Here is a 71,563-nt window from a genome sequence, read left to right on the forward strand (position 1 = left end):
TGGTTTGCATCCCCATTACACAAGCTTGCATTTACTTTTATACATATTAAGCTTGTGTAGTTGCTCTTGTAATTAGATAGCTTGTGTAGCTTGCTAATTACCTTCTTGCTTGTGTAGCATAGAAGTAGCTCTCTTGCGTGGCTAATTTGGTTTTAGTAACCTCGTTAGTCACATTGCTTAGTTTGTGTAGCTAAGTATTTGCGCTCTCTAATTAGGCATTGGTTGCCTTGTTATTGAGCATTGCTAGTGAGCATCGTTAGCTTTGTGCTTTTGCTTACTAGCATGTGTAGGAGCTCCCTTGTTGCTTAAAGTACTAGTGGCATAGGTTTGTGTAACCTTGCTCCTAGAATTGTTTAGGAGAGCTCTAACTAGCCCGGCACCTTTGTTGCATAATTGTTATCTTTGCAAGGTGCTAGTGAACATATATAGTGGGGTATAGTCTTGGCTAGACCGATAGTTTTAATTCCGCATTTGTATCGGTTAGCCGACGCGATTAAGTTTTAGAAAAGACTATTCACCCCCCCTCTAGTCGCCATCCTCGACACTTCAGTGTGCTGGTCGTGTGGGGGACCCGCATGGACTAGCCGCCGTTCCCTGTTCTGCCACAAGTGGATGTACGCGTTATGTGTCACGTACCAATCCTTGGTCTTGTACCTCTTCCTATGGTCATACCTGCAACAAAACGATGTTAGTTGTACCACACACACATCTGAATTATAGCTTTGTTATTAATCGATGATGTACCCGTGCAATTCTTGGTTGGTGGAGTAAAGTGGTGGTGGGTAGCCAGTCATTCTTCCAAACTACATGCAAACCCTGATGGGCAAGTGAATCTCGACCATGTGGAAGAAAATAAGAGGGGCGTTGCAGCGATACTCGTCTGACTCATCCCTAGTGACAGGACTGGGATAGTACTCGAGCTCCGAAGCATCCCAAAGGACACCAATGCACCTGAACATTTTGTAATTGAGTTAGGTTGTGATATAGTGTACATCGAACAAGACACATATATGATAATAAAGAGAGCGTAACCTGGTGCTGTGTCAGGACGTCGAGACCATCCGTGTACTCTCTATACTTGCGCCTCGCATTCCCTCTAACTAACTCTAGCTTCCGTCCAGATATACAGAGTTGTAGGGAGTGTATCTTGCCCATTCCAATGCTGCATTAAACATGATAATGAATTAGCCATTAATAATTTAATCATATGTAACTGCCTCAAACCGAAGTACTTACCGGTAAACCAGTATTAAGGGATCTCCCAACGGGCCATCATTCCCAACACCAAACCTGGAGTAGGTAGGAGCAACCTCAATGGTTCGCATACCCTGAGGTACGATGGCAGGCAACGCATAGCTTTCGATACGTCCATGTCAGGACTGTGTTGCCCCAACTGTACGCCGCTATGTTCTTCCACGGCTGGCATAGTATGTCAAGAAAGATCTAGCTGATGGTATTGCCCGAGACGTCTGGGAAGAGGAAAGCACTAAGGAAGTGCCAGAGCCACACTCTAGCGAACCTGTCGATTTGAGCCTCATCAGTCTGTGGGTCTAAGTAATCAAAGCGCTCTGTGATCCAAGACGACGAAACACCGGAACTTTCCCTGAAATTCACCAAAGAAAATGAGACTCGATGGCTGCAAGAAAACATTGCAAGTATTAAATAGGCTTGAATTGCTCACTTATTTTTCTTAGAAACCTCGTCGCCCGGTGGAAGAAAGCTAGTGAACTGAGCCACCAGCTCCCTCCAGTGATCGTTGTCAACTATACCTGTCACTGAAAGTCCCCCAACCGAAGGCTAAAGATAGCATTCACGTGCTGCATGGTCAAGGTCATCTTGTCGCAAGATAGGTGGAACGTGTGGGTTTCAGGGCTCCACCTGTTATAAGAATAGAACGACTGTTAGTTGCTTCAAATTTGTTATAAGAATGTTTACGTACAAAGAAGGCACTCGCACCTGTCTACAGCTGCAGTAAGTAGTGCTGGGTCAAGAGGCGGAAGACCGTAGTTGACAACACGGACAAGCTCGAGGAAGTCGGCACGCCGTATGTACGGCGCGTAATGCTTATCCCACTGATGTGCGTGCAGGGCTTCAAAGGAGGCAAGGCCACCTCTGCGTCGGTGTCACTCAAGATGTGTGCTCGGTACTGGTCATCGTATTCCACCTCAAGAAGGGCATACAACGGGTACTGCGTGGGAGGAGTCATCCTGTTACAAATTGATAAACAAACGGTTAGAGTATTCAAATTAACAATATTCAAATTAACATTATGTAGCATTGCAAAATTTGAACTACTTGTTATGCAATACGAACACAATATGAAAGCACATGTTTATATTCAAAGTAACATTAACAGACATATTAAACAACTTCATAAGAAAAATAAGTATTTGACGAAACTTCATCAAGTCATCCAAATCACCGTATCACGCACTACTAAGTACCGACACTTGAAAACTAATATCTATATTGACAACCTTTACTACTATAAACTAACTAAAAAATAAATATCTAATCAATCCCTAAACCCAAAATCCTAACTAACAGTAACCTAGACCCTAACTACCTAACCAAACCTTAACTATACTGCAACACACAACCTAAACCCTAAAAACTACCTACCTAAATAAATAAATTCACTAACCTAACTATCCTAAATCACTAACCCTAACTAAAACAACAATCATAATAACATGAAATAGAGAGAGAGAGCTACCTTGATATGAGCGGGCGGCCGACGGCCGTGACGCACCGGCGTTCGTGGCGTGGCCAGCGCGGGCGCTACGCGGCGGGAGTGGGCGGGCGTGTGCGGGCGGCCGACGGGGCGGCGGGCGCTGCCATGCATGACGCGGCACAGGTGTTTCGCCGCGTCATGGCAATAGACGTGGTCAAAAGTGTTAGTTTTGAAAAAAAAATGTTAGATTTAAAGTTAGTTTAAAAAAAGTGTTAAAATTAAAAAAAAATCACCTACGCAAACGCTTCTCGAGCTCCTTGCAATTCGCATGCATATCGTTCCACCTACGCACCCCCATAGCCATATATTGCTTGCTCGCAGAACGTAAAAAATGAGACTCTTTTCGTCCTCCTCCGGCACCAGCAGTGCAGCACCACTCTAGCTGCCTTTCTTGCTTCGCTTGCTTGCTTGCAAGTAACAGCCTCTCTCGTGTGTCCAAAAAAAAGTTTCCCTCTGGAAAGGAGGAGAAGGATCATCATCATCAGGAACTCCATCGTCGGTTCCTGTCCCCTTCCGTCGTCTTCTGATCTCATCTCTCTCTCCTTCTTTCTGTGTGGGCGGGCCGGGGGAGGAGGAGATGGACATGAACAACGGGTGGTTCGGCTTCTCCTTGTTGCCTTCCGCAGGGAGCGGCTACGGCGACGGCGGCGGCGGAGCGAGCGCGAGAGGGGATGGAGGAGACGGCTCTTGCTCCTCGCCTGCCGCGGCAGCTTCGCCTCTCCCTCTCGTCGCCATGCCGCTGCATCCCGATGGCTCTCTGCACTACACCTCTGCGCCAGGTAACTGCATGCTTATTAGTATGTCTGTAGGGTAGAGAGGAAGTAGCTTGTTCTTTATGGACTTGTGTTTTAGGTCTTGGAAGGTCATGACTGACGCTGCATGTACTAGTTAGTACTCCTTTCCTTTGCATGTTTTGTCAATTTCCGTTCATGGTATAAACACATGAAGAAATTATTAATAGTAAGCTAGTAGTACTTCATGTTGCTCTTCTTCCTAGTAGCACTGTTTGTTGCCAACATATCCTTTTCTGGGATCCCTCCTTTTCTAGATGACATATACGGGCTTTGTTTTGAGAACTTCAGCTAGCTAACAATAAGAACAGAATCTAGAAATCATGCTTCTGTCATGTGTCCCCCACATATCTTCTTGACTCGAGAGATTCGTATAAAATCTAAATCTAAATTACGAAGATTCAGTGGAAACCGATTTTGTCACAACATGCTAATAAGTGAAGTGAAAAGACTCTCTACATGGTCTCTCGAATGATCTTGGATCGTGTTCAGTTCTTCACCTTACCACTCATAAAAAAAAAGATCTTCATCTTACTATAGTCGTACCAGTTGTTTTCATTTTTTAGGCAACTTGCTACTGCTTGTCTGCTTGAGAAATCACTGAACGTGAAACTGCACTGCACTTGTTGGCCCGTGGGCCCATGGCGCTCTCTCAAAAAAAGAAGCATCATTTCAGCTTGTCCGTTCTTTGTACCGTTCCTGTGCAGATTGGAGGCACGGCGCAGCGGAAGCCAAAGGCCCCAAGCTTGAGGACTTCATGAGCGTCACTTGCAGCACCAACAAGAGCAGCAGCAGCAGCCTCTACGACAGCTGCGGCCACGCCGAGCAGGCCAACAAGTACCACGAGGTCCACGACCTCCAGCCCCTCTCGTGCGGCTCGTACTACCACGGCAGCGGCGGCGGCGGCGGCATTGGCCTGGGGATCAACATGAACGCGCCGCCCTGCAGCGGCGGCGGCTTCCCGGACCAGCATCAGCATCAGTTCGTGCCCCACCACGGCCAGTACTTCCTGGGCGCCCCAGTAGCGAGCGCGAGCCCGCCAGGCGCAGGAGTGCCGATGTACAATGCCGGCGGCGGCGTTGTCGGCGGGTCCATGTCCATCTCCGGCATCAAGTCCTGGCTCCGGGAGGCCATGTACGTGCCTCCAGAACGGCCAGCAGCGGCGGCGCTGTCGCTCGCCGTGACGGACGACGTGCCGGCCGAGCCGCCGCAGCTGCTGCCGGCGGCGCCAATGCCGGTGCACCGCAAGCCTGCGCAGACGTTCGGGCAGCGGACCTCGCAGTTCCGCGGCGTCACCAGGTTGGGTTGGGCGTTAGTTGCTGTGCTGCGCATCAGCGCATCAGCGCATGCATGCATACATGCTCAAGATCTCGCTTTGCTGATTCAGCGTCGTCGTTCCGAGCTTGATCGATCATCCTGATGTGTGTGTGTCTATGTAAAATCGATCGATCGATCTGCAGGCACAGATGGACTGGGAGGTATGAGGCTCACCTGTGGGACAACACTTGCAGGAAGGAAGGCCAGACTAGGAAAGGAAGGCAAGGTGAGAGCTTAGCACAATTCCAGCCATGGCCTTTGCTCCTCCTCCTGAAACCTTCAGTTTCTAGCCTCAATGTTTAACAGCATGCATTCGAATGTTAACTGACCTAAACTGAACTTCTTGTTCTTGCAATGCATTGCAATGCTGACAACGAGCAGTCTACCTAGGTGAGCTACTGCTATAGCCTCCTTGGCCTTCTGTATTTCCATTGGCACACAACTGTGGCCAATGCTGTAACTCCACATGCTCACCATATCTTTGATATGACTGTTGTGGCCAGGCGGGTATGACAGGGAGGAGAAGGCTGCGAGGGCTTATGACCTTGCTGCTCTCAAGTACTGGGGTCCTTCAACTCACATAAATTTCCCGGTACGTTCATCTTAATTTACTAAGGGGGTGTTTGGTTCCTACAGGAAAATTTTAGTCCCTGTCCCATCGGATGTTTGGACACATGCATGAAGTATTAAATATAGACGAAAAAAATAACTAATTGCACAGATTGTGGCTAATTTGCGAGACGAATTTTTTAAGCCTAACTAGTCCATGATTTGACAATGTGATGCTACAGTAAATATATGATAATGGCGGATTAATTAGGCTTAATAAATTCGTCTCGTAAATTAGTCTCCATCTATGTAATTAGTTTTATAATTAACTCATATTTAGTTCTCCTAAATAGCATCCGAACGTCCGATGTGACATGGACTAAAATTTAGTCCCATAGAACCAAACACCCCCTAACTACATCCAAAAAGGCCCTGTCGACATCTGCTCAAGTAGGGGCCGGCAGGCCTCGTTCTCGGTCAGCATCATTCCTGCGCTCTAATTTTTGCATTTGATGAATGGTTCGTACACGTGCTTTCTATGTTTCCTGATGATCCACTGGCCGGCCTCTGGCACTACTTGTAGCTGAGCCACTACGAGAAGGAGCTGGAGGAGATGAAACACATGTCAAGGCAGGAGTTCATTGCACACTTGAGAAGGTATTGCATGATAGCAGTTCTTATTTACACCGTACCACTGCTCATATGTAGTAAACGCTGTGGCTGTGTTTGGTTCCCAAAAAAGTGCTACAGTAGCCATCGCATCAAACGTGCATGGAGCATTAAATGTAGACGAAAAAAAAAACTAATTACACAATTTGGTTGAAAATCGTGAGACGAACGTTTTGAGCTTAATTAGTCCACGATTAAACACTAATTACCAAATAAAAAAAAATGCTACAGTAGCTAAGTTTTCAAATTTCCCGAACTAAACACGCACTACGTAATAATGGCCCATATGAGAAGGTATTGCCTGCTCACTGCTGTTTCTGAATCCTCTTTTCTTCATTCACATGCATCCAAAACTGTATCAAAACATCTGGCGCGCTCACCAACGCCAACGCCGGCCGCTTACAAAAGTTGTTGCTGCCAAATTTATTCCTGCAGGAACAGCAGCGGCTTCTCGAGGGGAGCATCCATGTACAGAGGAGTGACAAGGTGCCGTGCTGCCCTCTGCTCGCCCATTTTTGCACTCCACCTGCTGCTTTTTTCCAACACCCCAAAACTTCTGCGTCTGCGTTAGCCATCTCATCCGAGTCTGGGCACAGCTCTTCCAGCTCTGTGGGGAGTCCTGAATTTTCTGATCTCACCTACACGCACACACACGCACACGCATCCTCCTGCTTGTGTTGTAACCTTTTCTTGTCCTGCTTGTTCCCCATGCAAACGCACGCAGGCATCACCAGCACGGGAGATGGCAGGCCAGGATTGGGAGGGTCGCTGGCAACAAGGACTTGTATCTCGGCACGTTCAGTAAGTTCAGTTTTATGACGCCAAGTTCACTGCTCACTTGTGTTGTGAAAGCCCTCAGTTTGTGATTTTTTCTGAAGTAGTAGTAGTATATCCTGATCATAAATCTGTGCAGGCACGCAGGAGGAGGCGGCGGAGGCGTACGACATCGCGGCGATCAAGTTCCGTGGCCTCAACGCGGTGACCAACTTCGACATCAGCAAGTACGACGTGAAGCGCATCTGCGCCAGCACCCACCTCATCGGCGGCGGCGATACGTGCAGGCGCTCCCCGACGCGGCCGCCGGACGCGCCGACGCTCGCCATCGACGCCGCTGGCGCCGACCGGTTGTCGGAAGCGCCGGGCGGCGGCGGCGGCGGCGACCAGGCCGCGTCCGACAACTCGGACACCTCCGACGGCCGCCGCGGCGCGCACCTGCTGCATGGCCTCCAGTACGGGCACCCCATGAAGTTGGAGGCCGGGGAGGGCAGCAGCTGGATGGCGGCGCCGGCGCGGCCGGTGCCCGGCGTGCATCAGCTACCGGTGTTCGCGCTGTGGAATGACTGTTGATTGAAGCAACCGCGTAGAGTACGTAGTAGTTAGTGAAATGCATGGCACTGCACCTGCATGCACGAGGTGTAACGGCTTCGGCAGTAGTCGTGGACTAGTGACGGTGAAGAAGTGAACGAACCGCTGATCTTTGTGATGGCCTGGGAGGGATATGCATGGCGTTCTGCAAGCTAGAGATGCATGTTGCACGCTCGCCGTCTTCTTTGCAGGATGGCGACAATTTTGCCGCAATATGTAATGCAATGGTTCGACATGCATGCATGTTGGTTCATTCTTCTTCACTGAACATTCCAATAGTAGTTATCTAGATGTTACGTCTTTTTAATGAAAAACGTGCCACGGGATACGGTCGCGAAAAAACGATGTTAGCAGACTAATCATGTCATGCCAGCTTCTAGTGGAGTAGTGATATACTTTCCGATTACCACCGGTAAATTGCGTTAATACAAAAAACTTTGTCGGTGAGTGTAGATTGGTCTAATAGTAAACCGTTCATATATTGGTGCAACAATTTGGTAAATTGAGGCAAATACGGCCTAAATGTTGCTAGAGTGGAAAAATAGATGCTCACTTGTTAGGTACTAGGGTTAATGGATGATCAAGCCAACGTGAACATCCCAAAATCAAATATGAAGCAATACATGCATATTACAAAAAAGGATACATTCACACTAAAAACAAAATCAAATCTTCTATTTTGGACAAAAAACACGATCTTTCATCTGCCCTACTTCATCAAAATTGAGTTATCACTCCAAGATCCGAAAACAAACTCTTGATCGTCCTTCCGTGGAACTCAAACTTGGTGTGATCAAATAGAAGCTAAAAACATAATAGTTGCAGCAAAAAGATAGGAACATGTTGGCCTCAGTCATACAAGGGGGCCCCTTTCGCTTCGCTGGAAAAAAAACAAGCTAAAACACTGTTCCGGCTGATTTGTTGTGAGAGAAAAACACGGTTCCGGCTGAAAAAAAAATAAGCTGAAAAAGACAGATTATAAGAGAAGCGAACAGGGCTAATAAACTAATACTTAATGGTCATATTCATGTTGTGAACCAGCAATCCTCCTCCGGTCAAACACCTACCTTTATGTAATTAGAATATAGGACAAGAACAAAAGATTAGGGCCAAGAACAACGAGCACAAACTGTATTCAGGAGGAGCGCCACCAGGTTTTTAGCGACAAGGATCCATTGTAAGTGGCACCTCAGGTGATCTTTAGCATGGAGCAGCCGCCTCGTGATATCTTCCTTGCAGTTGTCACAAAGCTCTCCTCCAATGCATTGTCTTGGAGAGTAGATGGACGTTCTTTTTGGTCATGTAGAGAAGAACCGGGGTTATGTGCAAACTTCCATGGTTATACTGCCCACCATTAGCCTCATGCATAACGCACGTGATGCAAATCCTGATAGTAACCCAAACACCTAACATGCGAGCATATATATATATATTATCGTGCTACCAATGTTTATACTATATATGCACCAATTTGCCAATTTGTTGTACGTATTTGAGCAATTTGCAAGTCATTGGACCAATCTATGCCCATTTGCTAAGTTGTTGTTTGGTGGATGTAGTTTACTCTTTGGTGGTTGCTCACAGCTTCCTCAATAGAGACATAAGGTTCAAGTCGTGAACCTAAACTTTGGGAAATAATCCTTTTGACTCCATTCGGTTTTCCTCACATTTACATTTCTATCCCATACTTGTGCTTCTGCCTCGATCTACTTGGGTGTGCTTGTTTGTGAGTGTAGGTGATGTGTGAACAAATTGATTGGCACCTCAAGAACACCTCTACAAAGTTTGGTTTGAGATACAAACCAATAGAGGTTTGTTTGCATTTCAAGTTGGTTTTGTACCAGGCAAATCCAGGCCTAGCCGGTTTCGAAACCCGGATTAGATGGTTTTGCTCTGACATGCACATAAAAGGGTTTAAATTTATTCATCCTCCCTATAGACAACATCAAGATTCTCACAATGGAAGCAAACAGTGATCATGGGGCAGGCGGTGGAGTCGCCATTTGGCACGAAGGCCCAAGTGGTGGGTTGTATTCCTTATATTGTTTGGCATTGGTTAGAACGATGAATATCATGAAATAGATAGAGTAGTGCCCCATCTGCGCCCTGTTCGTTTGGGCTGGTTTGGCGTATAAGCCATGGCTGAAAGTACTGTTGGTTGATTTGGTGTGAGAGAAAAATATTATTCGTTGGCTGATAAGTCATGGCTTATAAGTCAAATACGACCAAGCGAACAGGCTACTGTTCTGAAATATAATTGATTTGATTTGTCCTAAATCAAAGAATCCTAAGTTAGACCAAGTTTACAAAAGAACAAAAAAAACACTTACGAACATCAATTGGCATCATTAGATACATTAGGAAACTAGTTCCATAATTTACTTCTTGGATACGATGGATGTGAATACCCTTCTATGTGGAATTGATCATACTTAGAATAGTTGGACTTGGATCACATCCTAATGGAGGGAGTAGTTAGCACCGCACATAGCTAGATCAGGGGGGGGGGTACCCATGGAACGAGTTCTATAGCCTATCTAGGTGCCTGCACAAGGCCCGTGAATATAATATTTGCTAATTCGGTTGTCTATAAACGACGAAGATCACAACGTGTCCCATTTGATACACAAAAGAACCTTCTCAACTTGGCTCCTCGTAAACGAGATTCATTTACATTCTCCAAGGACTAGCTTGCTGAATGCAAGGCAGCTTCTAGCTAATGATATCTAAGAAAATACAAGTATATAAAAGTAAGCATTATAATGACTCTTGTTTTCAATATTTTATCTCATATACGCCTCCATCCCATAACGAAACGTTGTTTTTTTGTTTTGAGTCAAGTCAAACATATACCAACAACCAAACAAGAAGACCTTGTACTATGCATCTAGGAATAGATTAGACCTAACACGTGCTTAGATGGCCCTGGGCCCTGGCGAAACGAAGCCGATCACGAGGAGCCGCCCGGGCCCGGCCGGCGCGGCGACGGCGAGGGACCTCACGAGATAGTCACTACGAAGCCAAGCATTGGCGAACCCTTATTCCAACGTCACGTCAATTTTTGACTTTGCTACGTGCTGGGTGCTTTCAATGGCTCGAGCTGTCGGCCAGCGTTTTCATGAAGCCAACGCAATTACACGACGTTGCCGCCTGCCGCCTGCCGCCTGCCGCCCTGCTCTGCCACGGCGCGGGCGCCTGGCGCAGCAAGACCGAAGACCCTGCTGCGACTGCGAAGCCGGCCCAACGCATGCATGGGCGAACGGAGGGAAAGCGAGAGGTCCCTGCACAGTGCACACTCCGACGCAGCGGGTACGCGGGAATCCGGCGGCTGCGCTGGCGGCCTGGCGCTGTCCGTGCCCGCCCCAGCGGCCAGCGAGCAGCGCGCCCTCTCTCTTCAACTTTTCAATGTGCGATGCGTGCCCAAAAGTGGCAGCACGCAGCACCTCGTCCGATCTACAAAAACAAGTTGGCAGGCCACAGCCGCACAGGCAAGGCAGCCGAGGCGCCCTTGTCCTCCTGTGCAGTGCAGCGGAACGCAGCGCTGTGCAGGGCCGTGCAGTGTCGTCACTGCAGCTGACGCTGCGTGCCGTCCATGACTCCGAAGACGTGCATGACGTGCGTCGCGTCTTTGCGTCTGAGAGATGCCAAAAAGAAAAGGCGACGGGTCTCTTTTTCTCCGCCGGAGATGGAGCGGATGAGACGAAAAAATAGTACTCGTACTACTAGCCTGCGCAGCGCGCCGCTCCTTGCTGCAGCGTCGCAATTCAATCGTGTCCGTTGCAGACAAAGGATCTCCAGGACAGGATTCTCTCCTGACCCTCCGCCAGGACCCAGGAGGACTGTTCAGTAGAGTTTCTGGCCGTTCCATATGCACGCAGCACGCGTACGCACGTTTGTGCTCCCAGTCCCAGCAACGAGCCAACCAGACGACTGGATTCCAAAACCACACCTTTGCATTGCAGGATTCTGATCCTACGGCCTACAGCGCTCAGCGCGTGTTCAGTTCCCTGAATTTGGAAATTCGAGTTACTGTAGCACTTTCGTTTTTATTTGGTAAATAGTGTTTAATTATGGACTAATTAGGTTCAAAACGTTCGTCTCGCAATTTTCAACCAAACTGTGTAATTAGTTTTTTTTCGTCTACATTTAATGCTCCATGCATGTATCGCAAGATTCGATGTGATGGCTACTGTAGCACTTTTTGGGAATTTGGGGTGAGAACTAAACACGCGCTCAACTTCTGCAGTTCAGCACAGTATCGTAGCCTCATTGGCTCGATCAGACGCAGTGAACCGCGCTGCAATGAAATGACCACCCATCGCTAGAAACCAAAGCACTCCAGAGGGATTCTGAAAAACCCAAGACGGATTTTGAGAATCTCATAATAATCCAAAAAAAAATCTGGATAACAAGGGATGCGAATTTTCGTAACCCCAAACCAATCCAAGCGGGACCGAAAATAAGCACCATTTCTCGTAAACCCAAACCAGTCCAGATCGAGTGTCCAACGGCCTTCAGGCCAATCATCTCCTCCCATTTCTTATAAAGAGCACCATTGCGCTTTTCATCGTCTCGATTGCTAAAGCGACTCAAAAAAAAAAAAACATGTCAACTGGACTACAGGATAGGGCAAATCGGTAACTCGATACCCAAGTCAAAGATCCTAAGAGAACGGAACCAGTGTTACTGTTCACTCGGTTAAGCACCAAATCGCTTGTAAACAGTTGTCAGGTCGGCCGTATCGTACTCCATTTGCTAGCGCCAGCCGACGGCTCAAGCATCGAACAGTTCCGGCATATGTATGTTCGTTATCCCCTTGCTTTTCCCCGTGAGGCGACGCTGCTTCTTCTTGCTGCCCTTGGGCTTGGTCTTGGGTGCAGCGTCAAGGATCTGGGCTAATGCGCGCCGCTTGGTCGTGTTGGTCATTGGCTTCTCGCCACTCTTCTTTCGGTTGGCCGGTTCGTATCGTTGCTGATTCGTGAAGAAGTACTGCTGACTGGTTTGTGTGAGAGAAAAATACTGTTCTGGCTAGAAATTTACGATCGTTTACGACAAGCCACAGCCAAACGAACAGGCATTTTAGCTCCTTCTCAATGTCCAGCATGTCCCGTGGCAGCTGTGTCTTCTGGAATAGCTCCTTCAGGTCATTGTCGACCGTGATCTTATATCGAGGGTCATTAAAGTACGCCATGTCTCCCTGGGAGTTGGCGCTTGATAGCCACCAGACATCACCTGATGCTTTCAGAGCCTGGGAAAAAATTGTCATACACCAGATTACTGAACCGAACTCTTGACACCTATGATACGACGGAGAACAAAAGGCTACTCTCAAGCTGCAAATACAGACTGCAATACATTGGTCACCAGACAACACCTCCGCATTCGCAGTGGAATAGATGACAGCCCAAATCAGAGAAAACCTCACGGTTCAAAATAAAAAGATGAGGCAACCACTACTTGTTCCAGAAAGTAATAAGCCAAAAAAAAATAAATCAAACGGTGGAAGTCCTAGGAAACCTACTTCTACAACATACAAGCAAAAGGTTCAGTCAATACTCACTATAATTTAAAAAGAGCATTTTCATAGGCATTGTTTGTGTGGGTGGGTGGGTGGGGGGTTATCAAGAGGTATCATGTGAATCTTAGTACCTTTCTCAGCCATTAGTACAAACTTGGTACCTCGTAAAAAGCAAGGTCATAAAAACTCATAATTTGGTATATCCAAAGGACTGCAAAAAGGCTCATTTAGAAGACCAAGCCTTCACACACAAGGCTAATTGGCTTCTTAATATTTGAATGGGATGAGTTCATATCAGTTCAGTCAAAAAATTGATTCGCATAATTCAGCAAGCTTTCAAAATATTGAACCAGGGCCAATGTAGTTACCTGCAAATCTTCCAATACAGATGGATAAGCATCTCTGATGTCCTCAACAGGAAGACCAAACTCATGCTTCTTGATCAAACCAATCAATTCATCTCTTCCTATCAAAACATGCTTTGGCTGCACAAGAGCAAAAGGCAGGTCAGTCCACAATGCAAGCAAACCATATAAAAAGATGGAAACCCTACCAAATTTTAGCTCTCACTTAAATACCCTCCCTCCATCTCTTAACACAACTTAAGTGGATAGTCAATTTCAAAAATGAATTAATATGAAAGCATGGCAGGTTTAGCTTGCCACAAGCGCGATCAAACAAGACAATTGAAAGTTTCAGCTGGCACATTCCTTGTGTGTTTAGATCTAGAGATTGAGCAGTGAAATCGAAAGTTTTTTTTTTTTAAAACGCAGGAGAGCTGCGTTTCATTGAAATCGAAAGATTTTATGCATCAAAGTAATATCATGAAACAATTTCATTCATGAATGTGCTAATTCAATGAAACTGCTAACAAAATGACATCGAATGCATTTACCTTGTAAGAGAAAGAGTCCCATCAAATAAAACTTTGGGATTATTCCTTAAACTGTCAAATACAGCCTTGTTGCCATGAATATCAACATAGGTAGCTTCGTTTACTTGCTTTGCTGTAAATGATTGCATTGTCTTCCGCATCCGTTCGCTTGGAGGAATTATGGAGGAATCTGGATGAATCTGGAGGAATTTGTGAGAGGAAAACACTGTTCCGGATGAAAAAAGAAGCGGATCACGCCGGGTTTAAGGGCACGCGAACGGGGCCAAAAGAAACTACATTAGTTCATCCACTATCGCTATAACATATATATTCCAGAAAGAAGGTTTGAAGAAAACATTCTGTATTTCCTTCCTGGACTGGGAAGTTTCTAATCGTGCCAATTATCCAAAATAATGCTAGAACTGATGTTGGAGCAAGACTACTCATGTATGATGACTCCACTAGTATATTAATTCCATTTAATTTAAAGGAATATTAATATCATGTTACAATACTGCTCAACATTCCCAGTTAATACCATAACTCTAACATCATAAGTAGCAGCTGAACCTATGTAAGAATCATCCTTTGTCCAATGCTAGATCAGTTGTGAGTATATAAAAAAAATTGGTACCATTGCAGAAACTGCATCAAGTTGGATTTCTTGGAGATTACCTTATAAAGCAGTTCAATCACTAACTTGATCTGTACTCCCACAGCAGACTTCCTTACTGAATTGATGTGCTGTAGCCTTTCTGTATCATTTGAGAATTTAATAGGATGCAGTGGTTTTACAGGAGCCAATGGGGCATTGACTGGTTGAATCCCTGGAACAAGTTTTGGCGTTGAAATCGAAGCTTGGCTTGCAAAAATGCTAGATAGAGTATTTTGGCACCTCTCTTGCTGCTGTTTAAATTTGTTCAGACGTTCATTCAGAGCCATCTGGATGGAAATAAGCAAACATTTATATGAACTATATATGGCATAAGAAAATGATTACATGGAATGTCTTCACATTTCTAAATTCATAGGACCAATGGCAATCAGAGATCTGAGCATTGTAGGATGCAACGCCCACTATTTTGTTAGAATAAACTACTGCTTTCCTTGTATGAACACAGTAAGAGAAGACGACGCCGAAAGGCCCCCTGCTGTGATACTGTAGCCGTTGCAGGTGCAGGCGCCGCACGGCTCACCTGCAGCACTGTAGCCACATGCAGAGGCCGGCGCAGAGTCAGCCCTGTATGTTATCTAGTTACTGTTACAGCATGTGCGCTGTACTAGAACTAGATGGATAAAGTTGTATAAATAGACTACCACGGCAACTCAGTAAAGAGAGTTCAGATTTGCCATCTCTCAGACAGGGCTTCGTCCAACGCTAGTGTCTTGTACTGTGTGTGCATGCTATGTTCTTCCTTCTTCTTCTAGCTCCAGCCATAGTGTGTGGGGACGGACAACGCTTGTTCGTGGTCGGCACGACTAGTAGGGTGTTCAGGCAACACTAGCGGGTGCTCGGCAAGACTCGTGAGTGGTTCAGTCACCTGAGCCGGTGATCCTGTGGGCCAACAAGTGATATCAGAGCAACCTCCATCACTTGGACGTTAAATCGGCCTTCCTCAACGGTGAACTGACGAAGACGGTCTTCGTCAGGCAACCTCAGGTTTCGCCGTCAAGGGAGAGGAGCATAGGGTGCTCCGACTGCACAAGACGCTCTACGGGCTACGGCAGGCCCCACTGAGCATGGAACGCCAAGCTTGACGCCACGCTAGGCGAGCTTGGGTTTCAGCGGTGCGCAACAGAGCACACGCTCTACACGCGGCGACAGGGGAAGGATGAACTCGTCGTCGACGTGTATGTGGACGACCTGATCGTCACCGGCGCACGCACGGAGAACATCAACGGCTTCAAGCGCGAGATGGCAGCTCGTTTTCAAATGAGCGATCTTGGCGCACTCTCCTACTACCTCGGTATCGAGGTGAGACAGGGGAAGGAGGAACTCACGCTCGGTTAGAGCGCGTATGCCTCCAAGCTGTTGGAGAGGAGCGGCATGGCTGAGTGCAAGCCATGCGTGACTCCGATGGAGGAGCGGCTGAAGCTGACGAAGGCCAGCACCGCGGCGAAGGTGGATGCAACACTCTATCAGAGCATTGTCGGCGGTCTGCGCTACCTAGTCCACACGAAGGCGGACATTGCATTCGCCGTGGGCAACGTCAGTCGCTTCATGGAGGATCCCAGAGAGGATCACTGAGCTATGGTGAAGCGGCTACTGCGCTACGTCAAGGGGACGGTGGATCATGGGATCATCTTCCCAAAGACCGACGGGACTAGGCTGCAGCTCACTGTGTTCAGCGATGCAGACATGGCGGGGGACATCGACAGACGACGGAGCACCTCTGGCGTGCTCGTCTTCCTCCGGTCGGCCCCAATCTCATGGCTGTTGCTGAAACAAAAGGTGATGGCGCTATCTACGTGCGAGGCAGAGTACGTAGCGACGGCCACAACGGCGTGCCAAGTTGTGTGGCTGCGCCGACTGCTGGGCGAGCTGACCGGTGTGGAAGCTCACCCACTAGCACTGATAGTGGACAACCAGCCCGCCATCGCCCTCGCAAAGAATCCGGTTCTGCACGACCGGAGCAAACACATCGACGTGAAGTTCCACTTCCTCAGGGACTGTGTCGATGAGGACAGATCGTCATCGAGTTCACGGAGCCGCTCGGACGTCTTCGACTCACGGAGCTGAAGGAGATGATCGATATGGAGGGGGTACAAGGGATAGCAGTAGGTTTAGGGGAAGAATTATTAGAATAAACTACTACTTTTCTTGTGTGAACACAGCAAGGGAAGACGGCGCCGAAAGGCCCCCTGCTGTGATATTGTAGCCCCTACAGGTGCAGGCGCCACACGGCTCACCTGCAGCACTGTAGCCACTATGCAGAGGCCGGATGCAGTCACCCTTGTATGTTATCTAGGTTACTGTTACAGCATGTGCGTTGTACTAGAACTAGATGGATATAGTTGTATAAATAGACTACCACGGCAACTCAGTAAAGAGAGTTCAGATTTGCCATCTCTCAGACAAAGCTTCGACCAACGCTGGTGTCTTGTACTGTGTGTGCATGCTCTGTTCTTTCTTCTTCTTCTAGCTCCAGCCATAGTGTGTGGGGACGGACGACGCTTGTTCGTGGTCAACACGGCTAGTGGGTGCTCGGCAACAACTAGCGGGTGCTCGGCAAAACTGATGAGTGGTTCACTCACCTAAGCCGATGATCATGTGGGCCAACATATTTGAGGTGCCTGGCACTTTATGAAGATGTACTGCTTCTCTTTTAGAAGTGATATAACATCAAATTAAGAATAACACTTTTTCAATTTATAAGACCAAAAAGACAAAAATAGGAAGTCGTGTGATAACCAACTTCCAATACAGCATAGCATTAATCACTTGTATCACTCAAACTATCCTCATAAACTTAGTTGTCTATGGTATTTTCAGAACTTATGGCAACGCCTGATACAAAATATTTTATACTCATCGACGTACCATCGAGGTACCATCGATGTGATGCCATAAATAAAACATACAAAGATACGATGGTTAGGTTAGTAACAAATTCAGAGTACGGTAGTTCTCGTCTGATGCTATTTCAGGTGCGGTAGTGTCTACTCAAAACCATGTGCTCTCAAATTCTGTTGATACCTACAAAGGCTAAATTGTCCGTATATTGAAACGCCAGTATGATAACAATACCAATACATATTCTATCTTGTGGGCTGCTTAGCTAGCACTTCAAACAATTCATCGACGCATCATCATCCCAATAATAGTCCAAAATAAGCATCCCAATTTCAAAAGCAGAACCCTGAAAATCGAATTAGCCCTTGTTTAGTTGGGCCCCAAAATCCAAAAAGTTGCTACAGTACCTGTCACATCGAATGTTTGCGGCCCGTGCATGGAGCATTAAATGTAGACAAAAAGAAAAACTAATTGCACAGTTTGGTGGAAAATTGCGAGACGAACGTTTTAAGCCTAATTAGTCAATGTTTGGACATTATTTGCCAAATAAAAACGAAGGTGCTACAGTAGCCCCGAAATCCAAATTTCGCGAACTAAAGAAGGGCTTAGGAGCAATCATTCAACCATTCGTCGGAATAGAACACGATCTCTATGCAATCCTACCAAAGTCCGCTCCAAATTCCACCGTCATAGGTCAAGGACACTAAGCAATCATTCAACCAATCGTCGGAATAGAATACGATCTCTATGCAATCCTACCAAAGTCCGCTCCAAATTCAACCGTCACAGGTCAAGGACACGATCTCTATGCAATCCCTACCAAAGTCCGCTCCAAATTCCACCGTCACACGGCCGGCTAACCGGATTAGTCTATGCGGCACCCAATTCCGCCCTAAACGATAGGCGGGGCGCTGTAGGCGTCGGACACCTACCCTGTATCCTCAGTGAAAGGCTGAGATTCCGGTGGACGGAGTGGTCGAAGCCTCGGAGGCCGCCGGGTCTGCGGCGATCTCCTCGAGGGGAGTAGGGTTTGGTCGGCGAGTGGGAACTCGAACCCGGTGCGCGCGTTGCCGAAACCGGCTTTGGTGGACGAAGAGCTCGTCTGCGCGTGCAGTCGGAGGAGCACTAGTATTTATCGTCGGATTCCAGGCGGTGGGCTGACGGACCGAGTTTGTTGTACGGCGCACAATATTGGTTGTTGAATGGGCCGACAGGGACGATAGCCTCGGTTATCGGTTGGGCCTACACAGTTCTACTCAGGCCCATTTCAACAAGGTAAAGAGAATGTGACGAGCGAGGACAAATGAATGAAGCTAGGAAGGGGAGGAAATCATGGGGTCGAGCGCTCGGCAGCCAGCACAGCGCCGAGCACACCGTTCACCCGACTCCTGTTTTTTATGATTTCCTATGTTAATTATTTATTCAGGAATGTTATACGACACACATGTGTTTTGTTGTTTGTTGGTACATGAATTTTATGTCCGTTGGATTGGCTACAAGATGCGTGCGTCTGGTTTGGCTGTTGTTTGGTCCGATGTTTCTTATTGGGTCCGGGGCCACACCCGCTAACACCCTACACCACTCGACGCGGGGACTGGAGGGAGACGGAGATGGAGACGGGGAGACCGCGACCGCGCGACTGGAGTCCACGCGAGTCGCGACGGCTGACGCCCGATGGCGACCTTTCTACCTCCGCGCCCTCCTACGGTCCTGCCCTTGGCTGGTCGGCCCTCCACGGTCCTCTTCCTGTGCGGCTGGTCGGCGCTCCCACGTCCGGCGTACCGGCCTACCAGCCCCTGCGGCCCCGCCGGCCGCAGCCCCGCTCGCCGCCCAATGAACCGACAAGGCGGCCACCGGCCCAGGTGCCCCCACTCTGCAGATGCCCCCACCCCTTCAGGATTTCAGGTGTGGTGCTTTAATTTGTCCCCATTCCCAGAGATCGAGAACCATTAGTGACTTCAGTGTGATTTTGTTCTAGGTTTTCGGTTTCGGTTGCTTGTATGAATCGGAGCCCATGGAGCTGGACACGCCCCCCCCTCCCGATGCCTTGGCGGTGGTCCACACCGCCGACAGCGATAAGGTCAGTTGGTGTCCTAGATCTAGGGATGGACACCAATCTGCTGTGGCAGTCGCGGCTGGGCGCCACCCGATCTACTCCCTCTGCTAACGTCGTCGCTAATGGTGCTCTATTTTTTTCTCTTTCTGTGTTTGTTGCAGAGTAAGGAGTGGGAAGGGGTAGACGCTGTTACGGGCCATATCATCTCCGCCACCATCAGTGAGAAAACGGCGAACCAAAGCGAATAAGCTACGATTCTCTCACTGTCTGTCTGTGTGTCGCGTCGATGTGGGCATCAATGTTGCTACAGTTAGTGCACTTGGAGTGGTTCCGCTTGTTTAGTACCCAATTTGCGGTCAGAATCTATCTTCATCTGATTGTTTGCGCATGGGTTCGTATTTTGTATATCTTGTTTAGCTGCTACTAGACAGCTAGAGCAATCATGTTCATGAAGTTTGGCGGATTAGTTCTATTGTTGCTGAAAATGCCTTTTGTGTTATTGTATTGAACCACAACCACAATTCTTTTTTTTCAGCTATAGTTAGTGCTTGTAGGTTTGCTCTCAACATGTTACTATATTGAATGGCTAATGTGTTTTAGTTAGAGCTAGTGATTGAAGTTAGAGCACCTGGCCACAATTCATTCTATCTTGCAAGGTTTGATCATGTACCAACGTGTTACTGTAATTGTTGTTCTGGAATCCTCCTTGTTAATGAATTTTTGTCCAACATTCTTGGTTCTGTAAATCTGGTGATCATTTTTGGCATCATGTAACTCACTGATTATCTAAAATTAAATATTCTAAAATAGAATAATTTGAAATAGAATAATGTGAGTTTCCTAATCAAAAAATGATCTAAGTTGCATGATTAAATATTCTGAACAAATTATTCTGAAATTTCTAGGCCTAATCAAACAATTTTTTTCCTTTTCTGAAAAATAATAAAAACTCTTACAGTGGGGGTCTCCCTTGTTGTATGTTTGGGTCAAAGAAAACAAGACAAACTATGGGGTGCGTTACTAAGGCTAGCTATTAAGTCTTGGTGAGGGGAGAGACTAGAAGTGTTGGGGAGTGTAGTCTTGTAGGCTGAGTAGTTTTTTAGAGTACCGAAGAGCTTGTAGTTCTGCCCAGAACATGCTTATTAGTTGAAGCAAGAGTGTTGTTGTTTGCTTTTTTATTTGTTTGTGTTTATGTGTGCGAAGGAGGCACAGGTGTGTCAGTGCCACCATGGTTTGGTTGCCTCTAAATTCCAATTTGCTTAAGCTGCAGTAGCCATCATGTCTAATTGAGCAAGAGATCTCTTGGTCGACCATTAATAGAGCAAGGCTTTTGCTACAGTTTGCTTGCTTGTTTGTAGTTGCTTCTTCATCTCTGAGTCTCTGAGTATATGCAATTTGACTGTCAACAACAGTTTTTTTGGCTCAACGTTTGCTCTCAGTTTGAAAAGGTAGATCTCTTACTCGTTTTTGCCATTAACTTTTGCCACAATTGTTTGCTTACCTGGAGTTACTTTCTTCATCTACTGCAGTTGCTTAGCTATTGATTCCATTATTCAGAGTTTGTTAGATGTTAGTTGCAATATTCAGAGTGAGATAATTGTTGAATGCAATATTCAGAGTGAGTACTGACTACTGAGCAGTTGTTGAAATCACACATACTGCTTCTCTGAACCTGCATACTACTTCCATTGCTGATTGCAAACAACCATTGTTATTTCTGCCATCCCTGTGTTGCAATATCAAACAAACTATCATGGAATTGTGATTGCTTCTTTATATTTTAGACTCTTGTCTTGATGCTCAGATCAATGATATTGTCATGGCAAGATCATTGCAAGATTTGTTCTAAACAATTATCAGGTGCTTCTTAATTTGTGTGCCCAAATTTTTAAATTTGAGTGCAGAATATTTTCATGGAATCTAAAAATGTGATTGTCATCTTTTGAAGATTCTTTAGTAGCCAAACCCTTTTTTTGTTATGGGCTACTCTGCGAGAGATCGAGCACTAGGAACAACTACAATTGAGATACAAATAACTCCAAACCTAGCACTAATAGATGGATTAAATTTTAGAAATAGTTTTATACTAGTTTTCATACTTTTATAATTTAATGGTTTTTGTTATATAGCCATGGAGATGATGATTTCTGTTCTATTTTTGTGCATTCCTTCTATTTTTGTGGTGAAGAAATCTGCTCGTGCTTTTTTAAGCAAAAATCTGGTCGTGCTTGGGCATGTGCTGCTGCTAGAGCACATGCTTGCCGACATTCGGGTGAGCCTTGGCCTCCAAAGTGCCGGTATCTTCCTGTCTGCGAGCGGGCACAAGGTTAGTAGTGACGATCAGGTCATGGCACCAGTAGAACTAGGAAGCAAAGGATACAGACCGAGTGGTGGAGAGCTGTGCTGATTTTTTAGTGGTATTGGCTGGATGATTGGTGGAGATGGAGAGGAGTGTCAGTGGCTGAGTGGAGCACTCGATGTCCAAGAGCAGAAATTGTATTTACTTGATTGTTTGTTGTTTGTATCCTGCTTGAATCTCTGTGATAGAGAATGAGATAATTGTCATTGTTCACTTTGCTATGTCGGCTATCAAAGCACGCTGTGAAGCAGAAATTGTTTTTTAAATCTTTATATATGTTGCTTGTGTCCTATATGAATGTTTTCTGACTGAACTGATATCATCACTTCCCTAAAATTTCAAATGGTGGTGAGAATGACTGGGCAACCCCCTTCTCTGCCGTACTGCACCAATGCTTGCAGTTGAGGGCGTTTGGGCGCAGAGAATGGTGGGGAGACATTTACGCTGCTTGCTGCTTAAGTGCTTAATGTAGCCAAGCTAAATTTTGGATGCTTTATTTTACCAAGCAAACTGTAGTGTAGTTTGTGTTGTTCTGCTTTGCCTATGCTGCTAGATGGTGTGGTGTCGATTTGCTTGATTGATAAAATCTTCTAGTGTGAGGAGGTCATAGGGTTAGAGATTGGTGGTGTTTATGTTTTGGCCCCGTTCGGCTGGCAGAATCTTGACTGAAACTGGTTGGTTGTGTGAGAGAGAAATACTGTTTGGCTGGATGGATGAATAGTGCCATGTGAGGGGAAACCAGCCGGCTGGCTGGTTTCTTAAGACCAGCGAACAGCCCCTTTGTCGTGTTGGGTTGAGCGAGGTAGCTACGTCCCATGCTGCGTGCCATGGTGTAGCAGCCTGAGCATTAGGGCAATTTGTTATTGTTATTTGTGTGCAATGGTTTTTAGGTCAACAATCGTGCTTGCTTTTTTTGCTTGGGTTAGCTCAGCTATTGGATCTGATTGCTCTTGATCTATAGAACTGGTTTTTGCTTGGTGTGCTTGTTCAATGGTTTATTTGATCTATAGTTGAAGAGATAACTATACCACAATATATTGTAAAAATCGAAAATGGCTACTCTCTACCTGAATGTGCTGCTTACTGATTTATTATTGGTTTTTATCCTTAATAAAATGCTCAGCAATATAGACTGTCATAATATATGTGTAAGGACATTTTTTTACATTTACCAATGCTTGTGCTTTTCAACAGTCGGATTTTTTGCTTTTGGGTGGTGGTCTAGCCATGATTTATCCTTGTGCAGGTCTTCTATTGAACTTATTTCCTGATCTATCTAAATAAATCACTGGTGTTTCATGTACATGCATAGTTTATTTTAAAATTATTCCTGATCATTGGTTTTGTATTGCTCGGCTATCTTGTTGCTGTTGTAGTAAAATAGTAGAAACTCACATCTTTTAACTGTGTGTTGCATATATTGTACAATAAAATGAATAAATATGTGTGCAGTATCCATTTCTTGATTGCACGTTTATAAGTAGTAATTTGCACACTTAAATTACTGCAATTATGGTGTTTAACATGTACAATATCCAGTCTTTATGTGTAACTTTCCCACTATTTTGTTTTCTTTTTTACATTTCATTAAGCAGGAAAAACATATGTTTAGAAAGCTTGCACTAGGAAAACTCTTTACTCTAATAGTCCAAGTGTAGCATCATTTAGATTGTTTGATGATGAATAATATTGCTCTAACCTGGATCGGTGCTTGTAGCTGAATTATATGGCTGACTGCTTCATTTCATGCTTTGTTACCTGATTTTTGAAGGCTATTGTGTATTTAGGAAGCATGGTCTTTTAGTTTTATCATTAGTTATGTAACGTGGAGAATAGAAATATTGTACCTATTAGTTTAGTTGCATGTTTGAGGATCTGAATTCCTACATGCTTGGTTACTCTGATCCCATGTGTTGACAAGCAATCAGCATGAAGGACCCCATGAGGTACAAACTCTGCTATACCACCAATGCATTCCACTAATAAATCTCATTTTCATGTTGGTCTCACTCTCACACGCATTCCTTGCCTCCTACTATTGAGGAAGAGCGGAATGCGCAAGAAAATCACGCGCGCACGACAACCATTTTCCGTCATCCACTGCTCAGTGACTTTGAGGTGCTGACATATCTGATGTTCACATTCAGAGTGTGCTTCCAGTGATGGCATGCCTGTGTGCTCAATTCCTGCACACTACTGATGCCACTGTTTCTTCTATTCCATTCCAGGTATCGGTGGATGCAGATGATGCCGTGATTGAGGAGCATATCCTACAGCACTTGCTACTGCTGCTGCCATTTGTAGGTCGCACTGTCATGCTAGAAGAGAAGGCCGTCGCAGCAGATCGGTAGCTCATGATCATGGTCATGGTCATGGGCACCCACAAGTCCTATTCTTTCCAACTACTGAGGCCACCCCTGGTGGTTTTCTATCTTCACATCCACCGTAAGAAGGGGACCATGAACATGCTTTTGCTGTGATTTCTTCTCGGCCATTGCCTACCGTGGACTCTGCAGAAGAAACAGCTGAAGACACGTCTGTGAATCACATTGCCTCGGTTAATGGCCCTGTTGGGTCACATGATAGCTACTTCCTGTAGAATAGTACTGTCTATATTTATCTGTAATCTATTTGCTTGTCATTTACATAGGGTTAATAAACACTTCCTATGTAATGAGCTGCATCAGTGTTTCTAGGAACTAATCTTTGCCTGTCAACCAAGATGAAGCTAGACCATCTAATGCACAGTCATTCTCAGACACGATCAAATCTCGGCTGCAGTCAGTTTCTACAAAGTATGTACTCGTACATTGTAGTTATGAGCATATGCAATATGTGGAAATTTAATTTGCCTCATGAGTATACTTGATATATACATTGTTCGAAGCAAATTTGTAATAACTTTCAATGTTTATTTTGAACAACTAACCTGTAGATCAAAAGAGAAATGGATTAGCTTAGAACTTAGTAGTTCATATATTTAATGCCTCATGGTTTGTCTAAGGAGGGTGAGTAAGGACATAAGATAGGTTGAATGGCATAGTCATTGGACCCAAATTTCCTTAAATACCTATTCAGAATCTATGTTAGTTGTTATCTCTGAAACCTAGGTAAACATCATACTGAAACTCCTCTCACAAAGCATGTGTCATGATTGTGGGGGAAGTGACCAGATAGGATAGGAATGGGAAGTCGCCAGCTGTTCGACCGCTGGTTTCCTACCTATGGTGGCTGGTGTGGGGAACAGCAGGGAGATGAGAGAACAAAGAAAGGAGATGAGAATAGGAATTGGGTTGTCATTGTCTGTTTATTCCTTGATCACCACTGCATATAAAGGAGATTACATCTTCATTTTCTCCTAATTAAACTCTTTCCTCTCCCTAATTCAAGCCTTCCTGATTTGATCCCTTGATCCTTTCCCGCCTAACCAGCCCCTACGACAATGCCTATAGTTAATACCAACCATAACATCTCTCTCCTCCTCTGGAAAGAGCTCGTCCTCGATCAAGGGTTTAATTTGTGCCTATGATATTTTCTGTAATATCATATTGCTTCCAGATTATAATTCTGTTAATTGTGATTTGTGCCGGCACACACCACTTTTTGTCCTTGTCCTTTCATAGAAAAAAATTTGTTTTTTGTGATTTGTGGCAACACATCTCAGATATTTGTCTTTGTCCTCCTGTAGAAAAAAAATTATATTTTGTTAATTGTGATTTGTGCTGGAACACACCACAATTATACGTTGTGTTTTGCAGCATGATTTTTTGTGTGCCGTTGATTTTTTGAATCTCATGGTTTATCAGATTCAGTTGTCAAAGGGGATGAAACACTCGGATTTAGTCTTTGATAAGAGTATGGTGTTTTTACACTATATTTCCCATAGACACTAAATTTTACTTGGTAATGTAATTTTTTAAATGTTAATTTGTAGTTGTGTCTCTGTGAACAGTTCACAAGCCACACTAAATATGCTTAACTCTTGTAAGCTGAAAGAGTTTGCCAGAACTCCAAACTGATGTCTATTCTAGAACTTGGGAAGAGTTAATTGTTAGGACCTGCTTGATGACATATTATGAATTTTACAAAATTGTGATTTGTGAATATGTTAATATGGAGCAAAATTGAGCTGCTTGGATCCTACTGATACCTTGTAATTTTGATAGATTCAAATTTGGTAGTGTTTTATCCACTTTCGTGTATTCTTTAAGAGTTATAAGCTTGTGTTGGCCTTGCCCCTTTTGTTAGTGCTCACTTATTTTTTGATAAATGAGGTATGACTTTTGAATCTCACATTCATTCCATTTGTTTTTTGTTCTTTTTCATAGCACTTTAGTGGTACCAAAGAACTATTTCTGAGCATATGTAAACCAAACAACTTAAAGATTTAGTTACATAATTGCAGTCTGCTATAATGTAAATTGCAAGTGTCTAGCACTACAATTGTAGTTCTGAGAATATGCAATATGCTATTGTTGAATCGTTTTCCATCGTTTTTTGTGTTTTTTCTGCTAGCTGATATCCTGTCTTCTATAATATAAATTGCAAGTGTCGGTCCTTTACTTTCTTATGATTTGTGCTAGCACACACCATATATTTGTCACTTATGATTTGTGCTAGCACAAACCATATATTATTGTGATTTTTGTGAACACACATCTGTCTTATGTGCCGTCACTGCAGCCTTTCTGTAATTTAGTAAGCTGCAGGTTTAGTAAACTGCCTTTTGTCCCTCATTTTCTTGTTTGATCGATACCGTTCTTCTTCTCTTCTTCTGTTTCGGCAGTTGTTCAGTAAAACATCTTGGTCTAGGGGTTGATTGAATTATGCTTGTATTATTTTGTGAATCAAGCTTTGATTCTTTATAATTTACCCATGTTGTTTCTATTTATTCGATCTGATCCCAAATGAGAATATGGGAATGCCGCTTTAGTTTGTGTTGTTCAACAAGGACGAAAGATTGCTTGTGTGGCTGTTGAGCAGTTTGTCATTCTCTCTATTTACATATTCATGAGCTTCACCATACTGTACATGTATTGATATACATTTACAGTTTAATTGCATTAACAACACATACCATTTACACTATTTGAAATGTGTAATTTTCATATTTGTGTTTTGTAATTTCATCAATATAATGCATTACACTTAATTTGCATCTAAGATTCTGTTAAAGCTAACAGGATCTGAAATAGTTGGGTGCTCTAATTGCAAAAGCTAGCAGCATCTAAAATAGTTGGGTACTCCAATATACTGGATCAAGAGGTCACGCTGCTCTTATCTCATGCTCTAATTTATCTTATTTTTTATTTACTCAAATAAAAAAATCTTTATTTTTATTTTCATTTTTCATTTTTATTCTTCTATTTATTCAAATGTTCTTACATTTTTTGTGATATTTTCTAATAGTTAGAGTGATGATTAAAGATAAGTTTACTTGCTCGAGAAAAAATAAACCATTAGTTTATTTTATTTTAGTGAGAATAATACCCTAATTTGGCTGAGTTACTCTTATGACAGACTATTGTGAGTGTGTAGGTGAAGATATAGAGTCTCTTTAGTTCTAGAGACCTGCACTCGAGAACAGGCGTATGCAAGTATGTTAGCTCACATCATAAAATGTTTCTCTACTTCTATATATCTGATTTGCTTGCTCTGTACATAATTTTCTTGGTACAAATACTATGGATGGTAATGATCTTCAATTTCTTAAGTTTGTGTGGTACACATGAGATTTTCCACTTAGATTTTCAGCACACTAGGACATCAACAAACCAAGATCGCTCACAAAATTATAGTGTAGAACTCAAGGCAATTAAGGATTCTATTAGTGGACCATTTTTGTGTCCGTGATGGTATTAGTTGTCATACCCTCGCAAGTAAGAGTTCGTCGGCCCTCAGTCGGTACAAGGAGTCAGTCGCTATAGATTTATACCAACGCTGGTGTCGACATAGGTTTATAACAACCGACCATAAGTCGCTAAAACAACTTACACCGACATATAAGGAGACGTTAAAGATGGACCGTGGAATAATATAGATACATCAAGAAATATATTTTTATAATATATTTATACTCTTTTTATTGAGTTAGTTAAATTTAAGATAGTTTGACTCTAAGTGATTCTAGAAAGTAATTATTTTGAGACGGAGGTAATACAGTAAAAAGGGGCCAAGTAGATAAAGAGAGAAAGCTACGATGCGAAATCCAACATCGATCACACACATTTTGATGCCAATGATGTTGTTCTGCTCTGGTTCCTCGGATCTGCTGCTTCCTCTTCAGCCGATCGGTTTTCCTTTTCGCTTCTCGGTCTTGGTACGATCCGAGCCTCCTTTGGGCACATGACAGTCACAGCATGACGCGCCAGCGTTGGCACTTGGCAGCACGCCAGCACGAGGCGATCATTCGCATTGACCTGTAGAGACGAGCATGTCTCGCCTATAATGCTGCATGTATCGGATATGATATGCATGTCGTCAGTCATCCGTCTGAAACTCTGAATGCGAAGATTCAGATCGCGTTGAGCTGAGTGCGTCTGAACTCCGAAGAAGCGAATTACTACGTCATGGCAAGCTGGCATGATGATCATCAGATCAGGCACGCTGAGAGAAGAAGCGAGTAAGCGAGCGCGGGAGCAGGCAGCAGCATCTCCCCTCGTGCTGTTCCGGAGGCAGAGGCGCGTGTGAACCTCGTCAGAACGTAGTAACACGGATAGGCTGCCGGAAGGGCGGAAAGCAGAAAAGGGAAAAGGGCGGCGAGGAAGAAAGCAAGTATGACCGAACGCCGAGGCGGGGAGGCGGGGCATGCATTGATCGAAAGAAGCTAAAGAGGCGCTGGTGGCTACTGGAGTGCCCGCTCCCTTTTTCCATCCATCTCCTCTCAGTCTCATACGATCGATCGATGGTCGGCCGAGCTCTCTCGCTCGTGGTGCGCCCGCCATGCATGTTCGCCTGCCATGCTCCTTCTCGTCTCGGGATCGCCACCGCCGCGCCCTCGGCGCCAAAACATCCGCCTCACTGCTGTACCTGCTGCTGTCCGTTCCCATGTCTGTCGCGTCTGCCGCTGCCTCCGGCAACCGGCATGCATGCCCCGCTCTTTCTTTAGGCTGCAATGCAATGCATGCCTCATGCCTGCTAGTCTTTTCGCTTTCTCTGATCTCGAAACCAAACCGTGTGGCCGGCCGGGGGCCGGGGCGGTGGTCTGGTGACCCATGGAATGGAAGGAATCAGTATATCAGTATCCTCTGGCGTTGGGACCAAGCCACGGGCCACGGCAGCAAGAAGCCAGCACGCTCGTGTACCTGTTCGTGCTTGGTGAGAGCAGGGCGGACGACGACAAAAACGCTGCATGGTTTCACCAAAATTAGCGGCAGTGGTCGGATAAGGCCATGGAATCCATCCTGTCTGAAACTGTGGATCAAGATCAACTGCGAATTTTCCATGTTTGCCTCTGCTATCCAATCCACCTGACGATGATTCAGTTTTCTCGTAACAAAATGTTTTATGGTTATTACTAGTTATTACTGAAGACAGCATCTGTCAACGATGTCGAGTAATGCAGCCTTGCTGTAGTTTCAGAAAACCGGATTAAGAATCTGAAGACAGACAGGAATGATGCCCAAAGGTGGTGGTGACCTGTGACCTCACAATCCCCTGTACTGCCTGCCTCAAAATGTCTAGGATAAGTCGTGCGTTTTTTTTTTCATTTTGTTGCAAGATTTACACAGAGGTCACATGCATGCATGCAAATGCAATGCAACCCGTTAACCACGGAGTCATGCATGTGGGTGGCACGCTCGTAACCATATATTCTCCATTCACGTTGCCTGTTTACCAAAAGCTTGTATACGGTCACATTTTACAGGTAACTAAAACTGTCCTGTCCTGTCCTGTCTGGTCGATAATCTATCGTGTGTGTTCCAGGGACCATTTGATGATCCAATAGATTAATCTGATCAGAACGGCTTTTTATGCCGTGGCTTCTACTACTACTGGAGTACGTACGCAGTTTCATTCGACCGGATTGGCGCGCCAGCAGAGCAGGGGCTTCGTGTGTGAACGACGAAGCTTTGTGGATCGAAACCTTTGCAGACAAAAAGCACGCGAGCATGTAGGTGAAATTATTCCACGGGATGCAGTGCTGGTCCATCATGTTCATGTGACGCACCAAACTGATTGATCTCTCAGCAAATAGGAGTACTACCTTTCGTGAAAGTCTGCACCAAACCAAGATAGGAGTAAGTACTCCTGATTTGGAAATTCGATGCTAACTTGGTTTGGCTGCTGCTATAAATTCAGGCAGAATATTATCTGCCCTGTGGTTTCTCTTGGGACAATCGTGACACGGCTGGATTTTCAGATGACTGCACACACGCAGCTAGACCAACTACATATATATCTACTGAATGTGTATATCCGAGCAGTAATCCATGGATTCATAGGAAAAAAGTTGAACAGATGTATCTTGTAGCACTAGCACTGCACCATCGATCCATCCTAATGAGCAAGAAAAACTGGAGCCGATTTGAGTGTCCACTAGGCCAGCAACAATCCAGTCGCAATCAGGTCGACGGATCCAGAGCAATCCGGCCGCCCACGCACTGAAACAACTTGGAGAGACGATGAATCGTCGTTGCCGTCAACTACTAGCACCTGCACGGCTGCTCTGCACTATTCAGATAGCTAGCTAGCCATCCTGTCTGTGTGGACTTTGAGGGTGAAAACGCCATGCGTGTGGAAGGAAGGAATCTCTGATCGTATCAGGAGACAAGACCTGGGTCGATATTCAGGCCGGCGATCTCTTCACAGCAGCATAATGCGCCCTTTTGGTGGGAGAAGGGAGAGACGGTCGATCGATCCATTCTCGCGACCTTTCCGCAGCAATATAATGGGCATCTTTTTCGCCGTTTCATGGACTGTCCGTGTTCGGTGTTCGCGCCAGTTGTTTTCTGATGATCTGAAACAGTGCTGTGTGGAATTTGATCTCTGCGACACCTGCGGCTGCGATGGCGCAGGATGCGAATGGAGGGCTGCGTTCGGTCGTGGTCAGTGGTAAGTTCGCATGGAAATCGATCCAAACAGGCCAAGTTCTCAGCTCTTTGGAAGAGACAACTGAGCCGGCTCTGAAGCGCACGTAATTAGTTAGTGCTACGGCAAGAAATCAACGGCCCTTGTCGCCTTCGTCAGTCATACAGTACGAGAAAGTAGGGAAAGTGGACAGTGATCGATGACGCTAGGAGTTCTACTCAAAACGGTGCAGCTCTGAGCTCTCGCATGATCCTGATATAATGCTCTAATAAGCCTAATCATAGCAGAAAATATGGGCGGTCGAGCAGAACAGAGAAGCAACCCAGAACGAGGCAACCACCCTCCTAGTCGGCTAGTCCTAGTCCTCTCCGTGGACATGGACCACTCTAGAGCTCGCTAGGTTCTCCAAAGAGAGGCAAAACAAAAGCGAGGCCTGGGTGGGGTTGGGGATCAATCTGGCGACAGGGACACTTACATAATTACGTCTCCAAACACTACAGGAAAACGCTTCTTTGCCGACTGCTTGCCCCGGTCGGCAAAGGCATAAACCCAGTCGGCAAAGGCTTTGCCGATCGCAAAGCCACGTGGCAGTCGGCAAAGCCTGGGTCGGCAAAGGCGGATTTGCCGACTGCCACGTGGCACACAGTCGGCAAATCCTTTGCCAACTGCCACGCCAGCAGTCGGCATAGCCACGTGGCGCCGTCAGCCCTGACGGCAGGCTTTGCCGACTGCTGGTTCCTCGACAGTCGGCAAAGAAATTTTTTTTCAAAAATTGTTTGCCGACTGGCCGCCAGCTCGGCAGTCGGCAAAGAAAGAAAATATTTTTTTTGAAATGTTCTTTGCCGACTGCTTTCGGAGTTGCAGTCGGCAAAGATTTGACCTCTTTGCCGACTGCCTCCCATTGCAGTCGGCAAAGACTCTGTCCTGGGGTTAGTCGGCAAAGCTGGAATTTTTTTTTGCTTTTGTTTTCTGTTTTCTCGCATCAAAACCCTGCAAAATCACAAATTATAATCCAATTTCACCAGAAGCACCGGTAGCACCATTTATATCACAATTTCATCACATTTGTCGCCAACATTACCACATATATCACAATAACGCACAACATCACATATATCTCACATATATGTCACAATAACAACCACACAAGTGCATTACAACCATCACATGAAGTCCAACACGTCGAACACCACAAGTCGACGTCCATCACACGAAGTTCAACATAACAAGTCTAGGTCCATAACGAAGAAAAGAAATACATGACAACAACTTCGACGATACGGTGGATACATGATAACAGAATCGACAAGTACCTAGCTCGTCGCGCCGTCCCCGGTCTCGTCGTCCGCTCCGCCCCCAGAGCCCCCAGGGTTTGCCCACGGAAACCCCCTTGGACCAAACTGAGGCGCCTGCGCGTACTGCCACCCTCCGCGCACCGGTGGCCACGAGTACGTCGGAGGAGGGCCACGCGGAGGTGGATACGGTGGATAGGGTGCAGGTGGTGGATACGACATCATCTGATGGCCGGGACCTCCAGGAGACGGGTTCGAAACCCGCCGACTGTACCTGCACAAGTTAAACGCCAAGTGATGTCATTAGTATCTGCAGCATGGACGCACAAGTTAAAGCAAGAGTCAATATACTCACCGGGGTCCCTCTAGGAGCGACAGGAGCAGGCACAGGAAAAAACTCTGGAGGAGGAGGCGGAGGAGCGAACATTGGAAGAGGAGGCGGTGTAGACGCCCCGGGCGTCTGCATGGACTGGAAGAAGCTGGCCATGTTCTGCATCTGAGTGTTGTAGTGCTGCTGCAGGCTTTGCTGGTAAGCCATCTGTTGCGCCATCATCTGCGCGTGCAACGTGGCGATCCTCTCCTCCATCTTGGCCTCCATCTGGGCCTACAATATTACATCCGCAGTGTTGATTGTATGTACAGGTGCGAAACGAGTGAACGACGAACGAAACGGCACTTACCTGTGACGCTGACTGCCGCCGGGGCGCTACGGGGATGTCGCTGGAGCTCGTGGGCGTGGATCGAACCTGGGTCAGCGTAGGAACCTGGGACGGGTCGAGGGCAGCTGTGGGCCATGTAGTAGCGGCCGTGCTGCTTCCCTGGTCCCAACCTCTGCAGGAGGTCTGTGTCCAGGGGCTCGGCGGTGGGGTCGAACGTCTCCCCGTAGCGCTGGCGAGCCGCGACGGTGTACTCGGTGGCCTTCTCGTAGGCGGTGGGGTTGGTGTACGCATCGGGCCCGTCCTCCGGGTTGTAGACGTTGTTCGGATCCGTCGCCTTGCCCTTGTGAGAGAGGAGGTACGCGGTGTACTCGTTGATTTCCTGCCCACCGTGCGTCTGCGTCTGCATTGAAAACACAAACATGGTTACAAGTATTGACAATTGAGCGCAAGGATTAAGACATGAACGGACGCATACCCATCTTGTCGCGAACTGGGGGAGGGGCTGATTCCCTTGGTGGTGTGACACCCCTCGCATCTGCGCGCGGCGGCCCTGACGGTCGGCGCGCCTCGCGTACGCCTCATCCGTGCGCCACATGCGCACAATCTCCGTCCAGCATTCCCTGTGGTTGTCGCACCACGACGGACACACCTGCATGACATCAAGTATTTGACATGCGAGAAGATTAGTGTAATGTTTCACTGAAGGAATCTGAACGAATGTTGTCATACTTAATTACCTGCTCGTATTGCGCTTGGGTGAGGTCGGCCTCCCTCGAGTTCATTCTCTGGCGGATTTGGGGCTTCTTGATGTTCTCTCCAAGCACGTTGGCGTGGAAGTCGCGGATGGCCTGTATGCGCGCCTCATGGTACAGGTCCTTGAGACGATCTTTGCAGACCGCCTCCTGCACTCGCGCCGCCTGGGCCGCTTTACCCTCCTCGCACGTGAAGAAGTCCTGCACACAGACACATCATGTAGCATTTCCTTTTTGCAAGAAGTCCGACGAATGCGTACTATTTAGCAATGCGGTGCGATGAAAGACTCACCCAAAACTTCCCTCTTTATCTTTGTCCGCGAATGGTCTCGCCACCCTCCTCGACGAGGTAGAAGTGGGACCACTTGGTGGGCACCTTCATCTCGCCGTTGACGTTGATAAGGCCAGGGTAGTACTCCTTAATCAGGAGGCCCTGGATGCCATTGATATGGCAGTGCTTGACCTGCTCCACTCACAATCTTCCAGGAACTGCACGAGTCATTAAGAACAATTGTTAGTCTTCAGTTCGATTTTTGACATGTCATATGAACAAGTAGTGAAATCAATAATGGTTACTTACGTCTGGCCCACGGGTGTGATCACCGGGCGCTGGTGGAATTGCGGCCGCACCCTAGGAAGCTACGTGGGCCCGCGTGAGTACACCTTGGCCACGCCTGACGAAGTCGAAGCCGTCTCGCCTGGTGTAGGCGCGTCGTCGCCGTCGCCGTCGTCATCGTCGTCGTCGTCGTCGCCGCCGCGCTCGTCGTCACGCGACAGTCGTCCCCCCTTGCGAGGACGAGAACGGCAGCCTCCTGGTCGCCTGGCGACGTCCGCTGGGGGGCTGGGACCCCCTACTGGACGACCCACGCACCAACACCTCCTCCTCCTCCTCGTCGTCGTCGGCGGTCTCCTGCGGGGGGACCTGGTACGCCGAGCGTACTGCTCGATGCGGCCGCTTGCCGCCGTCTGCCTGGCATTTTGCCGAGTGCCTGCAATGACAAAGAACAAAACTGTTAGCATAAATAAATGACAAGTACTTGTAAAGGAACATAATAATAACAATATAGTATTACATGGCCTCGTAATTATCTCCGCGAACGGCAATATCTCGGGCGTGGAGTCGTCATCTCTATCACTATCGTCATCATCGCTATCAATATTGTCGAGCTCCCTTAAGTCATCACTGTCATCATCATCCTCATCGTCTCCATAGTCATCATCATGTACCTCCTCCTGGACAAATCCATCGCGCTGCATCTGCCATCGCTCAAGCATTCTTAAGTCCCTGGCATCCTGCACCTCCTCACCCTCGTCCTCATCGATTTCGTTGTCTACTTCCATGCCCATGAGCGAACCAATGTCGATCTCCAAGGTACCTTCTAGCCCCTCAGGTTGATAGAACTCATCGGTGCTTGGGTCAAAGTTGTAATCGTCGTCGTTTGGGAGAGGCGCTTTGCCGCGCGGCGACACCAAATGCACAAGGCTCCACCCCGCAAGCTTCTTGTCTTTTTGGCACTGCCCATGGGAGGTAATAAACTTGCGTGGCGTCTCGGTTGGCCACAATGTAGACATCGTCTCCTTTATAGCTGGAGTCCTGTCGAATCTCGACTTGACCTATCGTAAGGTCTTCCCTCGTGATATCAGGATCGAACCAATGGCATTTGAATACCACCGGCGCTAAAGTCCCGGTACCCTTAAAGTTGAGCTCGTATATCTCTTCGACTATGCCGTAGTAGTCCTTCCCATCAGTGCCGGGCGTACGAACTCCGCAGCACATGGTTTTTAGGTTGGGTCGACTCTCCTCGTAGCTTCTCGTGCGAAAGCGATAGCCATTCACATCATAAACGGTGAATGACTTCACCCTACGGGAGAAGCCATGGCCCACCTGTTTTCAATTCATCGCTCATTTCTGCATCCGTTCGGGCCTGCAAGGGTAGGAGATCGTTACATAACTCGCTCCAGGGAGCAAAGTGGAATCACAAAGTCAGGAAAGAGGTTAGTTGGTTGGTACCTTTGTATAGAACCTAGGAGATGAAATCGGGCACACCGTGTCTAAGAAGATTGTCTTCTTCTTGCTCGGTAGGAGCCCTATTGCCTCTCTAGTATTGACTAATAAATTCCCTGAAAGAAGGAAGAAACTAGAGGGTCAGACCATGATAGATGGAGGATAGTGACGGCGTAGGTAACAAGCTCATTGAGAACTTACTTCTGATAAGGAATCACTTCATCAAGGTTGATCAACAATGTGAACATGATAGTCTGCCACTCCTGATGGTTCAACTGCTTGTTGGTACCTACGCTTCCACTCCCGAGATCCCCTTGGAAAAGGCTGAGTATCGATGAGTTCTCGTCAGCGTTGTAACGAGGGGTTGTATTGTGCATGCTGGGAAGCTTCTCAGTATAGTACGCCTGTGTGAAGGTCGACACCTCCTCTAGAACGGAGGCCTCTCCCACGGAAGCCTCAATCTTGGCTTTATTTCTACAATTTTTCCAAAGAAGCTTTAGACACCTCTCGATTGGATAGCACTAACGGGCCTGCACGGGACCCCCCAACCGTGCCTCGCGCGATAGGTGCAAGATCAGATGCTGCATGGACAGAAAGAAGCCAGGGTGGAAATATCATCTCCAACTTGCAGAGCAACAGAGGTGCAGCCTTCTCCAGTTCAACACAAACATCCCGAGACAACTCCTTGGCACAAAGCTGGCGGAAGAAGAAGCTCAACTCTGCCAGGACGCGCCACACATGCTCTGGGAGGTATCCCCGGGTCATCGCAGGAAGGATCCGCTCAATCCATATGTGGAAGTCATGGCTCTTCATCCCTAAGACTTTCATAGTCTGCAAGTTCACACCCCTGCTCAGATTCGCCGCATACCCATCGGGGAACTTTAACGTCTTGATCCACTGCAGAACTTCCTTCCTATCTGCCCTTTTCAGGATGTAATCGGCCGGCCCCCTTTTCCATTTCCTGCCGGGCAGCAGGGGTCTTCATCACCAGGTTTGGTCTATCACAGATCATCTCCAGGTCCAGTCTAGCCTTGACGTTGTCCTTCGACTTTTTGCCAACGTCCATGAGTGTTGCCCAGAGTGCCTCGGCCACATTCTTTTCTGTGTGCATTACATCGATGTTGTGTGGAAGAAGAAGGTCCTTGAAGTAGGGGAGCCTAGTCAAGCCCGATATATGAGTCCACATGTGGTCCCGAGCATATCCCTTAAACCCACCTGTTTCCTCAGGTTCGAGAGCCTGTATGTCGGCAAGGACGGCGGCAGGGCTCTTAACCTGCGGAATGGGGCCGGTGACTTGAACGCCTTTCGTGAAGTGCTTTACATCTAGCCTGAATTCATGGTTCTCAGGCAGGAATTGGCGATGCTTGTCGAAAGAAGAAAACTTGCCGCCCTTGGCCAGCCAGGTGAACATCACATCTGCCTTGCATGTCGGGCAAGGGAACTTCCCGTGAACACACCACCCACTGAATAAGCCATACGCCAGGAAGTCATGCATTGAATACTGGTACCACACATGCATTCTGAAGTTCCTCTTCGTAGCCCGGTCGTACGTGAGTACCCCCCTCTTCCCAAGCAAGTTCCAATTCATCCCACACCGGCTGCATGAACACACCCATATTGTCGCCCGGGTGTCCAGGTATTATCAGCGTCAAGAGCACGTTCTTAGGTTCAAACATGACGCCGGGGGGGAGATTGAGGGGGATCACAAACACGGGCCAGCAAGTGTACGGGGCCGCCATCATTCCAAATGGGTTGAACCCATCTGTTGCCAGCGCTACGCGTACATTCCGAGCCTCCATAGCCTTGACAGGATTCATGTTATCGAAGTGCTTCCATGCATCACCGTCCGCCGGGTGTACCATCTTGTCAGGATGGTATCTTTTGCCATTCTTGTGCCACGTCATCTGTTTCGCGGACTCCTCCGTCATATACAGCCGTTGCAGCCTCGGTAGGAAAGGAAGGTGCCGTACGACCTTCTTGGGGACCTTAGACTGTTTCATGCTGCCATCAGAGCCTTCTACCAACACGAACCTAGAGGCATCGCACTTCGGACAGGTTTTTGCTTCCTCGAGGTCTCCCCTGAACAGGACGCACCCCTTCGGACAAGCATGGATCCCCTCATACGGCATCTTAAGTGCACGAAGGAGCTTCTGTGTAGCGTAGGTGTTCGTCGGCAGGACATGATCTGCCGGAAGCAGTCCCCCAACAATGCTCAACACGAGATCGAAGCCGTCTCGACTAATGCCCAGCTAGCGACTTCAACCCTATCAGGCGTGAGACGGCATCCAGTTGCGTAAGCTTTGTCTTCTCGTGAAGGGGCTTCTGTGCCGACTCCATCATGTCGTAGAAGGCCTTCGCGGTTTCCTCCGGATCTTCCTCCACATCCATTCCTTCGCCAAACCGTGCTTCGTGGAAGTCTGCCATTCCCCGGCATCGCCATCATACTCCTCGAGGACGGGTCGCACCACCTCGTCCCTAATAGGATGGTATTCACCATGGTGGCGCCAACGGGTATAGTTTGGAACGAACCCGTGCTTGAACAGATCTCTCAACACCTGAGCCTTTACTTTCTTCTTCTTGTTCCTGCACTCGCTGCAGGGACACGGCATCCGAATCGACCCTTTAGCAGCTGGGCCAAATGCATGCTCTAGGAACTCAGTCGTCCCCCATGATCCATTCGTGGCTCTTACTTGCGAAGCCCGAGTACATCCACTCACGATCACCCATGCTCTGTCATGCGGCAATGTTAACATGTGATAAAACCAGCAAGTGCATCTACAACGCGCTCCTACCATCTAATAGGTGAAGGATATGTCCTAATCCCACCCGAGCATGCGCAGACGAGGTTAGCTTCCATGCTCCGCTCCTCGTCCGAGACAGAATTTCGGCAGCACCTCCCCGCTGTTCTCCCGATACACGTCCCGGCGGGGAGAGTGTGTATCCAGAGAACAACGGGGAGGTCCTGCCGAAACTCCGACTCGGACGGGAGCGGAACATGGGAGCTAACCTCGTCTGCGCATCCTCGGGCTGTCCAAATAACGTGGACAATCCGAAACGGATACGGTTATACATATGCGAAGAACGCATACTTCCAACCGTATCCGTTTCGGACGGGAGACGCCTAACTGGGTAACGCGACCTACGACTACATGTGGCGGAAAGAGGGGTCATACCGCAGGTGCCGGTGAAGAAAGGCTAGCGGGGCAGTGCCGAGTCGTGCTCCTCCGGCTAGCCTCCAATGGGAGCCCTCCTGAAAAAGAAAAACAATTAGTGAGAACGAAAAATTTCGGCAGCACCTCCCCTGTACGGGAAGGTTACCAAACCTGCAAGAAAAGACGGCACGATGGCCGACAAACACATATACATGTCAGGCACGATGGCCGACAACCACAAATGTATTTCCAATCCATGCAGAAGAATATAAGCAGGTATTAACAAAGTAAACTACTACTACTAGTAGTACTACTACCTCGTCGTCACGGACGGCGTCACCGGCGCGTGGAGCAGAGGCGCGCGAGGACGGCGAGGCGGGCGAGGACGGCGCGGCGAGGCGAGGACGGCGCGAGGACGGCGACGCAGGGCCAGCGACGGCGAACGGCGCGCGGACGGCACGGCGCGCGGACGGCGGACGGCGGACGGAGCGGGGCACGCCGGATCGGGGCGGGGCAGCGACGGCGCCGGGGCGGGTCGGGGCGAGGCCGCGGCCGCTGCGGGGCCGACGCCGGAGCTGCACGCGGCGGCGCGCCTGGCCGGGGCCGGATCGGGGCGGGGCAGCGCCGGTGAGGGGCCTGGGCGGGCGGCCGGCGCCGGGAGGGGCCCAGCGCGGGGGGCCAGCGCGGGGGGGGGCCCCGCGGGGGTGGCCCAGCGCGGGGGGGGGCGCGGGGGAGGGGGGGCGCCGCCGGGAGGGACCAGCGGGGGGCGCCGCCGGGGAGGGCCGCGCGCCGGGGGAGGGCCCGCGCCGCCTGGGAGGGGCGCGCCGCCGGGGAGCGCGCGCCCGGGGGAGGAGGAGGATCCGCCGCGTGGGAGAGAGGGGGGGAGGGGCGCCGGGGGAGGGGAGGGCGCGGTGGGAGGGGGTATGCGCCGCCGGTTGATTTGCCGCGCCAACCTGGAGTTACCAGCGCGTGTTATTTGTTTTTTTTTTTTTCTCTCCTGTTTGCTCCTCTCCTCTCTTTTTCTTTCGCCTCTCCTCCTTTTTTTTCTCTCTCGTTCTCCTTTCTTTCGTTCTCCCTTGCATTCGTTTGGAGGGCCCCCGGGGGAGATGAGAGGGGGATCCGCCGGCGCGGGAGAGAGGAGGGAGGGGCGCTGTGGAGGGGGAGGGCGCGGGGATGCGGCCTGGCCGCCGGCGACGGCATCTACGGCGGCCTGGGTGCGGCGGCGGGCGAGCGGGGGCAGGCGGGCGGGATTTTAGGGAGGGGGGAGGGCGGGCCGAGCGGATAAGGCGACGTTTTTCTTTTTTTTTTATTTTTTTCCCTTTGCCGACTGCCAGCATGTGACGCAGTCGGCAAAGGTCTATTATTTTTTTTTCAAAAAATTATTTTTTTTAATTTTTTTAAAAAATACTTTGCCGACTGCTCTGCTCCCTGGCAGTCGGCAAAGGTTATTTTTGATTTTTTTCTCAGAAATTCTTTGCCGACTGCCATCCTCCCTGGCAGTCGGCAAAGGCTCTTTGCCAACTGCCACTGATGGCAGTCGGCAAATAATTAAATTTTTTTTTCGATTTTTATCCCAGTTTTTTTGTGTTGCCTTGCTACAGTAAGTACATGATATATTCCAAGTTTGGGGTCATTTTGATTTATTTTGCTATATTCCTTGATTTTTTCTGTTTCTTTGATTTTTTCCGGCAGCTCCAGATTTGAACTGCAGGTACATGAAATAATGGAATCCGGCGATTCAGAAAATGATATTCATGATGTTTGGAGCATGTTGAGGCCGTGTGCGGGGCCTCGCGTGAAATTTCGACCGTGTTGGTGTCGGAACACGTCGAGCCACGCGCGTGAAAAGTGTTTTTAAATTTTATAAAATCGAAACGGAGTCCGAAAATGACGAAACTTGACGACGTGTCTTGTCATCGCATGCGGAGGCTGTGGTAAAAATTTGAGAAAGTTTCGAGCGAGATGTCCAGGTTTTAGCCACCCGACGTCGCCACTTGCTCGAAACTTTCTCAAATTTTTACCACAGCCTCCGCATGCGATGACAAGACACGTCGTCAAGTTTCGTCATTTTCGGACTCCGTTTCGATTTTATAAAATTTAAAAACACTTTTCACGCGCGTGGCTCGGCGTGTTCCGACACCAACACGGTCGAAATTTCACGCGAGGCCCCGCACACGGCCTCAACATGCTCCAAACATCATGAATATCATTTTCTGAATGGCCGGATTCCATTATTTCATGTACCTGCAGTTCAAATCTGGAGCTGCCGGAAAAAATCAAAGAAACAGAAAAAATCTACGGAATATAGCAAAATAAATCAAAATGATCCCAAACTTGGAATATATCATGTACTTACTGTATCAAGGCAACACAAAAAACTGGGATCGAAAATCAAAAAAAATAAAAATTCTTTGCCGACTGCCAGGGAGGATGGCAGTTGGCAAAGCCTGCGCCTTTGCCGACTGCTGACGGAGTGGCAGTCGGCAAAGGTGACGGTGTGGATGGCGTCAACCATGGCCTGCCTTTGCCGACTGCAATTCTTTGCCAACTGCCTGGCAGTCGGCAAAGCCAGGCAGTCGGCAAATCCTGCTTTGCCGACTGCAGGAAATTCCAGTTGGCAAAGAGACCTCTTTGCCGAGTGTCGAAAAAAAACAGTTGGCAAAGAAAATTGCAGTCGGCAAAGAGCCAGTTTCCTATAGTGAAAATCACCATCTTTCCCCTAACACTAACACCCCCATGCGTGCGCGCGCGCGCGGTGCGCCCCTTCCAAATCCCACTCCTTTTCCAACCTCTTTGCTACTAGCCCTAGTTGTTAATCCCCGCGGCCAGCGGTGCACGGCACACGCGCATCCGCCTTCGGTCGCGGGCAAGGCGTGTGTGCGTGCGTGCGTCACAAGACAAGCCAGGCCAGGCGCGAAAGAGAACAAATTATTCCGGACAGCCACGATCTGCCCGCGAGGGTTCGCCTTCGCCGCCCGTGCAACGGAAGCTGCTCGTGACTCGCGAGCGCGCTCGATCCACTGATCCACAGTTCCACGCAAGCACACAGCAGCCAGCAGGAGCAGGGGCTGCCGCGGCGCCTGCGCCTCTGATGCGGCTGCCGCGGCGCTGGCCGACCGCGCGGAAAGCGAAAGCTTGCCGCGGGGCTCCCTCGCGCGCTTTGCCGCGCACCGCGATGGCTGGGCGAGGCCGATGTGGGGGGAGAGCGATCCCTTCGGCCTGCGGGCACAACGCGACGTCCCAGCAGCCGCAGCCGCTGCCGCCTCCGCTTTTTCGCTTTGCCTCGGCACACTCGGCACGATGGCCTGGCTGGCTGGCCCTGGCCAGTCCAACCGATCGGTCCGGATAGGAGAGAGGGTCCGAGGACGCTGCCGCGTGCACCGGGCAGCCAGAGCTAGCAGCCGAGTAGCTCACCAACACGCGCGTTGTCCGGAACGACGCTGTAGCTTCCTGCTGTGTTGAGTTGAGGGTACGCGGTACTGTAGCACTCATTGAGCTGCTGGTAGCAGGCGTTTCGTTGCTTGCTCGTAGATAGTAGAGTCATACGGAGTAGTATACTACTGGGTTTGCTGGCGTTATGACCAACTACTAGTGGTAATCAGTACCAACTGTTCAGGCATTCTTCAGAGCGCAGATATGAACTCAGGTCGGTGTCTTCTTTTTGTCTTTGGTCTGAGCTACTACATGCATGGAGTACGTAGCTGCAAATTACAGTACAGTACACGGGGGGGGGGGGGGGGGGGGCGCCGCCGGGGAGGGCCGCGCCGCGCGGGGGAGGGCGCCGCGCCGCCTGGGAGGGGGCGCGCGGCCGCCGGGGAGGGCGCGCGCGGCCGGGGGAGGAGGAGGAGGGGATCCGCCGGCGCGGGAGAGAGGGAGGGGAGGGGCGCGGTGGAGGGGGAGGGCGCGGGGGGGATGCGCCGGCGGCCGGCCGGGCGACGGCATCGACGGCGGGGGCGGCCTGGGTGGCGGCGGCGGGCGAGCGGGGGCAGGCGGGCGGGATTTTAGGGAGGGGGGAGGGCGGGCCGAGCGGATAAGGCGACGTTTTTCTTTTTTTTTTATTTTTTTCCCTTTGCCGACTGCCAGCATGTGACGCAGTCGGCAAAGGTCTATTATTTTTTTTTCAAAAAATTATTTTTTTTAATTTTTTTAAAAAATACTTTGCCGACTGCTCTGCTCCCTGGCAGTCGGCAAAGGTTATTTTTGATTTTTTTCTCAGAAATTCTTTGCCGACTGCCATCCTCCCTGGCAGTCGGCAAAGGCTCTTTGCCAACTGCCACTGATGGCAGTCGGCAAATAATTAAATTTTTTTTCGATTTTTTATCCCAGTTTTTTTGTGTTGCCTTGCTACAGTAAGTACATGATATATTCCAAGTTTGGGGTCATTTTGATTTATTTTGCTATATTCCTTTGATTTTTTCTGTTTCTTTGATTTTTTCCGGCAGCTCCAGATTTGAACTGCAGGTACATGAAATAATGGAATCCGGCGATTCAGAAAATGATATTCATGATGTTTGGAGCATGTTGAGGCCGTGTGCGGGGCCTCGCGTGAAATTTCGACCGTGTTGGTGTCGGAACACGTCGAGCCACGCGCGTGAAAAGTGTTTTTAAATTTTATAAAATCGAAACGGAGTCCGAAAATGACGAAACTTGACGACGTGTCTTGTCATCGCATGCGGAGGCTGTGGTAAAAATTTGAGAAAGTTTCGAGCGAGATGTCCAGGTTTTAGCCACCCGACGTCGCCACTTGCTCGAAACTTTCTCAAATTTTTACCACAGCCTCCGCATGCGATGACAAGACACGTCGTCAAGTTTCGTCATTTTCGGACTCCGTTTCGATTTTATAAAATTTAAAAACACTTTTCACGCGCGTGGCTCGGCGTGTTCCGACACCAACACGGTCGAAATTTCACGCGAGGCCCCGCACACGGCCTCAACATGCTCCAAACATCATGAATATCATTTTCTGAATGGCCGGATTCCATTATTTCATGTACCTGCAGTTCAAATCTGGAGCTGCCGGAAAAAATCAAAGAAACAGAAAAAATCTACGGAATATAGCAAAATAAATCAAAATGATCCCAAACTTGGAATATATCATGTACTTACTGTATCAAGGCAACACAAAAAACTGGGATCGAAAATCAAAAAAAATAAAAATTCTTTGCCGACTGCCAGGGAGGATGGCAGTTGGCAAAGCCTGCGCCTTTGCCGACTGCTGACGGAGTGGCAGTCGGCAAAGGTGACGGTGTGGATGGCGTCAACCATGGCCTGCCTTTGCCGACTGCAATTCTTTGCCAACTGCCTGGCAGTCGGCAAAGCCAGGCAGTCGGCAAATCCTGCTTTGCCGACTGCAGGAAATTCCAGTTGGCAAAGAGACCTCTTTGCCGAGTGTCGAAAAAAACAGTTGGCAAAGAAAATTGCAGTCGGCAAAGAGCCAGTTTCCTATAGTGAAAATCACCATCTTTCCCCTAACACTAACACCCCCATGCGTGCGCGCGCGCGCGGTGCGCCCCTTCCAAATCCCACTCCTTTTCCAACCTCTTTGCTACTAGCCCTAGTTGTTAATCCCCGCGGCCAGCGGTGCACGGCACACGCGCATCCGCCTTCGGTCGCGGGCAAGGCGTGTGTGCGTGCGTGCGTCACAAGACAAGCCAGGCCAGGCGCGAAAGAGAACAAATTATTCCGGACAGCCACGATCTGCCCGCGAGGGTTCGCCTTCGCCGCCCGTGCAACGGAAGCTGCTCGTGACTCGCGAGCGCGCTCGATCCACTGATCCACAGTTCCACGCAAGCACACAGCAGCCAGCAGGAGCAGGGGCTGCCGCGGCGCCTGCGCCTCTGATGCGGCTGCCGCGGCGCTGGCCGACCGCGCGGAAAGCGAAAGCTTGCCGCGGGGCTCCCTCGCGCGCTTTGCCGCGCACCGCGATGGCTGGGCGAGGCCGATGTGGGGGGAGAGCGATCCCTTCGGCCTGCGGGCACAACGCGACGTCCCAGCAGCCGCAGCCGCTGCCGCCTCCGCTTTTTCGCTTTGCCTCGGCACACTCGGCACGATGGCCTGGCTGGCTGGCCCTGGCCAGTCCAACCGATCGGTCCGGATAGGAGAGAGGGTCCGAGGACGCTGCCGCGTGCACCGGGCAGCCAGAGCTAGCAGCCGAGTAGCTCACCAACACGCGCGTTGTCCGGAACGACGCTGTAGCTTCCTGCTGTGTTGAGTTGAGGGTACGCGGTACTGTAGCACTCATTGAGCTGCTGGTAGCAGGCGTTTCGTTGCTTGCTCGTAGATAGTAGAGTCATACGGAGTAGTATACTACTGGGTTTGCTGGCGTTATGACCAACTACTAGTGGTAATCAGTACCAACTGTTCAGGCATTCTTCAGAGCGCAGATATGAACTCAGGTCGGTGTCTTCTTTTTGTCTTTGGTCTGAGCTACTACATGCATGGAGTACGTAGCTGCAAATTACAGTACAGTACACAGTGCAGGCCCGATGAACGAATGAAGAAAACAAATGAGCGAGGCCTGATCGTCTCTTTTGTTTGTCCACGTAAAGACAAAAAGAGCGGCGTGGCGGTATGAAAAGCCGTGCCTTGGTGCAGATGCAAAGACGGAGCAAGAAAACAGTAACCGCCAGGCAGGGCCGCCGTTTCACTGGCCACTGATGCCACTGAACCCTGAGGTCGCCCGGACCATCGCCAATAAAAAGAGTCGACAGAGGCCCGGCGCGGCGCGCACCCATTCCGCCCGGAGCCGGACAGATCAAACCAGGCAACCAGACATGTCAGCGACTCATGATCCAACACGCACCCACGCCATGTATTTTTTCCTTTTTCACACTGCAATTGGCATGACTCACATACTACACTCGCCAAGTGAGTGCCGGTAGGCCACACGCGCGCCTATAAATGTCCAACGGGCCAGGCCGGGCCGGCCCGGCACGGCACGTCGTGCCTACCGGGTCGTGTCGAGGTGGGCACCGTGCTAGACCTACGGCCCAGGCCGTTTATCGGGCCGAGCCGGCCCGAGAAGCACGGCAGTCCAGCGTGCGGGGCCAGCCCGAGCCTACGATGAAGCGCGAGCAGCCAGAGAGAGGGGGAAGGGGAGGAAGCACGAGCAGCCGGAGATGTAGTGGCCGCCGGCGACCTTGCCCTTGGGCCTAGATCCAGGACCCCGCCGCCGCGGTCGCCGAAGTGGAGGCCGGGAGGGATGTGGAGGGGGAGAGGTTGCGGCGTAGTCACGTCGGCCCTGCCTCGATGCCGCCCGCAGCTCCATGAGCTACGGCCACCGAAGCAGCTGGGCCACGGACGGCGCTGTAGGGACATCGGAGTAGCTGCCGCTGCACCACAGCCCCGCCACCCCGCAGCCGCCTCTCGCCATGGCACCACAGATCTGCGTGCCGACAGGCTGGATCTAGCCAAGGGGACGATGGATTCGGGCATGGCTAGGGCCGGAATCCCGCGCGCCGCCCCATGCATACCTCCACCATGGCTAGAATCCCTAACTCAGGAGCACCTCTCGGAGAGATAGATGAGGGAGGAGATGGGGGACGACCCAGTCGCCGCCGTCCTTGCCTTCAGCCGGCCTGCCGGCATTGAGCTCCGACGGCGGCCAGGGATGAGAGCGCTGGGAGTCTTGGAGGCGGGGGGAGGAGTGGCGCCTTCCAATGATACTAGGCTCGGAGGCAGGGGGAGGGGTGACGGTCTCGGGGGGGGGGGGGGGGGGAGGGAGGGGCTGCGGCTACGCCTCCGTGTGGGGATTGGGATTTGGGGAACGGGGTGTTAGGGTTAGGGAGGGTGTCGACTGGTGGCAAGCCGGCCCGCCAGCGGGCCTGCTGTACAAGAGCGGGCCGTGCCGTGCCTGGGGTACGGCCTGCTCCTCCGGGCCATGCCAGCCCAGGCCCGCTCGCCGCCAGGCCAGGCTGGGCTTGGTCCGGGCAAAAAAAAAGGGCCTGGGGCCGGGCCGACGAGCTCGGGCTGCGTGGCCATATATACGCGCGCCCGCGCGCACGACCTGATTGAACCGATCGCACCCACCAACCCGTCCAATCACCCGATGCGCTTCACATGCAGGCAGCAGCACCTCCATCACCCCGAAAGCGCTGCCTGGTGTAGTGCCGTAGTCGTGTTCGGCGACTAGTACCGCCCGCCATCGGAGGAGTAGGAGGCATACGTGTGGCGACGCAGACCACTTGTGGCGTGTCCAGGGGGAAGAGCAAAGGCGAGAGGCAACCTACTCGGCCTCCATTGTCTCCCAGCTCAGGATGCGATCGATCAATGGCTGGCGCCCGCCCATCACTCGTGTCGTCCCGGCCGGTCCCGAGGCCGGATCGGAGAACCCGAACGAACAGGATCGTTTTCGGGCTCTCCCCGGTTGTCGCGTCAACCAACAGCAGCTGGGTGCTGGATCCATCATCACGGCACCCGCCCCCGCCCGCTCTTGGATGGGCGGCCCCCGGCCCCTACGCCGGTGCGCGACACGGTCGCGGCAGGTTGGTGTGTTTGTCAGGGCCCTGCAGCTGGGGCGCGCCGGCCGGGTGAGGGGACGGCGACGGCGAGATTGTCCGCGGTCGACAGCGACGCCGGGCCGCGCGGCGGAGGCAGGCGCGCCGTCTAGTCTATTCGCGTCCCTGTCGCGGCCGGCCGGGCTTGCTAGCTCGCGATCATTGATCATGCGCGGCGGGCGCCCGCGACTGTTGGGAACGGGAACGGGAACCGGTCGGTGTGGTGTGTGCACGCACACGGACGGATCTAGCAGCGGAGATTTTGTTTGTTTGGTTGGTCGGTCCATGTGATGGACATGTAGAATGGGGAGCGCTTGATGAGCTTCGTTCAGTGTGTCTCGGAAAACTTCCATGAATTCCGGTTCCGGACATACATTGATTAATCAATGTGGGCGTACGTCTGCGCGATAACGAGATTCGATCGGTGCATGCTAAAAAATCTTCACATACAGAAGAGGTTGCTTTCGAGGGCTGGCCGGTCATGGGCTTGGGAGTATAGAGTACTACTATACATGCCTGGGTCTTACAATATTGATTGACGATGAGGCGGTGTAGTGCATCCGGCCTCGTGCTCTCAACCTCGTTGCCGTCACGCTCACCCCCTCGTGGGCATGTCTCAGGCCGGCCGGGGCGCCGGGCGCCATCGAGCGCCAGTGACGACCCATCGGCCGGGCGGCCCCCCATGGAGATGGACGGAGCTGCTGCGTGCAGTGCAGTGCAGTGAATCATCATGCACCGAAACAAAAAAACAAGCCTGAGGCTAAAGCCACAGAAATAGAAACAAAGGGCACTATACACGAAAGCAACGTAGGCGAGAGGGAGGGATGGGGAAACAAACATGGCGGGCCGGAAGACATTCCCCTGCCGCCATCAAGATCGATCGATCCCTTTCCGTCGACGGAGAGACAGGGGAGGCCGTCGATCGCCGGCAGGCCACGGGCGGACGTGATGGTCCCGCTGTTGCAATTGCGATCGTCGCAATGGCAATTGCAAAGCAATAATAACACGAGCCAAGGACAGAGTGACGCCGCTGCCGTGCCTGCCCCTGTGCGCCGGGCCCCTCGTGTCCTGCGACGCATGCGGCCGCTAATCCCGTCCATAAAGACGGATTTGGCCGGATTTGTTAAAACGATCGGAGAACCTCATGCTCATGCTCATCCACTCGTGTATCGTTGCAGCTGTGGCGCAGCCGTGCATGCGTTGGATGAAACGCCGCCGTACCAGCGCGGGGACTCCGTCGTGGTTATCTATGCTCGACTGCTCGTGACCTCTTGATCCAGTATATAGGAGTATTCATATTCATTCATTGCGTGTTCGCGCCGCCATGTTGTTTATGAGCCGTCGGCCGCCGCCCTGTTCGTCCGCAACAGGACATGCATGGTTCGTCGGGGTGGCGGTCGACCACGTAATAAATAGTAAAACTTCGATCGATGGTGTAAGTATTCACGTGATCCTTGCTTCGATCACGCAGTCCTGATGGTAAGATTTGTTAGATTGATCTCTAATTCTAAATTGGGCCCAACAGTCTAACTATATATAGAGGTGGGGCCGGCGGCTCTAAGTACGAGGTTCGCCTGAGCCGAGCTCCCCACCGAAACCTAAACCCTAATCCTGATTAGAGAGGGGCGTAGCCAGTGACGGGAAGCCATCGATGTCGACGACTTCATTGACCTCTTCCCCGAACGTCAATGCCCATGCGCAGACTTCACCGATGAACGAGATAGCGGCTTCTGGACCATCTCCCTCTGCGGTGTCAGGTTCGACACGTTCTTCTACTATTCCCCTCTGCCCCTCTACTCTCGATATCGCATTCACAGTATAGAGAACTCGCTAGACCTAACCCTAGATGATCCTTTCGATATCAACAATGGTACCAGAGCCAGGGTCTTCTAGGGTGTAGATCTAGGTTGGGGTAGAAAACTGAAAAGGAATAGGAGAGAAAGAGGAACTGAGGGTTCAATCCGTTTCGGATTGAAACCCTAACCCTAATCGGGAAAGAAACAGAGATGCAGAGAGTTCAACCGAACCCTAACCCGTCGGGGAAGAAGAACAGTAACCCTAACCCTAACTCCAACCCAACCCCAAATCGGTTCAACTCCGAAAAGAAAAGAAAGAAGATCCAAAAGAGAAGAAGGGGAAAGGGGAAGAGCTAGCAAAGCGGCTTACCTAACGAAACCCTAACCCTAACTCGCGACGAGAAATAGGGAAGGGGAAAAGGCATACTTCACCACTGTACCGCGCTGCCGCCTCGTCGGCGCGTGAGAAGAAAGGTCGAGACGCAGGGCGCGTGCTCTGGCCAAGGGCGCCGCGGCTAGGCCGCTCGACGAGAGGGCCGACGACGGCGCCATGCTCACTCTCGGTCACTCGGTGTCGTCGTGGAGCTGAGAGAGAGAGAAGGTGGAGAAGAGGCCGGTCAGATCTAGGGTTTCGTGGTCTTTCAGGAGCTTCTCACCGTGGGGATCAGGGCACCGCCGCTAGTCCGCTCGATGGCGGCTCGCTCACTCGCATGGGGAGCGTGACGATGAAACATGCTCTATACGCTAATATGTAATGGAATGAACAAAAGTAAATGATATGACATTGAAAGATGGTAGGAGATTGTTAGATTGATCTCTAATCCCAAACTGGGCCCAACGGCCCAGTTGGGCCTTTGATCTGCACCCTGATCGGGGGCGCCCAACCCACTTGAGGTGGGGGCCGGTGGCTCTGAGTACGAGGTTCGCCTGTGCCGAGCTCCCCACCGAAACCTAAACTCTAATCTCGATCAGAGAGGGGCGCAACCAGTGATGGGAAGCCACCAGCGGCGCCGCCCCGCTCCACCGACTGTCAATGACTTTATTGACCTCTTCCCCGAACGTCGCTGCCCGTGCGCAGACTTCACCGACGAACGAGATGACGGCTTCTGGACCATCTCACTCTGCGGTGTCAGGTTTCGACACGTTCTTCTACTATTCCTCTCTGTCCCTTTACTCTTGATATCGCATTCACGGTATAGAGTACTCGCTAGACCTAACCATAGATGACCCATTCGATATCAACAAGATTAACACGCATGTATTACACTTTACAGCGACGGATTTGCCGATTTGGTCATGTGACTCGTTCATTCACCTAGCTAGATAACAACAGGAGGAGAGAAACCGATCGATCGCGAAAACAACGTTTCGTCCGGATACAATGATACTGCTTCCCATTTCGGCGTGCTTATCGTGTAGCGCCCTGGCCCTGCTACAGCTACCTCCAAGTCTCTGCTTATTGCTTTTGTCGTGCTTATCTTTTGATCTTCCGGCGGTACGCGCGCGCGCATCGGCATCGCGTTTCTGTACGTGCGTGGCTACGTGCATACTAGCCGATCGGTGTACACGAACACGACCCGCCTGAGCAAGAGGGGAAGGGAAGCCTCGGTACTCTCGCGTTATAATCCGGCGTGGGCCGGACCATGCAAACTTAACACCTCTGTTCACGTACGCCGGTGAACTGTAGGCTGTTGAGAGGTCTCGTCTAGTGTGGCTCGCTGATCTGCATGTCCAGCCGGGCGGGCACATGCATGGCACGTACGTACGCACGTGCCTCACCGGAGTTAAACCTCGGACGTAGTAAAAACCAGAGCAGCACGTTGGTGGTGCACTGCAGCACCTATTTACGACGACAGGACGGTGGATCAAAATGAAACATGGGACGTGACGCGTGGTGTCGAAACGGGCACGATTGAATTTATCCCACGGTGGTACACAGCACAACCCCAGTAACCTCCCGATGGAATGCTAGCGCGTGAGCCCCTGCTGCGACTGCGAGAGCAGCAAGGAGACGGTGGTAAGGCTACCGGGGCTGGTGACGGTGAATGGGGGCGCATGGGCCACCGGCAGCGAGATCGCCATCACGGGCCATGCAGCCCGAACCTGTTGGCCCGGCCCAAGGCCCATTTTTATTTGCCTGGCCCAAGCACGGAGGCTAGCGGGTCCGGGCTGACCCGGCCCGGAGCAATAGGCCCTGCTTGGGCCTTACCCCAGGCATGTGGGCCGGCACGGCACGACCTGCTACAGAGTGCACGGCCCGATGACGGCCTGCTAAGCCCCGGGCGTTAGTGCCGCCCTGCTGCCCTGCTCCCGTAGCCGGCGGGCGGAGGAGGCCATGCGCCCGTGCGCCTTTTCCATCCCCCCGCGCATCCCCCTGAACCCTAACACCCTTCCCATCCCCCCGCGCATCCCCCTCCCGGCCTCCCCAGTCCCTACGTCGCAGTGCTCACTCCTCCTCTCCTCTCACCTCTGCGATTTGCGATGCGCCCAGCTCCTCTCCCTTGCTCCCTCTCTTCGTTCACCGGCCAGGTGTTGGCGCGTGGCAGCCGGCACCGCGTGCTCCATCCCCGGCCACGCCGCCGCCTCCACCTCCACTCCACTCCGCCTCCCCCATCCCCATGCCGCCGCCTCCAGAGCTCCACCAACACCACGCGACGGCGGGGGCCGCCTCCACGGCCCCCCGCGCTTTTGGCTCATGGCCGCCTCCTCCGCGCCCCCCGCACGGCTTCGAGCGGAGCGGCCTCCATCCCCTCCGCGGCGTGAACCCCGCTCCTCCTCGGCTCCTCCCCGTCCCTCGACCACAACGGCCGCCTCCTCCACGACCCCCCCACGGCGTCTGGCCACCTCCTCCGCGTCCCCCTGCAGTGGCTTCGATCGGAGCGACCTCGATCTGGCCTTCTACGCCCTCGATCCGGCCGCTACTTCGCCGGACTCGCCTCCTCTGCCAGCTACTTCGCTGGATCCGACATCAAGCGACCCAGGGGAAGCTCGCCGGCGGCCGCCGCCACCTCCACTCCTCGCCTCCCCCTCCTCTCTGTCACATTTGTGGGCCTCGGGCCGACCCGACCTGCTAAAAAGGCCAGGCTCATCGGGCCGGCCCGGCACGGAAACTGGCCCGACAGGCCGTGCCTGGGCCGTCGGCCAGGCACGATGGACTGGTGCGGCACGGCCCGGTGGCCCGATAGGCCCTTCCGTGCCGTGCCGGGCCGTTGGCCATCTATACATCACCCCCACGTCCCCACCCGCACGCACAAACCGAATTAGCCGGGCGCCACCCCCACACCCGTTTTGTTTCCACCTCCCCGTCGCCACGTCGGCGTCTCCCTCCGCCTCGCCCGCCGCTATATCTTCACGCCGATCGCTTCGCCCCCTCACCCTTGCTCCCCAGCTTTCCACCACCCTTTCGCGGTTTCGCCACACCACACTACACAGCGCGCACGCTCGGCTCGCTGGCTACCACCAAGCGAGCTCCTCTTCTCCAGTTCTCCCCTGTTTCATGCACCACCGCTCGCTCGGTTCCTCCTAGCTAGACGGGGCTTGCTGCTTGCATTGAGACTGAACGCGCTCCGCTTGTTTCTTTCTGCGTGTCAATTGTTTTGTCTGCTGGGATGGAGAGGTGGGGGGACAAGGACAAGGGGGCGGCTGCGGCGCCGGGGAGGGCGAGGCGGTACGCCGACCAGCCGTCCTTCTCGTCCACGCTGCTCGACGCCATATACAAGTCCATGGACGAGACCAGCGACGGGGCAACACCCGCCGCCGCCGCGGCAGCGACCAAGAAGCAGAACCAGGACCTGCACTACAGCTACTACTACAAGGCGTCGCTGGCGGGGAGCTACCGCGGCAGCAGGGCGGCGGCGGCAACGGCCCCGGGGCCGCACGCCGCCACCACGTCGAGCTCCTCCGAGTGCTCCAGCTACGGCGGGTTCTCGTCGTCGGAGGCGGAGTCGTCGCAGCACCGCCGCCTGCGGCCTATACGCACGTGCGTCGCCGCAGCCGCCGCCCCGGCGGCGGCCCCCGCGCCCGCGCCGGAGCAGAAGAAGAAGGCCGCCAAGAAGGCCTGGCGCCAACATCCGCACCAAGCTGAGGGACCTCCGCAAGCCGGCGTCGCCCGGCGCGCGGCTCGCGGGGTTCCTCAACGCCATCTTCAACGGCAGGCGCGCGCCGCAGACGCCGCCGTCAGGCGTCGGCGTCGCGGGGCGCGGCGGAGTCCGCGTGCTCCACGGCGTCCTCCTACTCGCGCTCCTGCCTCAGCAAGACGCCGTCCACGCGGGGCCAGCCGAAGCGGACCGTGCGGTTCCTGGACAGCGACGACGGCGAGGCGGCGGCCGCGGTCCCCGCCCGGAGGGTGCAGGTCGGGGTGGCGGAGCTGGAGCAGATGCTGCTCCACCGGATGGAGATGGACAGCGACGAGGACGACGAGGACGAGGAGAGCAGCGACGCCAGCTCCGACCTGTTCGACCTCGAGAATTTCGCGGCCGTTGCCCCGGACGCCGGCGCCGGCGCCGCCGCGTACAGGGACGAGCTGCCAGTGTACGAGACGACGAGGGTGGTGCTGGGCCACAGCGCCATTGGCCACGGGTACGCGCACGGGAGGAGTACCAGAGTGGTGTGATCTTGCTGCCGGGATTCATTCATTTCCGGTTCCGGAGCGCCAGGGGTAACTGTAAAACGGTAAATGGTGGAGTAACTGTAAAATACAGTACAAGTGAGCGGTTTGTGAGGGATATGGGATTATTGGGGCAACAAGTGTTTGCTACTCGTACTCGAGATCCCTGGGAGGATTTCTTGGATCCTTTCCTTTTTCCTCTCTTTATTATTTCTCCATTCTTCTCCATGTCGTTGTGTGTGGTTAGTTCTAATTTTAGTGGAGTTAACTCAGCGATTTGCCATGCTCTTTTGTCCTCTTTCTTTCCCTCTGTCATTTCTTTCTCCTGCACTCCGTTTTTTTTATAACGAAATCCGGCATCTTCTCGTGTCATTCGTAGCAAATTTGCCACTGCCACTGTTGTCAGCTGTTGAAGAAAGCACTCATGGCGTATGAGATCACTTTCTTTGGTTCAGCCTTGGAAAAGTGAATTCCAATCGAAAGCAATCGATTCGGATGCGATCGAGCCCGCTCGGCTGGATATCAGACGACGTTTGCGTTTCTATCTCATCGATGGCCAGCGCACTAGAGCACCAAACCGTACTCGGTAATCACTATACTAGGCACTTAAAACCGCAGCCTGCAGCAGCATCTGCACTGCATTTTTTTTTCTGGGCTTGAGCGTGCGGCCAACCGAGCTCGACGTGTGCAAAGAGATGAAAAAGTGAGATCCGTGGACGATTACTAGTAGTGCCATGATCGGCGAGGGATTTGACAGCGGGTGCACACGCGCGCTGCGCCTGCCTGCTGCCGATGCGATGCTGCTCTCTACATGCAATGTGAATCGCCAAACCAATCATTACTCGAATCATTTCCAGTTCCAGTGGTTGCCACAGCCTTACAGGCCGCGGTTGGTGAGCACGTACAAGTATTCCGTGGTTCAGACTTGAGAGCCACAGTGCGGTTTTTTCTTCTTTCCGTTCTCACTCGTGCTCAGCGATTATTGCATTGGTGATCACGTTGCATTATTATCCACCGATGAGTCAGTCTCGCCATGTTCGTGTGGCACGCCTCGTTTTCGCGGTGCGAAACCTGGAAACAAGCCCTCTATCCCGGTTAACCCGTACGGCCATGACAACCAAAATGCTAATCCTGGAGCTCCATGTCATGTCCGTGCCTGATGCCTTGATCCCAAAGTAAACGCTGTCGACGCGTGCTGTGTTCTTACTACCTCCCTTGTGCGTGTATGCTAGCTAGAGCTAGCGAACGTGCCTCCGTTAGCGGTAGGTCCGCGGATAAAAAAAATGGGGGAAATATACTGAATGTTCTAATGAATGCCACTCGTATCGTGTCAGTGGACAGGTTTCAGTAACATATTTTCCGGTTCCGGGTCTGGTGTGAAAAAGGACAGTCAAGCATTTCGGCTGGGAAGAAAAAGAAGAAGATGCATCTGTTTCAAACAAGCCACATCCACCTCAACATCCAGCTTGTCTTGGCTTGGCTACATGGAAGATCATCAGAGGAGCCTTTCACCTTTGAATTTGGTTATTATTCCATCGATTCTGATGTTATGTACTATCCGGAAATGAATGGCTTTTCTCGACATCTCGGGTTTTCTCATCCTCACTGTATATTCTTTCATTTGGACATGCATTCGGAATGCAGCTTTTCTAGCGCTGTCGGCTGTCGCTCAGTTGAGACTTTGAAATGTTATATTTAGAGTTCTTAGGTATGTTCATCGGATCGGGATTCTTAGTACAGTAATAGATCATTCGAATTTTACAGAGAGAGATTGAGAGATAGGTGATAAGTGGCAAACCGTCAAACGCCGTAGTTGTTGAAGCTCCGGCCGGGGTTTCGTTGACGGACGCCATCTGCGCGCCGGCAGCGACGGTCGGTGGAGAGTGAGTCGGCGCTGTGGCGTCCTCGGCGGCAATGTGAACCTCGTGTGGCGTTGCCGGCGTCGGTGGCACTTCCCGTCGCTGGCAGCGCCCCTACTTTCAATCGGGTCTAGGGTTTAGGATGTCGGTGGGGTGACTGGCGGCGCGGTGAACCTCGTGTCGCGAGCCCCGGCCCCCACCTTCCTTTATAGCGCTGTGCGACGGGGGCCCACCAACCATGTAGGGTTGGGCGCCCCCGATCAGGGCGCGAGGACAAGGCCCAGTTAGGCCGTTGGGCCTAACTGGTGGGAGATCATTACTAACATTCTCCCCCTTGATCTCTCATCTATTCTTCGTTCTTTAATTTCATACTCAAAACTTTCAATTCATATTTTTCTTGCTTCCATCCTATTTCATCACAGATTAGTGCATAGAACTGTCCCATCGTCACAGCAATTAGTGCCGTTAGACTAACAGCCACAATACAATTCTCCGTTTTGAAATGTAAACTTTCTTTGGGCCCTTCGTATGTTCGGGAATCATAGGCTTTCCCTTAAACCCATGCCGGCTACGTGTTCTCTGAACACGTTGGGTGGTAAGCTCTTTGTGAGCGGATCCGCGAGCATTTTCTCTGTACTTATATGCTCAAGATTTATTATATGATCCCGAACTTTGTCTTTCACAACATAGTACTTTATGTCAATGTGTTTGGCAGCACCACTTGACCTATTGTTGTGAGCGTACTGTACCGCTGGATTGTTATCACAATACAATCGTAGTGGTTCATTTATATCATCAATCACTTTCAATCCGGGTATGAATTTCTTCAGCCAGTTCACCTGCCCCGTTGCCTCATAGCATGCTACAAACTCGGCATACATTGTCGAGGATGTAGTTACGGTTTGTTTGGAGCTTTTCCACGATATAGCCCCTCCTGCGAGAGTAAATACATATCCTGACGTGGATTTTCTTTCGTCTCCCGCATAATCAGAATCTGAATACCCCTCTATCTGCAGGGAATCAGATCTTCTATACGTAAGCATGAGGCCTTTCGTACCCTGCAAATAACGCAGGACTTTCTTCACTAATTTCCAATGTTCAATTCCTGGATTCTTTTGATATCTGCCAAGTAACCCGGTAACAAAAGCTAAGTCAGGGCGCGTACACACTTGAGCATATTGTAAACTTCCAACAGCTAAAGCATACGGTACCGCTTTCATTCGGTCAATTTCATATTGGTTCTTGGGACACTGATGTTCCCCAAATCTATCGCCCTTGACTATAGGAGCAGGTGAAGGACTGCACGCATGCATACTAAATTTCTTCAGGACCTTTTCTATGTATGCTTTTTGCGATAATCCTAGAACCCCTTTTCTCCTGTCTCGGTGAATCTCTATTCCTAAAACGAACGAGGCCTCACCGAGATCTTTCATATCAAAGTTCGAGGACAAGAATTTCTTCGTTTCCATTAGTAGATTGATATCACTGCTAGCAAGCAAGATATCATCCACATACAAAATTAGGAATATGTACTTTCCATTCCTGAACTTTGCATAAACACAATTATCCTCAATATTTTCTTCAAACCCAAAAACTTTTATCGTTTTATCAAACTTCAAATACCACTGTCTTGAAGCTTGCTTCAATCCGTAAATTGATTTCTTTAGGCGGCATCCCATATTTTCCTTTCCTTTTACGACAAAACCTTTCGGTTGTGCCATATAAACATTTTCTTCCAAATCCCCATTTAGGAAAGCCGTCTTTACATCCATTTGATGTAACTCCAAGTCATAGTGGGCTACAAGTGCCATTATAATTCTGAAGGAATCTTTACATGAGACTAGAGAAAACGTATCATTGTAATCAATCCCTTCTCTTTGCATGAAGCCTTTCGCCACGAGTCGCGCTTTAAATCTTTCTATATTCCCTTGGGAGTCATATTTTGTTTTGTAGACCCATTTACAGCCTACTGTTTTGGCTCCTTTAGGAATATTTTCTAAGTCCCAAACTTTATTGGTACTTATTGATTTCAATTCATCTTCCATGGCCTTAAGCCACTTTGATGAGTGGTCGCTTCTCATGGCTTCTTTAAATGAGGTGGGATCGTCCCCCATCTGACATTCTTCAGTTTCATAAACTTCATAGTCATCAGTAATAGCTGATCTTCTTATTCTTTGAGACCTTCTAGGTGCCTCCGGCACTTGTTCCACATTGGGCTGTTGTAGTTCTTCCTCATGTGCAACATTTGGTTCTATAGTTTCCTCAAGGATAGGTTCCTCAAGGATAGGTTCCTCATGTTCATTCATTGTCGCCACGGGAGAACTTGCAACAGGTGTTGGCACTACAGTGTCCTGCACTGTCGGTGCAACAGCAGCAGGTAGCGTGAAGAATGGTTCTTCAACCATCGGAGTGGGTACATGTACCCGCTTCTCCTGTAGGCTGATTTTTCGTGCTACCACGCTCCCTCTGATCATGTTATCCTCCAAGAACACAGCGTGTCTTGTTTCTACAATCTTCGTATATCTGTCAGGACAAAAGAAGCGATATCCTTTCGATCTTTCTGGATAGCCAATAAAATGGCAGCTGACTGTCTTGGAGTCTAACTTTCCTATGTTCGGGTTAAATACTTTTGCCTCAGCTGGACAGCCCCACACACGCAAATGGTTAAGTGAGGGTTCCCTTCCTATCCATAATTCATACGGTGTTTTAGGCACCGATTACTTGGTACCCGATTAAGTATGTGAATGGCAGTTTTCAGTGCCTCCATCCATAAACTAATCGGTAATGTGGAGTAACTTATCATGCTTCTTACCATGTCCATTAAGGTACGGTTACGTCTTTCAGCCACTCCATTCTGCTGAGGCTCCCCCGGTGTGGAGTACTGAGCAACTATGCCATTTTCCTGTAGGAACCTTGCAAATAGTTCAGGAATTTGGCCATATGGGGTATGTCGCCCATAGTACTCTCCACCTCGGTCTGATCGTACTATCTTTATTTTCTTATTGTGCTGGTTTTCAACTTCAGCTTTAAATATTTTGAATTTATCCAATGCTTCCGATCTTTCTTTAATTGGATAAATATTGCCATAACGAGAGTGGTCGTCTGTGAATGTTATAAACGAGTCATAACCATCCACACTTTTCACAGGAAAAGGACCACATATGTCTGTGTGGATTATTTCTAAAATTTTTGTGCTTCGTTTGGCATCTTTCTGAATTTTCTTGACATACTTTCCTTTGATGCAATCAATACATTGCTCTAAATCTGAAAATTCTAAGTGCGGGAGAATTGATTCCTTAACCAATCGTTCCATTCTCCCCCTCGAAATATGGCCCAAGCGACAATGCCATAATTTCGAAGAGACAGTATCAATTCTCTTCCGCTTCTTAGTTACATCCGTAGATGGGGAATCATTCACATTCTCATCACATACATTGTTCGCATTCTCAGCAAGAGATAATAAATAAAGCTTGTCTTATCGGAAGGCAAGACCAACACATTTATTATTAACCAGTATCTTACACTTGCCATCACCAAAATGGCAATCAATTCCATCATCATCAAGTTTCGAAACACTTATCAAATTTCTACGCAAGGAGGGAACATAAAGTACTTCTTTAAGTCTAAGTACAAAACCATTATTCAATTCTAAAAAAAATCTCCAATGGCTTCAACATTGGCTTGCAGTCCATTTGCAACTTTAATCGTTCTTTCTCCTCTTTGCAAGGTTCTCGTCCCACTTAACCCCTGTAAAGAATTTGCAACATGAGTAGTTGCTCCTGAATCAACCCACAAAGTGGATTTATCATAACATAAATACAGAGATTCATCTACAAATATAATAAATTCATCACCTTTCTTTAGCAGAGATTTCAGGAAGTCTGGACAATCCCTCTTGTAGTGTCCCTTCTTGAAGCAGTGCTTGCGCTGATCTTTTTCAGCTCCACCATACTGCTGATTCTCAGAATCCTGGGGTTTCTTTCCCTGTGAACTGGAGGAAGAGGACTTATCCCACTTAGGTTTCCCTTGTGGTTTAGAATTCTTGCCATTAAAGTTCTTTCTTTTGTTGTCCTTCACAAAATGAGCAGATTCACCTTGTGAGGACTTTATCCTCTCCTCTTCTTGAGCACACATTGAGATGAGTCTTTCTATGCCCCATCTTTCAGGCTGCATATTATAGTTCACAATGAAGGTGTCATATTCTTTCGGCAAAGAAGCAAAAATCAAATGAATTAGGAAATCCTCCTCCTTCAAATTCATTTCTTTTAGCTTAGATGTCGTAGTGTTCATCTTCAAAATGTGCTCTCTTATGCTACCACCAGTGAATTTCTCATTCACAAGCTTCTTAATCAGTGAACTTGCTGTGGCCTTGGTATACCCAGTAAACTGACTCTTGATTTTCTCAAGATATTCTTTAGCAGTAGCACATTCAGTGATTGAGCCCCTTATCTGTTCTTCTATGGTGGCTTTGGCTACCAACAGGCACTTGCGGTTGGAGAGAGTCCATTGCCTATGTTCAAGGTCATATTTCATTCTTATTTCAGCATGATCGCGCTTTCGAGAAGCGAAATCAGCGTCAGATTCATTGTCACCTCTCACCGGGTCCTCTGGCTCAGTAGGGCACGGTGAGGTGATGGCAAAATCGACCTCTCCCAACGCAAGTTCCAATTCATATTTCTCCCGCCACACACGGTAATTGGTTCCGTTGAGTGTCGGGATGTTGGCAATGTTCACAATGCATTTGCCTCCTGAAATCACACCAGAGTAAGTAAGAAACATTTATACATAAAATTCATGCTTTTAACTCAACGTTGGTCAAATTAAAACTTATAATTCATCCATGCAAAATATTTTACATCACCGTTGGACAGAAGTAAAATTAATGCACAATTTCTCATGGATCAAAAATTATAATATTTGTTATTAACAACGTTGGTCAGAAAATAACAATATCATAATTGCATCAAAATTATCAGAAATTCATTTCTCTTAAAAATTAAACTATCCCGTTGGTTCAAATTTAATCAAAGAGAACAATAATTATCATGCACAGCGGAAACATTAATAATCTTTTCATGTTATTATTTTCCAGAAGCACTAAAAAATTCATTGTTTTCTGGGCAAAATATCATTGGATAAAATTTGCACAGAAAATTGTATCAAAATCATTCAAATTCATCAAAATATGCATTCAAAATTGTTTCTGGAAAATAATAGGAAAAAAATTTCTTGTTCTTCTTTCATTTTTCAGCCCAGCGCGGCCCAAGACGCGCTGAACCGGCTCGGCCCGGCTTGCCTCGCGCGCACAGGCCGCACCCAGGCCCCAACCTGGGCCTGGGCTGGCAAAGCGCCGCGCGCGCCTCCTCCCGCCTGGGCCGGCGAGTTGGCCCAGCGTATCGCGGCCGTTCGTGTCGATCCGACGGCCGAGCGGCTGTTTTGCGCTGATCAAAACGCCGCCGCGGCCGACGCCCTAGAAACCCTAGGCATTCGGCTCTTCCCCTCTCTCTCTCCTCGCTGCTTGCCTCTTCTCAGCCGCAGCGGAGACGGTCACCGCCGAGCAGCAGTGAGCGAGGAAAACCGGAGCGGGCTTTGGCGCCGTCGCTGGCCCCCTCGTCGGCGCGCATGCTCCCCAACGGGTGAGCACGCCGCCGTCGAGCGGCCTAGCCGCGGCGCTTTCTTGGCTGAGCCCGGGCGCATCGGCTCGATTTCTTCTCCAGCGCCGGCGAAAAAGCCGGTGCGCTTCTTCTTCTTCTTCCGCGCCGGTGGTAGTTTATCCCCGACGAACGGCGTGTTCTTTCTTTTCTCGTTCTTCCCCGTCCCCTTTCTTCCCCATTCCGACGCACGGGAATTAGGGTTAGGGTTTGGGAATGGGGTTTTTTACTGTGTTCTTTTGGCTTGTTCATCCGAATGGGATTAGGGTTAGGGTTTCAGTGTGCCGCCTCTTGTTCTTTTCCCCTTCCCCTTTCGGATTTGATTTCTTTCTTCTTTCTTTTCTTCTCACTCGTTCACCCGAAAAGAGGATCTAGGGTTAGGGTTCGGTTGAACCCGATTTCCCCGATCCGTGTTTACCTTTTGTGTGATTCGAGATCTAGATGGTAGGGTTCCTTTTCTTTCTTCTCGGATTGAACCGATTAGTGATGGGGTTAGGTCTTAGAGTTCGGTTTTTCTGTTTTCTTTCCCGATCCGCATCATATTGGTTTGATTTCTTGTCGAACCTTGGCTCCGATGCCATTGTTATATTTAGAGTTCTTAGGTATGTTCATCGGATCGGGATTCTTAGTACAGTAATAGATCATTCGGATTTTACAGAGAGAGATTGAGAGATAGGTGATAAGTGGCAAACCGTCAAACACCGTAGTTGTTGAAGCTCCGGCCGGGGTTTCGTTGACGGACGCCATCTGCGCGCCGGCAGCGACGGTCGGTGGAGAGTGAGTCGGCGCTGTGGCGTCCTCGGCGGCAATGTGAACCTCGTGTGGCGTTGCCGGCGTCGGTGGCACTTCCCGTCGCTGGCAGCGCCTCTACTTTCGATCGGGTCTAGGGTTTAGGATGTCGGTGGGGTGACTGGCGGCGCGGTGAACCTCGTGTCGCGAGCCCCGGCCCCCCCCTTCCTTTATAGCGCTGTGCGACGGGGGCCCACCAACCATGTAGGGTTGGGCGCCCCCGATCAGGGCGCGAGGACAAGATCCAGTTAGGCCGTTGGGCCTAACTGGTGGGAGATCATTACTAACATGAAACTCACAGTGCAGCGTTTCCTTTTTATGTCTCAAAATTAAACGATTTACGTTTACCCTTGTTTGTGCTTTGTACCACTACCGTCCGAGAGGGACACGGACGACTCTCGTACCACTGTCACTTCGAGTGGTTCCTACTAATAATTTGAAACCAAAATCAAAGCCACCCTGCGGATTTTTCTTCTACAGGTGATCAGCCTTCATTCGTACCGTAATAAATAGCACCAGTCATGTCCGCAAATAATGGTTACTATAGGAGGTACGTACGTATCAAAGATAGAAAGTTAAAACTTAGCAACGGTTATTGTGCGAGAGAATTCCTTCATTGCCGATCAAACCTAGGCCTTGTCTAGATCACCTCCAAATTCTAAGTTTTTTCACTCTTTTTTTATTATATTAATTTTTAGACGTATGCATGGAGCATTAAATGTAGGTAAAAAAAATAACTAATTACACAATTTGGTTATAAATCATGAGACGAATCTTTTGAGCCTAGTTAATCCATGATCGGACAAAGTTTGTCAAATACAAACAAAACATGCTACAGTGTCCAGATTGCAAAAATTTACAATCTAAACCAGGCCCTATAACAATTCTTTTACCGCGATCCAATATTATAGACTCCCCTCACTGCCATCTATTTAGAATCTTTTATCTCCTCATTTGCCATTACCGTTGAATGGTCAGGCGCCCGTTATTAATTTGTTGTGTGGATGATTCAAGTGATGTTGAGAAGGATTCATTCACACTGTTGAGAATTGTGACTTGGGCGATGATGAAGAACGGTCAGTTGTGTCTCTTGTTCATTGATCCAAGAACATAATGTTAATTTGTTTGTTTTGTCTTTTTTAGCTTATTTAATGATGATTCTTTGTGACAACGATCTTAATTATACCGTGAAAATGTATTTTTAAGTTAAGTTGACTTGATGTTACTACTAACCTACTATGATCCAAAACTCTGCCTGTTTTTAAGTTTCCCTTCTAGAGCTTAGCGTACGTTTGGTACGACGCCGACACCTACCCGCGAAGCCGTGACAAACGCTGGGATTGCCGAAACAACTTCTATCTAAAAGTTCGGAGAAGTCGGAACTGTTTTTATACTAGCAAGCAGGAACCGCGAAGACATGCTTTTTTTTCTGGCTTCTCCTCACAAATTTAACATAAATTATTATAATAAAATTGTCACTAACGTCGTTTTTGCTAAACATCTTCTAAAATGACTTCAGCTCCACAAGAGGACCAGGGCCTCTTAAGAGGAGCTGTGGCCCTAGGCCTTGGTACCTGATTTTTGTAGTCCTCTACCAGACAAATATCTACTATTTATTAGCTTGTATGTACTCCCTGAAAAGATATTTCAAATGGAGGTAAAATAATAACACGTCTCCTGGAAACACGTTTGAAATGGAAGCCAGAACAACGGGATTGCACCGGTAAAATAATAGCACGTTTGGAGTAATTGTCAGTATTGGAGCTGGAGAATGAAGGAGAATGTTCATCTGATCCAGCTTCAGCGCAATCAAACCGCAGCCTGTTCGTTTGGCTGTGGCTTGTCGTAAACGATCGTAAATTTTCAGCCGAAACAATATTTTTTTTTCACATAAATCAGTCAATAGTACTTCTTCACGAACCAGTAACGATACGAACCAGCCAACCAAACAGACTGCCGCTCTGTTGCGCCACTCCAAACGTGCATGGTGTCTCGGCCATCCATCATCCGATAAAAGTAAAATAAAATTATGAAAAAAAAGGTCTCACTTCTTATCGTCGCCTTTATCCGAAGTAATCTCGGTAGCGGAAAGGAAACATGAGGAGGTGTATTTTACCATTATTTACCACCAAATATCTTTCACTTTTTCCCCAGCTTTGGCGAGTCCCCAGTCAAAAAGAAGAGTTCATCGAGTCTCTTGAGAAGTAGCCGCCGCATTCGAGCCATTTTTTTATGGCTCGTTCCATCAATTGATTCCCATACTTTTGGAGCGTGGCTGTAGTTGTATCCGTACTACGCTAAGGGTGTTCGGTTAGCAGCTTATTCCACTGCAGTTCAGTTAGTTTTTTTGATAATTTAATAATGTTACGTGAGAAAGAATAAGCTGAAACAAACTAAAATAATCCATGCTGAGCCGCTTGGCAATAAAAAGTTAAAATACACTGCAGTTCTACAGCCTTCAATTCTTTGTGGATGGATTACAGTAGTTCTGACTACTCCATAAAGTTACTACTACTACTTGCAAAGTTACTACAATCTACTGCACCCTTTGTACAAAAATTAAGACCATTATTTCTGGGTATATGCATCTGAACTTTGCTCTACTTCACTAAAAAAATACCATGTGTTTTTCTTTCTCAAACAGAATAGCAAATATTCTAGGATGTAGGGTACTAATTAATCAATACCCTAACGCCTGCTGCAAGCTAAACGACAACATTTGTGGCTGTGGGCCCACACTCGATGCATCTTTGTGCAAAATGAGTTCAGACGTTTATATGAAATGACTGCAATTACAACAAGGACCACAATACCTAGACCAACCTGATCGAGCACGCAAAGGCAGCTGCAGATGCAATGCAACCAATTCGGTTCAGGATTATTAGCAACTGGCCCGGGTTTGGGCATGATGCGTAGAGACATAGACAGCTACTTCAAAGTTGATTAGTAGAACTTAACTGAACCAATTGGTGGGCTGAATTGTACTTGTCCTACTACTATGCTTTATGGACCACACACACACACATGCGATGCGATGCGATGCGACACTATTAGAGGCCGGCCGATAAGCATCGTGGAAAAAGATAAGCACTTCCAGCTCAGAGTGGCTGCACTGATCTGTACCCTGCACACATTCTCTAATCTCCTCAAATGCTCACTTCTATATTGCATATACGATGCTTTTTTCCGTGTAGGCTCTTCCTAGTATCCCTAGAAATGGGGGTAGCTAGTACCATTGCCATCCTACATATGCAGGCCTTCCATCCATGCTATAATAAATATTGCCCTGTTCGCTTGGCTGATAAGTTAGGGCTGAAAGTACTATTAACTAATTTGCTGTGAGAGAAAAATAATATTTATTGACCGAAAAATACGGCTTATAAGCCAAGCGAACAGAGCGATAGAGGGACAAAGATCTTCGGGCCGAAGAGGAAAGCAAGCCGGGGACCCCTGCACACAAAAAAAGAAGAGCATAAATGTTAAGTTCACATGATATGCATGTTACGCCCTGTTTGGATCACTTTAAATTGTCATAATCTATATTATGAGTTATGAGTATATTAATTTGGATTAAGGAATATAATAATCTTGTTAGTTTGGATCACTTTATATACTCCCTACGTCATGTAATATATTTCCTTCATCTTAGAAAACTTGATGTTTTGGTATTCAAATTTTGTCCCTAAAAACATAATGTTTTGCTCTTGGGCCCATATTGTGGTTTGCATGCCTTCATGCATTCCTTTTAATTAGTAACTTATTCCTTACTCCTAAAATGAGTATTTAGCATGGATTGCCTTCAATAAATAGGGGTACATATGAGTAATTTTAAGTGAGCACCATCAGTCCTAAAAATCATAAATTGTCATGTTTTTTGGACGGAGGGAGTAGTGTATTCTAAAGATTTTAGGACAGATTAAGAGAGAATACAAAAAGACACATATATACCCTTACTTCATTTCCTAATCAAACACTATATTTAGCGTGATAAATGAAAATGGGTTGATAAATGGCAAGTAATGATATAATACTTAACGAACTTGTGCTTCTGTTTAATGCAAAACTATCTCTTATCCCCTTGAATCCCTTATATTTGGATACAAATTTTGAATGCTTGGATGCACTATATTAGAGGACAGAGGGAGTAAGCTACGATAGCTTTTTTAAAGACCCAGTTGCATAGTTTAATATGCATGGTTTATAAGCTTGATTGCTTGGATTAGCCATGTCCGGGAAGTAATTAATTCAGTTAAATTATATATAGTGAGAAAAGTCCTAGTAGTATCATGAAGTAAGGTAATGGAGTCAAATTATAAATAAAAAAGTTATAGCATCTTATTGGAGAACGAAGCTAGGTGCTTAACTACATGTGAAAATCCTAGTCTCCAATGACACCATGTTTGGGAAGTAATTAATGCGATAAAATTATATGTAGTGGAAAAAAGGCCTAGGCTCATGAAGTAAGATAATGGACTCAAATTATAATAAATAAAAAATGTTATAGCCTCTTATTAGAGAAGCTAGCTAGGTGCTTAATTAGGATGAACACAAAGGTTTATAGAGGCTATAATAAGTTAATTAAAGAGAGGTTTTACTTGCCCATTAGCAGTTGACTCTTGTTTGTTTGTCCATGCACGAAGCATGGCTAATTGTTGTATTAGCCTGATGATATTAATTAATCGGGTTAGGAAAGGACCTAGGGGTTGAAAAGTGGAGGAGGCCAGACTTAAAAACATGAGACTCACTAGCTTTCCTTAAGCATAAAAGAATGGTGGAGCAAATACTGCACTAGCCATGTCTTTCGAATTTTGTAGTGCTCATAGTAATTATTATGGTCTGGTTGTGCTGTGACTTATTGTGAGGTAGGTATAGTTGGGATCTAGGGCATATATAAGCTGCAAAGGCCTATGAACCTAGCTATGAGATTTCTTATTACGACATGATGGAGCATCGTTTGCGTGGCCTTACATTCAGCACCTACTACTAAGTCACTCACATATGCCCATGCCCAGCCCATATGCCTTTGAGGGGAGATAATGGTAAAACAGATTACAAATATTGCCATTTGTAATTTTTTGGACATTTGTCACGAAAGCAATCGACTTTATCACGGATATAAAGATGTATGCATTTGTTTTGGCAATAATTTGGTCGTGCGTGAGGCAAATCAATCGGCAGCATCGTCCCCAATTCCACTTTGACGGTCGTTCACCGATTTTTATTTGAGCGAACGATCCGACCGCCCTCCTTTTCATTTCGGTCTCATTCCCTTTCTTTTTCGTCGCATGTGATGAGCCAATGTAGCGGGTGCCGCCCGAAATTTTATTCTGAAATATATCCCCCCTGCTTCCCCTCGCCCCTTCCATGGGAAGTCACTAGATCCCGGCGGCGGCCATGGCGGTGATAAGCAGGCGGCCGCCGAAGAACGTGCGGGTGACGGAAGGCTGCGCGCGTTGGACCTGCAGGCGTTCCCTATCGTCAGGGAGGCGCCAGCGCCATCCGCCGCGTGGGGCGTTCCGCGACTGTGTGCGCGCGTTCCAGGCGCGGTCCGCAGTACCGGACGGACGGCAGTGTGGCAGGTGGCCTTTTGCATCGGGGAGGGGAGGGGGCGGGGATAGGGACGATGCAGTCATGGGGATGGAGGTGGTGGAAGAGGATGTGGCCAGGGCCAGGGGCCGGGCGGTCTACTATGTGGCAGAACCGCCTAATCTAATGTCTCCCAGGAGTACTTGTTTCTATTAGACATTAAGTACTTAAGAGAGGACACTAAACTACGCAGTTCCGTCGAGCACACTCCAAGAGAGAACCCGAAAATTCACGTTTTTTTCCATCAGGATCATAAATGAGAGAATAAAGATTACAACATCTTTAAGCCATTTCTTACATCCCTTAATTACAGTAGCAGAATATTACCTCAATTGATTATAACAGCGGAAAATAACAATGTTATCAGAGTTTTCAGCGGAAATGTATATAACGATAAGTTTAAGCGCTAACATGAGGAACATTTATATACATGGAATGATAACAGGTTGTAAGTCTTTTCCTTTGCAAAAGCATTTTGTGAAAATTTTGAATAAACTCTACGTCAGCAACGTAAGGAAATCCTCGCTGAGCCTACCAGGAGGTTTCCACACACAAAAACCTTCTACCATCCATCGGTCACCTGCAACTGGGGGAATAAAACCCTAAGTACTCGATTGTACTCAGCAAGACTTACCAAACAGGCGGACAATAAAAGACTCCAAGGATATACAAGGCTATCTGGCTTTATGGGTTATTACATCTACAGGAAGCATTACGAAACATGTGTCCTTATATTCAATTTTATTAGCAGTCATCATTAGTTCATTAACTAACCATTCTATGTAAGCACCTATGCTACTTTTAAGCAAGTGGTGAGCAATCAGAACCTATTTTACCATCTTTTTATATTCTAGTTCTTACTACGGTGCTAGACCATAGCCAAGTCAGTACCGTCTCACAGAAACGGCGATTCGTGAACCATTGTATCCCAACTGGGTACCTCGAAACACACGTCATGTTTGTACCCTAGGAATAAACAAGATCAACCCATTCCACTCCTGTCATGGGGTCCAGGTCCCCGTCCAAACTTAGGACTCCAAACCCCCACGCTTGAGACCCGATCTCAATGTGGTGCTTAGACCTTCATCTTTCCCCGTCTCTAATCAGTCGGTCTGAAAAGAACCAGAACTCACAACAAGGGTGTAACGAGCCTTCCTGCTCCCATAAGCAAGTATGTGTTCATGATAATAAGTCTGTGACCTGACTACCATCCACAGCAACGGACGGTCCTCAATCAACACAGGCGGAACAAATGCAACCCGAGCCTCGCTCGAATGTCTAACCAAGTCCAGATCCAAAGTACAATTCCATCCAGTCTCTAAGTATCATCCTGATATATATATTCTATGTGATAGTAATATGATAATAACAATAATAATATATTTCCTAACTCTCGCGAGTGATAGGTAATCATTCAACTTCTACCGGATCCTATAGCATAGCATTCTACACGATCCTGACATACTAGTAGGACTCATATGATAAGAATATATATATATATATATATATATATATATATATATATATATATATATGCAAGTGGTTTTCATTCAACTCCTTAAGACTTAATGCACAAGTATAAATTAAAGTGCAGAATAATAGGGGTTATGCACCGGGGCTTGCCTGGGTAGGATATAACCGACAGTTAGCATTCCATTGTGGCAACATGACCATCTAGATGCCATCTTTTTTGCTACTTTGGTCGACTCCATGATCCATCGTCGTTTCTATTATGATATACTGTCGATGTAACGCAGAGGCGTAATTAATCAACGATAACCGCAACTCTTAAAAATACGATTACGCCTCTCAAGCTAACGAGCTAGCTCTAATGACTAACGTACTAGACTACGTACCATGTTGTCGAGTAAGGCTTCGTCTCCAGAATAATATTTTAGTTCTAAAATCCTAAGGTGTTTCGATATTTTATTGATTAAATATATATTTTTGAACTAGGGCTCATTTAGATACCTTAGCAAACTAATTATTATGGAGCTACAAAAATTACAAGTGCGCACCTAATAATGTTAGGAATTTACTGTAAAAGTTTTAGAGCCAACATTATCACTAATTTGCCACATCAATTCCTACAAGTTTATATCTTACAATATTAAGCATCTCAAATTAATTAGATAACTCTTGAAAATATTATAAAATTATGTGAACAAAATATACTAATAGATAGATCATGATTTTAGGAACCTAACAAAATTAGTTTCACAATTTTCGGTTAACTATACAATTTTATATTGAATTTATAGGTTTACCTTAGAAACTAAATTAGAAAATGCTTTAGAAAACAAAAAGGGCCGGTGGCAAACATTCGGCCCAGCAGGCCAGCGTGGCCCAACATGGAGCGCAGGCACGTGCAGCAAGCCGGCCTAGCAAGCGGCCCAACGTGGGAGCCCTCGTGTGCGCCGGCTATTTTGTAGAAAAGACATTGATCTATCAATTTATTACGCGGCACAATGAGCATTATTCCTACAGTCAGTAATCTTATAACCAAACCCTTAGATATTTTCACCTTTACCATGGGAAAGTCCCTGGAAACCCCGCGTGCGCCGATGCGGCGGTCGATGGAATAAGGCGGTTACGTCGGGCAAACTAGACTTGCTATGACGGAAGAAAGGAGCCAACCACCATCTACAGCTGAACGTGCAAGGATGGGTGGCGGTTAGTGACTTGGAGGCGCACTGTCGCGAGCTGCAGCGGCGAGTGGCTGTCCGTGGCGGTGGCGCGACTATTCCGGTGAGCCTACGCCCTCACGGAAAGGTAGAGATGGCAGAGAAGTATCATTAGCTCAACCTGGTGTACGCCCTACTGACGGTTGAAGTAGGGGAGCGCTATGAAGGATCTGGCCACATGTGAGTTGCTGGGGCGGCGGTGCTCCGGGATGGACACCCATGCGTCACCACGTCTCCGGAAAGCGCCCTAGCCAAATGGTGCGAGCACTAGATAGAGGAGGTCAAGGCAAGCTCATGGATACAAACAATTGAACCAATTAGGACCTTACCCAAATTTCACTGGCATGGCGGCGCACCTGGCCAGTGATGAGAAAAACACCAAATTATGGGCCAGTAGTGCTCGGTTGCGCCAAGGTGAGGGTCGGGCTGCTAGCTAGCTTTCCTGTCTAACTGCTGGAACGCCAAATTGAGGTGTGGTGCCTAGAACCGCACGTATTTGTCGTGCGAAGCAGGGCGATTCTATCGGCGACAAGGGCAGGTGGGAGTGGCAGCTCTTCAAGGCTGTGCCTGCTTCGGTCGAGGCTACGGTAATGAAGCGAGGCGTCCGCACAGGGAAGACTTAGTGAGAGAGTGTCATGGAGCATCATGATGGGACTGCTCAGCCATGGCTGGATGCGGGCGGCAGCAGTCGCACGTGGGGCCATCTCGCAGGGCCGGTGTAACAAAATGATGCGAGGGTGAGCAATGACACCGCGACACGACATTAGTGCAATGTGACCACGGAGGCAGGCAGCGGCTCGATGAGTAGGTGATTCGAGCAGTGGAACGAGTGCCATGTTGGCTAGATGAAGGCCGCCGCGACATCAGCTTGGCCGACAGTGAGGTGGGGCAGCAACGTGCCGGCCAGTAGCTGCAAGGTGATGACAGCGGCCCGTTGGGGTCAGAAATGGCCAACCCATGGCCAGATAGGCCGACCGAGCTCGGTTCCACGGAACACGACCAGCCGAGCGATGACGAGCGGCCACGCAAGGTGGCCAGTGCGCATGGGCCAGGCACATGAGGTGCATGAATTTTAAAGCAAAGCGAAAACTACTAACGTTCACAATTGAGTCCCACCTAATTCCCCTATCCTACAATCAACATTAGTAGTGACCTAGCAAAGCCATCGCCATGGCTAGAGAGCAACTAGAGAGGGGGATAGGAGGATGCCAACCTAAGCTCGTCACGCTGAACGCCAATTCACAGGACAAAGCGTCGACAACGTGGTTTACAACGCGTTCTAACGAAGTTTGGGGAATTTTTACAAGAGCCACATGACACCCAACATAACAACCACCTATGCCATACTCAAGTACTCACTTTGATGCAATCAACAATACCAAAGCATGCCGCTAGTGTTTAAACATTTTAGCTAGAATTTAAATGTCAAGATAGCATTGTCTCACTACTTTTCCCATACTT

The 71,563-nt window shown here is 48.8% G+C and overlaps 2 protein-coding genes, 1 long non-coding RNA gene and 2 pseudogenes across 3 annotated transcripts; 3 read left to right on the forward strand and 2 right to left on the reverse strand.

The window, feature by feature from the left end:
• Positions 1-3,311: 3,311 nt before the first annotated feature.
• LOC136540553 (AP2-like ethylene-responsive transcription factor CRL5) lies at positions 3,312-7,482 on the forward strand. Its single transcript, XM_066532555.1, has 9 exons — positions 3,312-3,513; positions 4,233-4,824; positions 4,986-5,068; positions 5,224-5,232; positions 5,346-5,434; positions 5,975-6,048; positions 6,496-6,546; positions 6,785-6,861; positions 6,974-7,482. Exons 1-9 carry the CDS (start codon positions 3,312-3,314, stop codon positions 7,405-7,407), a joined length of 1,611 nt encoding a protein of 536 aa, XP_066388652.1. The 3' UTR covers positions 7,408-7,482.
• A 4,493-nt stretch (positions 7,483-11,975) lies between these two features.
• On the reverse strand, positions 11,976-15,200 carry LOC136540554 (uncharacterized; annotated as a pseudogene).
• A 694-nt stretch (positions 15,201-15,894) lies between these two features.
• On the forward strand, positions 15,895-17,329 carry LOC136537399 (uncharacterized mitochondrial protein AtMg00810-like). The gene is made up of 3 exons (XM_066529383.1): positions 15,895-16,026; positions 16,099-16,298; positions 17,311-17,329. The coding sequence occupies exons 1-3, from the start codon at positions 15,895-15,897 to the stop codon at positions 17,327-17,329; spliced, it is 351 nt and encodes a 116-aa protein (XP_066385480.1).
• A 14,553-nt stretch (positions 17,330-31,882) lies between these two features.
• On the reverse strand, positions 31,883-32,825 carry LOC136540555 (uncharacterized). Its single transcript, XR_010779994.1, has 3 exons — positions 32,749-32,825; positions 32,424-32,672; positions 31,883-32,342 (listed from the first exon to the last, which is right to left on the reverse strand). It is a non-coding gene; the product is annotated as an uncharacterized lncRNA (long non-coding RNA).
• Positions 32,826-52,401: 19,576 nt separating this feature from the next.
• On the forward strand, positions 52,402-53,647 carry LOC136540556 (protein BIG GRAIN 1-like; annotated as a pseudogene).
• Positions 53,648-71,563: the final 17,916 nt, after the last annotated feature.

Source organism: Miscanthus floridulus, chromosome 2 (assembly GCF_019320115.1).
Source record: "Miscanthus floridulus cultivar M001 chromosome 2, ASM1932011v1, whole genome shotgun sequence".
Taxonomy (NCBI): Eukaryota; Viridiplantae; Streptophyta; class Magnoliopsida; order Poales; family Poaceae; genus Miscanthus; species Miscanthus floridulus.

What these genes read in the sequence shown, in the direction of transcription:
- LOC136537399 (XM_066529383.1), top strand. Translation starts at nt 15,895, where the DNA reads ATGGAGGAGCGGCTGAAGCTGACGAAGGCCAGCACCGCGGCGAAGGTG. An exon ending in TTGCATTCGCCGTGGGCAAC is followed by an intron (nt 16,027 to 16,098) that starts GTCAGTCGCTTC and finishes CGCTACGTCAAG; the next exon opens with GGGACGGTGGATCATGGGAT.
- LOC136540553 (XM_066532555.1), top strand. Translation starts at nt 3,312, where the DNA reads ATGGACATGAACAACGGGTGGTTCGGCTTCTCCTTGTTGCCTTCCGCA. An exon ending in GCACTACACCTCTGCGCCAG is followed by an intron (nt 3,514 to 4,232) that starts GTAACTGCATGC and finishes GTTCCTGTGCAG; the next exon opens with ATTGGAGGCACGGCGCAGCG. An exon ending in CAGTTCCGCGGCGTCACCAG is followed by an intron (nt 4,825 to 4,985) that starts GTTGGGTTGGGC and finishes ATCGATCTGCAG; the next exon opens with GCACAGATGGACTGGGAGGT.